The sequence below is a fragment of the Phyllostomus discolor genome, chromosome 3 (genome assembly GCF_004126475.2).
Source record: "Phyllostomus discolor isolate MPI-MPIP mPhyDis1 chromosome 3, mPhyDis1.pri.v3, whole genome shotgun sequence".
In the NCBI taxonomy this organism is placed as follows: domain Eukaryota; kingdom Metazoa; phylum Chordata; class Mammalia; order Chiroptera; family Phyllostomidae; genus Phyllostomus; species Phyllostomus discolor.
In genome coordinates this window covers 189369642-189441730 of record NC_040905.2, presented here as the reverse complement: position 1 = coordinate 189441730, position 72089 = coordinate 189369642, and positions in this window count along the sequence as shown.

The following is a 72089-nucleotide window of genomic DNA, read 5'->3' as shown; positions in this document are numbered from 1 at the left end:
GAGTTTTTTTTAACACTTCTTTTTGAGGGGGTGGTTTCCTAGTGTTTGAACATGATATGCCTCAATGGGGTTTTTTTTTCTTTATTTTTTCCTCTTTTGGATGGGTTTTTATTGTATGTTGTTGTCTTGGTATTTTTGAAGCTTTTTGGATCTATGGTTTGTTGGCCATTGTCATTTTGGGAAGTTCTTGGTCCTTATCATCTTAATTATTTCTCCTGCTCTTCTCTTTATTCTCATTTGTGTATTCCAATTATATGCATGTTAAACTATTGTCACATTGGCCCACAATTTCTAGGTGTTCATTCTGTTTCTTTCATTTTTCTCTCAGCATTTCAGATTCTCTGTTGCCCAGCTTTTAACTAACTGATTCTCTTCTCTTCTTCCTACAATGTTATTTTTTAATTTCAATTTTTTTCATTTATTTTTAGTGATTGACTCCACATACTACTCATCTTCTTAGATGTTTTTAATTAGAAGTTTCAACATAGTAACCCCAGTATTTGTTTCTTTTAATCTTGTATCTGATAATTCCAACATCTGCATTATATCTGAGTCTGGTTCTGGTGAGCCAGAATGAGGGATCTTTCTGAGGTCTTCACTATTAGAGTCTGGGATAGAGGGATTCTGGATAGGGGTGGGGGAGCCAGCATGGTAGTTCCCCTAAAAATAGACTAAAGCCCCCAGAGTTTCTAATATTCAAGCTAGTCCACACTTAGTCTCCAGCAATTCATCAAAATTACCAAGTAAGTGTCCCTATAGGTGTATGACTCAGTGGTTTCTGCTCTGGATAAGCAGATCTCAGCAATGATTCTCTGTACTCACCTGTCCTTTATATTTTGTGAGGGTACTTTCCACATCAATTATTGTATAGGTTCAAGGAAAGTCATTGATTTTCTGTTTGTATAGCTCTTTTCTTATTGTAAGGATGTAATGATGACTTCTAATCTCTTCACATTTCAGAGCTGACCTAATTTTTTTAAACAATTTTTTTAGACTTTATTTATTTTTAGAGAAGGAAGGGAGGGAAAAGAGAGAGAGAAACATCAATGTGCAGTTGCTGGGGGCCGTGGCCTGCAACCCAGGCATGTGCCCTGACTGGGAATTGAACCTGCGATGCTTTGGTTCGCAGCCCATGCTCAGTCCACTGAGCTATGCCAGCCAGGAGACCTAATATTTTTAAAGCAATCAAAAATATATTTTATTTACTGAAATAGTCCTACAAAATGTACATTGAAACACATTCTAAAAGTTTGGTTCCTAATACACCAGACTACCTTTTGAAGGTGACAATGATGAAAATATCTCAATACCAACTTAATTTTTGTATAGATTTTAAATCTTTATACAAAATTGGATATCTTTGTTATTTAAGTGTTGATTGATTATGGTGAATTAAACCAAGACTAAATGTTCAGTCATCGCTTTACTTCTGCTTATTTCAGTTATTCAGCACCAAAAGGGAGAGATTATAGTCTGCCACTATATGATTCTCCAAAAGCTCTTGTGCCAGTTTTTCTTCAATAATCTTAATACTGACACCCTTCTTTCCAAGTGACAGATGATTTAACCAGAGGGAAGGAATAAACAGTCTATCACTTAGAATTAGAAATTATTATAGAATTAGAAATAATAGGAGCAGTAATTTTGAAAAATCAGGTTTCAGATGGATGGTTTCAGTATTTTCACTGGTATTAAGGAATTGTAATAAACTGTGGACCTCATTAGCTACGGCCATCCTAAGAGCACTCCAGAATTGTGCTTCATTATTATTCACGCAGCACAAAGATCAAAGGAGAGTAGCCACCTTTATTTTAAAGGACGTTCTAAATTAAAATTGTCCAAACTTCATATCTGCACATGTCCAGTTTTTCTAATTAATGTGAATATTCCTTCCTCCAGGGAACACTTCAGTAACGCTGTCTGAATACATTTTTTACGTTCTGCATTTTTTAAGTTCTGCTTATCCTGACAACCTATTTTTGCATTCATCTCAGTGAAGAAACATTCCTACACACTTCTGCAGAAAGACTAAATTGCTATAGTTTTTCTATGCTAGGATTGGGCATTTCATTTTCCACCTGGCATATTGTCCAGTCATTCCCACATTCTGGTCTAGGAGAGACAATAGAGAAGAGGCTACAGCCCCGACTAAGGAATGGAACGTCTTAGAGCCCTGATTTCTTTCCTTCCGTAGATAGTTAGTATCTCTCCAGAGACGCCAAGACTCACAACTCTAGAGAACCTGCAGAGATGTTTGTTCTTTCCTCCACGACATTTTTACTTTGTTTTTAAAAGAAGAAAATAGCAATATTCATTATAAAATAACTACCCCCATGGCAATCAGTCCAGAGAGCACTGCCAATCAAGGTGTGTCCACGCTACTTCGTCAAAAGGTGAAACTGTGCCCAGGCTAGGTGAAACAGGTCTGTCTTTGGAAAGTAAAGCCTAAGCAAAGTACAGAAAGAACGTGAGAGAGCTTAAAGATGGCTCCCAAAATTCCCTACTCCCTAGTATACACACACAATTTTCCTCAGCAGAGAATCCATTTACACCTTGCACACACTTTTGACCTAGAGAACTGTGAGATAAATGAATGTTGCTTTAAGATGCTAAATTCATGGTAATCTGTTAAACACCATTCGCAAACAGCAATAAACAGCAAACTGATACAGAAGGGAAATGGCTGGAGCTGGTTCAGTCCAAAGGTAGAGCTATAAACAGATGATATCATAACAACGTGAGCAGGCCTTAGAAAGAGGAAAGAGGTTTATGTTAGCGGGGTGCGAAGCAGGGAACGGGCCCCGTATGTAAGTCAGTAGAATGCCTAAAGACCTGGTTAATTGGTTTTTTAGACCCAGAGTCTCTTAGCTATTTTCATTCCAATCTTTCCTGAGGCTCACTTTTCTCAATTACTCTAAATCCTTTCAGTAAATTTCCTCTTTACTTAAGTTAGCTAGATTGATTTATTACTTGCAATCAAAATCCACTAAATGATATGGTGCTGTGGGACTAAAATACTCCAAAATGCTTCATCTGAAAGGTTTCCCCTTCAAAAAGGGCTCTGGAACTTTTCCACCCAAGATTGAAAAGGCTTTACTCCCTCAAAATGGCCCTTACAGCCCAATTTTTTATTTTAAAAATAGTGTATAGGGGAAAGAATAGCCTTGCATTGTGAGCACAGTGGCGCATTTTTAACTTTGCTGGTTTGCTTTTTTTTCTCTTTTTTGTATTAGACATTTTGCTTTGAGAACTTTTTCAAGGTCTTTTCTTTAGAATGTAAGAGTCGAAGTCACATCTGAATGTATAATGCCACACAGTGCTGAATACCAAACCAAAAACTTCCGCATGTTCAAGTTCTCAAACATGTGTTAGGTGTTCTCCTACATGATTCTTGATATTTTTGTTTGGTTGGATAGCTAGCTCTTTGGCTGGAGGAAAAAAATGTATCAGTGATAATTCCTGTACCATATTCTCATTTCACCCTATCATGTACCAGCATTCTTTGGTTTATAGTACATTTGACTACGTATTCTACATTTATTTGAAACAAAATAAGATGGGACAATATACTCAGTAACTTTTTCTTTGAACACTCTTACTCCACTATAAATATTTATATAAGTTTGATTAATTAGAGTAAGGAGTATAGTTTATTGGTTGTGATGGACTTTTAATGTGTCAACTCAGCTAGTCTACTGTCCACAGTTATTCAAACACTAACCTAGGAGTTGCTGTGGAGGTATTATATAGACGCAATAATGTCTATAATCAATTGACTTTAATTGAAATAATCTGGGTGGGCATGATTCAATCAGTCTAAAGGGCTTAAAAGAAGAACTGAGACTTCCTTTAAGAAGAGGTTATGCCTGTGGACAACAGTTTTAGCCCAAACTCTAGAGTTCCAAGCTGCTCTCAGGAAAACTTGTTCTGCCTTTTGAACTAAGGCAGTGTTGTGACTTTTAAAATTAACATTTATTAAGTAGAGTGGTTGTAGAGTGGAGTGGGTATTGGATGTTGAGCTGCTGTGCAGAAAAAGACCACAGGAAATTGAAATGAAGTTTATTAGTCATAAGTCCTGGAGCAGGTGCACACTGTGCTTCAAGAGGCAAGCAGGGAGGTCAAGGCAGGGTTCAGGCAGACAGTGCAGTGGGACCTGGCGCACATGTCTTCATTGTGGCCCACAATGGAGTGCTTTATGGTTCCTGGGCTAGGACCAGATGGGTCAATTCAAACCTTCCTAGGTGGGTGGGTGGGGCCTTCTCTAAGGGAGAACAAAGAGAAGGCCCTGGGAGGTGAGCCAGACTTTTTATCACAAAAAAACATACATTTACTTGTGACTCTGCAGGCTGTAATCTAGGGCATGTGCTCATGGGAGAAGTTCAAGATCCTCGCAGGCCCTCTGGCCAGGCAAAACGGATGCCGAGGAAGCAATATAGTAAAATGGTTTAGCAAAACCTCCAAACCTAGCCAACCCCCGCAGTTGGTAAGCCAATTACTTGAAATAAATCTTGTGTATACTTTCTATCGATTCTGCTTCTGTGGTTAAATCCTATCTGATGCCTTGGTTGAGAGATTCAACTGTGGAGCCGAACATTCTGGAATCAAACCCTAGAGATTTTCCTCATTAGCTTCATGACCTCGGTCATTACAGCTTGTACCTTTGGGTCTTTAACTGTGAAATGCATATGAAAACATCCTTTCTCACAGGGCTCTTGAGGGGATTAAAGAAGTTTCAGATCCAATTTCTCCACTGATAAATGAGATAAATTTGGCCGACAGGGTGTTTTGTTAAACTTCATTTCCTTGCAAGAAACACAAACCCTTTCAAAACAGCATAAATTAAAAAAAAAAAAAAACTTTCCCGTTTGGTGAGAATAAGGAATCCTGCAACAACAAAGTATGCAAAGTAGAGCATGGTTTCACAGTAACTGGAAACTCACACGAGGCAACCCCATTGTGTGTGTGTGTGTGTGTGTGTGTGTGTGTGGACTTTCTCCAGTAGATTTTCATTTCACTGTTTTCAGCACATAACATTTTATATGTTGGAAGTGTACAACATGGTGACTCGATACATGTATATATTGCAAAATGATTGCCACAGTAGAGTAGTTAACACATTGATTACCTCACATAATTAGAAGGGTGTGTATGTGTGTGCGGTGAAAACATTGAATGTCTCCTCTGTTAACAACTCACAAGAATAGAATACACCGTTTTACACAGTCACCTCCCAATACATTATGTCTCCAGATGTCATTTCTCTTACAACTAGAAGTTTCAATCCTTGGACCAACATCTCCCCCTCCCCTGCCACCTCCTAGTCCCCCAGCCTCTGGCAGCCACATTCTACTTTGCTTCTATGATTCGAATGTTTGTTTGGGCGATTTGTTTTTGTTTTTGTTTTTAGATTTTACATATAATTGAGATCATACAGGAATGTCATTTTCTTGTCTGACTCTTTCATTCAGTCTATGTCCTCAGGGTCCATCCATGCTGTTTCAAATGGCTGGATTTCCCTCTTGTTATGACTGAATAATATTTTACTATGTGTGTGTATGGCATTTGCTTTGTTCATCTGTTAGAGGACACTTCTGTTTGATCTCTCGTTCTCTGTACATGCTTTCTCACTCAAAATTCTAGCATTTTCTGTGGCTCTAACTCCACTTGGAGTTTGCTTTCATGTGCTCAATACATCATACATCACACTGCCTTGGTCTCAGTATCTTTCCATTTAAATTATTAAGAAAAAGAATCTGATTTTCTCAGCCCAAGCTGTGGATTGATTCACCTTGATTCAATCAGGTGTAGCCTTGAGGTGGAAACTCACAGAGCCTGAGGCTGTCCCTTCCACACCAGGAGGAATTGATACTTCACAAGAGGGTTTAGATTGAGGGGCAAAGTGACAGCCATCTTATTGCATAGAAGAACTGAGAGCTTTGGGAAAGTTATTCTGAGTAACTTAAAATTCTAAAAGGTATGAAAAGTATGAGAAAAACTGGAACACAATACAGTTTCCTGAGAGAAGAAGAAATGAACAGCAACTGCCTTTATCAGAAAACTGCTTATTCAGAGCAGTGGCTGATCCATGCCATTTTATCTGAGTTGTCAGGGTAGCAGGGTGTGTAGGGAAAAAGACCAGAGGGACATCAGGTTATAAAGAGAGAGCCTGAACTTTCATGGTTTGACATGGAAAGAATGGATGGTGAGGTTCCCATGCACTAGGTGAACAGGTAATAACAATTGAGCATGGGCCATCTTGTCCATGGTCTGCCCCTATAGAGGAAAACACTATGGACAAAGTTAAAATGACTAAAAACAGGGATACATGGGTGCAGTAGGGTTTCCTTAAGAATAATCTGTGTAACAATTTAGCATTTGAATATGTATCCCTCTAATCACTTTGATAAATAGACTTCAACATTGCAACTAAGCGACACACCTCTGGCCTCTTTCAAGCAATTCTCCATTTCCTTTACCTCTCCATTGCCTTTACAGGGGCCTGTGGAAGCCAAAACCAAAACAAAACCAAAATGTGTATTAGGGAGAGGGGAAGAGGTTAGGAGGGATAAAGAGCTGAACAAATTATCTTCCTTCAGTGCAGGTCTCGGGTCAGGTTGGGTCTGAGCTAGGATGAGAAAGGCTAGAGAAAATTGGATTCCGATATGAGAATGATGCTTTAAACTGGCTTAGAGAGAAACATACTTTTTAATGCCTGCAAATGACTGAAAGGAAGGCAAATGCAATGAGAGTGTTTGAAGGTGGTAACAGGAGAAAAAAACTAAAACTTTCATATCTACATCCCACCCCATTTAGACTGTGAAATATACCAGTTTATTATCAGAGTAAGAATTTGGAAAATCAGAAGTATATGGCAAAATAAATAATTTAAAAATATGAAAAATTAAAACATGCAAACCCAAAGGACAATGAATAAATAATCATATATAAGTGGGAAAGGACTTTGTGTACATAATAGCTATAAAATAAGTCACAGGAAAAAAAGTTTTGACTACACAGTATTTAAAATATTGTATACTTATTACATATATAATATTTTAAACTATCATTAAAAGTTCAGTAGACATTCACGGATTTCTATTTTTGGTTTCAGTGTATCAAGTTATGCACTTTAACAATGTCATTCTAGAAAAAATATGTATTATTTAAATGTCAGAAGTTCTTAGTCTGTATTCTTTAATTTCTTATGTATGTGGATTCTTAAAATCAGATCTATGTATGTTAATTATTGCCTATCATGTACTTATATGCCATATGTTGTTGGAATTTGCTTGTTCAGGTTCAGATTAACAGAATATGCCCATCTGTACGCTCTTGTTCATGCATATGCATGTACGTACACAGATTTTACCTACCACCTCTTCTTGAGTCATTGGTGTCAAATGGCCTGGTACTTTGCATCAGTTGGCTGGAAGTTTCTCTTCTCCCTCTCAGATTTTAGAATTTGCCACGGTATTTAATTGGTTCAGTATTTATTTATTTATGTTCTTCGCCCTTTTGATGTGGTAATTTTTATTAACATAACTTTCTAACTTTCAGCCTCCTAGGATAAACATTCTTGGTCATTGTAGGGAATTTTCAATAAACCATTTAGTTGTTCTCTCAGATTTTTATTTTTAATTTTGCATTGCCCCTATCCTACCTCACTGAAATGTAGAGAGAGAAAGAGAATTGATTGAGCTTTATACTCCAGGGCATTGGCTGGTGTTTGATCAATGCAAATTTTAGTGTGATTGTGAATTTTTCTGGGGAGCATATCTATCTTTCATAAGGTTCTCAGGAAAATATATGAGTCAAAAAATTAAGAATCTGTAGTCCATAATTTTTGTCCTTTGTGCTGTATAAGTCAGGTTTAATGACATTTTTATAAAATAAAGTGGTTAAGGAAGAATTGAAAATATTATTGGTGCCCCTGGGTGGTGTAGCTCAGTGGATTGAGTGCGGGCTGGGAACCAAAGTGTCCCAGGTTCAATTCCCAGCCAGGGTACATTCCTGGGTTCCAGGCCATAACCCCCAGCAACCGCACATTGATGTCTCTCTCTCTCTCTATCTCCTTCACTTCCATCTCTAAAAATAAATAAATAAAATATTTTAAAAAAAGAAAATATTATTGGCATATAATGCCAAGTTACTTTCTAATGATGACCATACTAATACATTTTAAGAGTGCTTATTGAATTGTCACCATTAGCCACTAGTTGAGATTTACATTAAAAGAAAATAATTCTGATAGGGGAACTCTTCGATGCTTATTAAAATGTTTATGAATATATTTTTCTTTTGAGGATTAACCTTTTTTCATATCATTCTTTTCTCTTTTCAAATAGTGCATGTCCTCTGACCATTTTTTCTTAGGCATTCTGAATGTTTGACCCAATGATTTAAATGTGAATTACAAGGCACTCTCTGAATCGGAGGACTTTAGATTATTAGTCATGATCCATGCGTCCAAATTGTCAATACAGACCTGCTTCTCTGTCCACCTCCGCAGTGATCACCATGGTTATGTTGAAAGAAAAATAAGCTCAGTGGCTGCCCTAGAGATACAAAATCCATCAGAGAAAACAGGTACAGCCATCACAGGGCCTTCCACAAAGCACGCTCAGGAAGTGTGTGCTCAGTGAATGATTTTGTTTGTGTGTAACAACTTGTCCAGGTATCCACAGAAACCTCCAGCCCAGGTGATAATACCTTATTCAGAAGATGCCCTTCTTTTCTGGGCTCCAGTAGCACTTGTTTATGTTATGTGAGCACATTATTCTGACATCTGATTTAATATTATTGCACTTATTCCTATTTGCATTACACTATTCACTCATCAGTTTTTGTTTGCACCTCACCACATGGTTCTAAACTGCGAAGTTTGTAACCGTGGCAGCCTCATAATACAGAAAAAGTCACATTTCAGGTCTCAGTTTACACATCTTTTAAATGATATAAAGTATCCATTCACATGCTACTTTCATAAAACACATTTTATTTTTTTAAACATATGGAAGCACTACAAACTTTTTTCCGGACAAGAAACCAACTAAATCCTTAGTGATGATACCCCTAGTAACAATATAATAGAAAACATGTCATAGAAAAAAATTCGGAGGAATGTTTAATTAATGGGATGGGAGGAAAACATTACATTCAGTGTTACTCTGTTAACCATAAGGTTCATCTTTCAATCATCTGTAAGGAAATTATTAGGTTCTTAAAATGTTGTATTATAACATTTAGTTTACAAAGACAGGCTCCAGGACTTCAGGAATGGATATACTTGTTAAAATTACAAACCAAAAGAAGGAATATAGATACAAGTGTCAAACCCATTTCAGCAGAAACTGTATTTTCATTTGTTAACTTTAAATAAAATGACTGCAAAGCCAATTCTTCTTGAGAACACTAAGGTGACAATCTGCTAATATAAATGTATAGAGGATTTGTGGTATGTATCATAATGAGTTAATGGTGTCCCCAGAAAATATACTTGTACATTCAAGCCCTAATCAATAGTAACCACTGGTATACAAGGTCTGTCCAGCAGAAGTCCAGCCATTGTAAATATAATGAGAATGGTTTGAACCTGGCAGCCAAGGAGAGTGGACTGGAATGTGCATGTGTGAACAATGACTTCTTGGCACTAGTCAGTGGATGCAGTAGATGCTGGTCAGTGAGCATGTGTACTGTGTGGCCATCATATTCAAAATGACTGAGCAAGTAGGGCAATGAATTTGCATCCAATTTTGCATTAAGCTTGAACATTTCTCCATGGAAACTATTCAAATAATTCTGAAGACTGCAGCTATGGTCAACTGGTGATTGGCAGCTTCATCATGACAGTGTGCCTGCTCATGGATCACATGTCGTGAAGGATTTTTGGCAAAATATCAAATCACCCCGGTGACTCAGCCTCCCCTACAGTCCAGATTTGGTGCCCTGTGACTTTTGGCTTTTCCCAAAACTAAAATTGCTTTTGAAAGGGAAGAGATTTCAGACCATTGGTGAGATTCAGGAAAATACAATGGGGCAGCTGATGGAGACTGGGAGAACTGTGTGAGGTCCCAAGGCACCTACTTTGATGGAGACTGGAGCGTCATTGTCTTGTGTACAATGTTTCTTGTATCTTGTATCTTATTCAGTAAACATCTCTGCTTTTCATATTACATGGCTGGGTACTTTGTGAACAGACCTCTTATGCGAGTGTGGTCTTGTTTGAAAATACATTCTTTGCAGAGGTAATTAAGATGATGACATGCTAGATTTGGGTGAATCCTGACTCCGATGACTGGTGTTTCATAAAGGAAAGGGAGAGCTGGACATAGACACAGAGGAAACTATGTGATGATGGAGGCAACAGGGGTGATGCAGCCACAGCCAAGATATGGGTGAGACTGCGGGCCACCCTCAGAAGCTAGGAGGAGACAAGGAAGGATTTCTGCCCCCGAGGCTATGGAGGGAACATGTTCTTGTTGAGATCTTGATTTCAGACTTCTAACCTCCAGAACTGTGAGGGAATAACTTTCTATTGTTTTAAGCCACCAGTTTGTGGTAATTTTTATGGTCCCTCTAGGAAACTAAAATGTGTACTAAATGTGTAATGCATGCATCCAATGTACACATATTGTGTATACACGCACACATCCTCAAAAAAGAGACACTGAATATTTTTTATAAAAACAGGTATACAATGTCAAATAGATGTTATAAAACATCACAAAGAAAAAAGGTAGAGGGATAAAACTTTCCTATGTAATGATCATTGTTATTTTAACTAACAATATTTGAGACTCTAATGCAGGCTATGTATCATGCCAGGTTTGGGGATACACGCGTCGTGGCCTAAAGGCAGACACAGACATGAAGAGAATAAGCACCACTTCTTATAAATGACCCGAGGAAGGTAACTGAATCACATGGAGACAAGCAGGACTGATCACTAACTTGAAATGAGAACAGATGAAATCAAGAAAGACTTGCTGGCGACAGAGACAGGTGAGGAGTGATTTCTGAGCCCAACTGTAAATAAATTAGCTGGGAAAATGGTGTGTGAGGGGAGTGGGGAGAGAATGGGAGGCCGTATTCTGAACAGCAGGGACACTCACCTGAGCAAGAGCCCAGAACAATGCTAAGTGGGAAACATGTATAGAGAATTAAAATCAGTGTAGAAGAGGGGGCAGATGAGGCTGGAAAAGTAACAGGAAAAAAGAATGTAAGGTTATAAACCACCCTGTTAACAACAACCATGAATTTACAGCACAGTGGGTTTATGGGTTTTGCTCTTAATTTCCTTTGTGTGGCAGTCTCTAATTTTTAAATCTCATACAATAAAAATGTGTTGTTTGTGTAATAGCAAGAAATAATTTAAATAAAACCCATTACATAAAATCATATTCAAAATGCATCCCTTCTCCACCTTAAACGCTGTGTTTGTTCATTGAAAAAGCGACCGGACGATAGCACATTAAGGCTTAATGGCTGCCTTTGAGCTGAAGGGATGTGGATAATTTTAGGTTTTCGAAGTTCTCTACATTGAAGTACTGCTTTCATACCTGGACAGTTATTTGTTTAAAAGATCTGTAAGCATACTACCAATTAAACACCTGGTCACTGATTTAGCTGTAATAATGTTTTATTTTCCGAATAGTTTCTGTTTAGCATTTTATCTTCCGACTCTTATCAATGCTTGTCATTGCTTATGGGCATTTGTTGGCTTAGTCTTACATTTAAATATTTATAAGAAAGGTGCTAATTACCCCATCACTATCTCTTCTGTTTACTATGAATGCTAACATCTACATGTGTGTGGCTGTAAATTTCTCCTGGAGAGGAGCTTGCTCAATTCAAAAGCACTAAGTATTTGTATGGCTTTTTTATCTTTTAATCTCTCCATCAAGTGGCTCAGAACTGCTCTGGCAAAGAGTAAAAGATGACTGAATACTAAATCCATTTCCTACTCATTTACCTGGAGTTCCATCCTTCAGATGTAAAAATCCCTGCGTGTTCCTTTCTGGATTTCCAAAGGAACTATACTTTTCCGTATTGGAGCATTTTGAAACTCTTGACTTAATAGAACATTAACTTGTCAAAAACAGCATTATATCTCTGTATACTAAAATACTGAATATGCCAGAGTACATAATGCATTACATGGGAGAAAACATTTCTCCAATGACAAATTATTTTTTTTAAATACCCAAGGAAGATAGACTTACAGCAGTAAAATGCCAGGTCTCCTGTGTATTGCTTTCTCTGATATGCCACATTTTGCTAACCTTCAGGGCCATTTTCCCTCTAATTTGAATTTTTCAAGTTTTTCAGGAATTCATTTAATTATTTCTGCTTTCTTTTCATTGTATTTTTGCTACTAAGTGTTTATATAAATAAGATATGAGGTTTATAATCGTGACAGCTGTGAAAAGCTTTACGCTATGTTACACAGTAATGGAGAGTTTGGGAATTCACTCGGTTCTCCCACATTCCACCCCAGAGCCTAGTCCTGGACTGGAGCTCATTTGTTATTATAATATTAATGTATGATGTATCTGGATAAAACAAGCACATGCTTGGCACATGGTAGTGCATAATTAACACCAGAGTATTGGGTTACATTCAATTTGATTTCACTCTTAGAAAACTAATATTCCTTTGGGAAAAAAATGCACACATTTTTGAAAGCAAACACTAGCTTGGGTAAAATGAACATATTTCTTTTTGTTTCTTTAAATTGCCAAACTCATTGCCAGTCCCTTCTGGGCATCACATTTTGTTTAAATGCTTTTGCACTTTCATCCTGTGATAAAACCCTGGTTCCCCAGTAAAACTGAATATCCCAAACAGCACATCCAACCCCTTCTAGCCTACATTCTAATAAAGCCGCTGTAAATAGGTGCCATTTGTTTTAATTTCATCTACTTGATTTTATTTTTTTTAGAACTGAATCTCTTATGGGATTTTGTTAACCTTTCAAGAGAAAGATAAAGGGCCTGAAAATCATACCATCACCAGCTAGTCATCTCAATAAAAAAATTGATACTGGTACAGAAGTTGAGAGATCGCTGCTCATTTTGCTGCTTTGTTTTTTATTTATAAAGATGTCATGCTTTATTTTGAAAGTGAAAATTTTAAATAGTTTTAACCAGCAGAGCAAATCTTTAAAGGTAAATTATTTTTTAAGTGCGGTACATTTCTTACTAATTTTTAACTTTTCCAATTTTTAAAATGCGGTCTAAGGCCATCATATTGTAATGGAAAAAAGATTAATTTAGTACACTATTGAAATAAACCATATTCATTCCTCAGAACCTAATTCAGACATTTTTCTCTTCCAGGAACTTCAGGCTCATTAAGGCGAAATAATCCTGTAGTTTTGATAGATAGTGGCTGCAAGCAGTCTGTTTAGTTCAGGCTGTTTAACTGGATCACAGTACATTCACTTAGTCAACAAGCACTTATTAATTACCCACTATGTGCCAGACACAATTTTAGGCACTGAAAATAGCATAATAAATGTGAGATACAGATTGTCAGACTAGTCATGGACATATTAGCTATATGTGCAATAGATAATAAGAAAATATCTTTGGCTGGCATAGCTCAGTGGATTGAGCATGGGCTGTGAACCAAAGTGTCGCAGGTTTGATTCCCAGTCAGGGCACATGCCTGGGTTGCAGGCCATGACCCCCAGCAACCACACATTGATGTTTCTCTCTCTCTCTCTCTTTTTCCCTCCCTTCCCTCTCTAAAAAAATAAATAAATAAAATCTTAAAAAAAAGGAAAATATCATATAATAAATCGCATACAGATTCTGAAAATGCAGTCATGTAATTGTGATTGGGTTGTTTTCTCCAAGAAGTGATATTTATTTATAAACATAATTTTTAAAATGTTTCTATTGCAGTTAACATTTACTATTCTAGTGTTTCAGGTACAGGACACAGCAGTTAGACATTGATGTAACTTAATAGGGGACCCACCTGATAAGTGTAGTATGCACCTGACACCGTACCTACAATTATTGCAACATTACTCATTATGTTTCCTATGCTGTACTCTACATTTCTGTGACTCTTTCTATAACTGATAATTTGTACCTCTTAGCACTTTCACTGCTTTTCACCCAACCCACCAATGCTCTCCCTATATGGCAACCACCAGTTTGTTTTCTGTGTCTATGAGTTTGTTTCTGTTTCATCTGTTTATTTATTTTGTTGTTTTAGGTTGCACATAGAAGTGAAATCACATGGTATTTGTCTTTCTAAGGAGGTGGTATTTAAATGATAGGAAGAACCTATACATTCAAAGAACAGGGAAAAAAGAGTGTTCCAGACAGAGTGAAACATAGTGCAAAAGCCTTTGCTAAAAACAAGCTCCACTATACAAAAAAAAATTTATTGAAGCATATTGAGTGAGGGGCAGGATGGTATGAAGTGAGATTATAAAGGAAAGCAAAAGGTTTATTCCAGGATAAGGAATTTCAAGTGCATTTGAAAGGAATTAGGAATGAACTATTTTACTTCCTTGAAGAGCTGTTTGATTCTTGTGTGAATGTTACAGAACACACAAGGGGGGGCCTGGGACAATATACTATTATTAAAAGAAGGCCCTGGTCGTTATGTCCGCCGCCCTAGGAAAGACGTCTCTCAATGCCAGAGATTCGTGAAAAGGAAAGAAAAATGTTTATTTAATGCTATACTAACTTAAAGTAGTGACCTAATGTCTTTATCAAAAAAATCCTAAAGTCCCTAAAAACACCCACAAACACACAGTCCTTCCTTCCTTCCCCCTTTGCCCAGTCCAGAGTACCGTATCTCAGGAAAGGAGATAGAAGTCCATGGCTTAGGTAGTCTTCTGGTTCTTCCCAGTCAGAACTCCATCTCGACTGGGAGACCTCCCTGGATTCCCGGCACCCTCGGCTGAGTCACCAGGATCTCTGCTAAAACCAGGTGGTGGTTCCCCCTTCTAAAGCTGTGGGGGTCCCCACTCTGCCAGGCATGTGGTCCTCCCTCTCTCAGGGCTGTGGGAAGGGAGAGTCCCCACTCTGCCAAAACTGCATGGTTCTCTCCTCCAGGGCTGCCTCGTGGTTCTCCCCTCCAGGGCTGCTGCATGGTTCTCCCTCTCTCAGGGCTGCACGAGTCTCCACTCTGTCAAGGCCACGTGGTTCTCCCCCAATGGCTGCCGTGTCTGGGTTTAAATCCCCCACGCCAATCTTCTTCTGCAGCCCCATTTCTGACTCCTCCTACACTTGGGCACACTTGCCCTCAATCTGCTGTCTTCTCCAGCTTTTCTGGTCGCCATCGTGGGTCTGGGCAGGCGTCACCCCATGTCATGGAGCCAATCTTCTCCCAGCTCCCACGCAGGCGCTGTAACTCAGGGGACCTGCCTCCCAGGTCCCATCTTGGGGGGGAAGGTCCCTTTCCATCCCCCTGGCCTTGAGCATGGCCATAGCTATTTAGCATATCTAAGTGACCAGCCAAAGGCTATAGGTATGCTAAATGACCATGCCATGGATTAGCTGCAAAGCTGCCCTGAATGTTCTTGCTCTGTGTGCCCCTTCCCCCAACTCACACCTGTGGGGGAAGGGGTGAAGACACCTTAAAATCTCCTGGACACCTTGAGTTCTGGACCCCATTTCAAATGCCTATTTGGGGTCCCCCCTCTTGGCTGCACCCTGTAACATGAAGACTGGTTTGAAAATCGAAAACAGTGGTACCAGTTAGAAATCTATTCTAGTCTTTTGTGGAAGAAACGGCAGACCAGGCCCAGAGCATAAGAATGGAGCTGTTACAGGGTGCAGCCAAGAGGGGGGACCCCAAATAGGCATTTGAAATGGGGTCCAGAACTCAAGGTGTCCAGGAGATTTTAAGGTGTCTTCACCCCTTCCCCCACAGGTGTGAGTTGGGGGAAGGGGCACACAGAGCAAGAACATTCAGGGCAGCTTTGCAGCTAATCCATGGCATGGTCATTTAGCATACCTATAGCCTTTGGCTGGTCACTTAGATATGCTAAATAGCTATGGCCATGCTCAAGGCCAGGGGGATGGAAAGGGACCTTCCCCCCCAAGATGGGACCTGGGAGGCAGGTCCCCTGAGTTACAGCGCCTGCGTGGGAGCTGGGAGAAGATTGGCTCCATGACATGGGGTGACGCCTGCCCAGACCCACGATGGCGACCAGAAAAGCTGGAGAAGACAGCAGATTGAGGGCAAGTGTGCCCAAGTGTAGGAGGAGTCGGAAATGGGGCTGCAGAAGAAGATTGGCGTGGGGGATTTAAACCCAGACACGGCAGCCATTGGGGGAGAACCACGTGGCCTTGACAGAGTGGAGACTCGTGCAGCCCTGAGAGAGGGAGAACCATGCAGCAGCCCTGGAGGGGAGAACCACGAGGCAGCCCTGGAGGAGAGAACCATGTAGTTTTGGCAGAGTGGGGACTCTCCCTTCCCACAGCCCTGAGAGAGGGAGAACTACGCAGCCTTGACAGAGTGGGGACTCCCGCAGCCCTGAGAGAGAGAGAACCACGTGGCCTGGCAGAGTGGAGACTCCCGTGGCCCTGGGAGAGAGGACCACATGCCTGTGCCAGAGTGGGGACCCCCACAGCTTTAGAAGGGGGAACCACCACCTGGTTTTAGCAGAGCACCGACTCAGCCAAGGGTGCCAGGAACCCAGGGAGGTCTCCCAGTCGAGATGGAGTTCTAATTGGGAAGAACCAGAGGACTGCCTGAGCCATGGACTTCTTTTTCCTTTCCTGAGATACGGTACTCTGGACTGGGCAAAGGGGGAAGGAAGGAAGGACTGTGTGTTTGTGGGTGTTTTTAGGGACTTTAGGATTTTTTGATAAAGACGTTAGGTCACTAAGTTAGTATAGCATTAAATAAACATTTCCTTTCCTTTTCATGAATCTCTGGCATTGAGAGACGTCTTTCCTAGGGCGGCGGACATAATGGACCCGGGGCCTTCTTTCAATAATAGTATATCGTCCCAGGCCCCCCTTGTTTGTTCTGTAACAGAGCTAGACAGCAATGGATAAAATTTAGAGTACCAGTATGTCTTGAACAGAGTCAGCAAGACTTACTGATGAATTAGCTATAAGGTTAGTGAAAGAAAGGAGACAAAGATTTGTTTTTTTCTGAAGCAAAGGAGTATAACCTTGTTGAGTTCACAGCAACATAGCGGGTGGACACATTGGAGGGAGGATATAACAAGAACTGTGTATTTACCACATTAATTGTGAGATGCTTATCATCTCAAACAGAGAGACCAAGTGAGCAGTTAAATACAGGAAGTTGGAGTTCAAAGGAGTGGCCAGGACTGGATATACATATTTGGAAATAACTGGTATGTAGACACTCTTTAAGCCTGTGGGTGAAACCTCCTGAGGAGATTGCATGGACATAAAAGAGAAATAGTGAAGCACTTGGATGAAACCCTGCATCACTCTAATACTTAGGAGTATAGCAGAGAGAGAGGATGCAAAATTTGTAATAGAAGTGGCCGTAGTGGTAAGAGGAAAAAGATGAGGGAGACGTAATGTAAATCTAGAGAAAAGTTCATATTAAAAGACAGAAGCAATAGGTATGTCTAACATAGCTGGAATTTAAGATTTTAGTTTTATAAATTGAATACTGGATTTGGTACTACTAAGGTCATGGATAGCCTCAGTGGACTAAGCACGATCAAATTTTTTTTTGAGCTGACAGTAAAATACTCTCTATGATCACCAACATCACCATCACCACACCATCACCATCTGTTGAGCATGAATGATGTGCCCAACACTGCATTATACACTTTACAAATCCTTGGCTCCTCCTGCAAAAAAATAGAATGCTGTGTTGTTTTATATATCATGGAAACTGACCTCAAAAAGGTGAAGAAACTTGCATAATTACTAAGTATATAATTACTAAGTTACAGAGCTAAGGTACTAATGCAGGTGTGGGGTTTTTTTGTTTGTTTTTTGTTTTTTTGTTCTCAAACTTGTGCTCTAACCATTAATTACATCAGCCCACAACTGTTCTAATATTTCTGTCCAAACAGAAATATTAACAAAGTAGCATAACTTACTGTTCTAACTTTTATACTTTCAGATAAGTATCATAATATTAGGTACATTTTAGGACACTACTAACCTTAGCCACTCCTTCTTGCAATTCTTCACCTGAAATGTGTACCTTGTATTAGGAAAATGCACAATAGTGATGAGGAACACACCTGAAGGCAGATACAGGTGAAGCAGCCAGAGAGATTTCAGAACACATTATGGACTCCTTAGTTGGCCTCCTTTAAGGTCTGCTCCCTTTACTAGAGCAGTGTGAAGAAAGCACTGTAGAAGTAGAGGTAACGACTATCAGTAATTCCTTAAAGTTTTTTTTTTTGAGAAATTGCAACAGAGAAGTGAGATAATAATTGGAAGGGCATTAGGGTCAAGATTAGAGGATATTTTGTTAGACTGTGGTTATACAGGTTTTTGTTATTTAAGGTACATATGGACACAAAATGAGCATATGTTTTATGCCACTAGCACAAATTTTACTACCACTTTTCCTCTGGGTTGGGGAAAGACAGAGAAGGTGGGAAGAGAAAAGAAAGAAAAGAGAAAAAAGAAGAAAAGAGAGTAGAAGGGGAGAGGGAGAGGGGAGGAGAAGACAGGAGAAAAGAGAAGAAAAAATAAAGCACCGTGGGGCCAGAGCAGCTGGGATTTGCAAAAGTGGCCCAGACAACATGTAAGATTTAGAAAGCTAAAACTTTGGCATTGACTGAAGGGACGAACATGGTTTGTAGAAAGAGTGTCACCTATGAACTTATTAGACTCAGATCAACTCAGCCTCAGCACTCTGATTGGATAGCCTTGAGCAAATCATCTTATATCTTTGAGATTGTGGTTTATTTTCTTTAAAAACTTATTGGAGTACCTTTCCATAATGTTTAAAACACTGGTTATGAGGATTAAAACAATAATATAAGAGATGCTACAGAAACACACTATGTTCTCAAAAACTATGGTAGAATATATTTGTATTACCTATTACCATGCCAGAAAATAATACTTAGTGGCTTAAAACCAAAAATAAATATTTACTATATTACATGGTAGCTTTGGGTCGGGAATTCAGGAATTGCTCAGATGGATCACTCTGGCCCAAGTCCCCTGAATGTTTGATTGGGCCAGGAAGACCTGCTGCTAAGATACCCCTCTAACATGGATGACAGTTTTGTGCTGGCTATTGGCAGGGGGTCTTGGTTCCTTGCCACGTGAAATCTTACAGCATCACTGCTGAAGTGATCCTCATGACATGGCAGCTGGCTTTCCCAAGAGCAAGCCATCAAGAGAGAGCAAGACAGAAGGTACAATATATTTCTCTGTTTCATGGCATAGCCTCAGAAGTCACACACCATCCGTCATTTCCATGTTACCTTATGGCTGCACATGTTGGGCTTACTTAGTGAGAACACCGTGAGCCTGCCTACCACAGGACTCTCAAAAGGCCTGTGCCTGGAACTCTTGCAGGGACAGCCTTTTAGTTCTGGTTTACATTTGCTGACAATTGAAGTTTACTTTTTCTTGAGGCTGTTTTGCATATCTACTGAATATTTTACTAGAAAAGTGTCTAATTTAACTAGGCTTTCAAATATACCATGATGAAGTTGTAGGGGCAGGTTTTTTAAGTGAGCAAAGAGGATCCAGCAATAGGCGACTCTCATAGGTAGCAAGAAAGAAGTTAAAATATAAAAAAGGGGGAAGGGAACTAGGCACTAAGTGAGTATAAAAGTATTTCTTAGTTTAAAGGAATGAAAAATGATCCACAGTCCTGGACAAGTTACTGAAACCAGGGCACAAAAGGACTTTTGCCGAGAAGGTGTGGCATCACACTAGGCACCCTCTAGCTCCACCTGAGGATGATTTCCAAAGTGCAGTGAAAAGTTCAGATAGCAGGTAGGATGATGCACTAACAACTGTGGAGATGATGTAAATCTAAAAGCAGGGCATCGTGCGGGTCACATTTTATCTAATTTTTCCATCATTACACTTAGTTTGCTCATTTTTTTCAGTTAATTTCCTGAGCCAATTTGTCTAATAGTTACAGAAGCGAATACTGCCTCATCCACAGAAAACATTAGTGAGATCTGCTTTGCCACCGACAGAAACAAAGGATTTCATGTATTCCCCATACACACATTTCTTTTGCCGCTTTGTTGTTACTAGTCCAGCAGCTGAGCTAAACTTCAGGATGAGGATCAGAGTCCCCTCCCCAGGGCCGAGAGCGAACGTTGGCCCATTTGAGCACACCTCCAGGAGGTCAGCGAGAGGGCGAGTCGTGTTCTCACGGTCAGTAAAAACTGTAACGGAGCTCTGCCCGCATTCAACATTTACTTACGCAACTCGTGTGTCAGTTATTATTCCAAGTGCCTAGACTAGAGAACTAATAAAACAACAATGACAAATAACTTATGGTATGGATCTTATATTTTAGGGAGAGAGATAATACATAAGACAAGTAAAGTGGGGTAGATGGTAACAATTACCGGGAGAGGAAAGAAGAGCCCGAGGTGGGGGAGGGGTATATAAATGCAGATGGCTGGAATTTCAGAGGAGGGGCACAAGGGTAGCCCTTACTGAGAAATTTACATTCGAGTAACTAGCTGGAGGGATGATGAGAGGGACAGGCCGTGCGAGACCCCTGAGCAGAACATTTCAGGTAGGTGACACTCAGGGCAGGCATTATTAATTTTGTGTGTATGTGTGTTGGCTGTTGTTATTTTTTTTATTCTTGACACTATTACTGATGTTTCCCATTTTTCCTCTCTTTGCCCACCTCCACCCAGTCACCACCCCCCGCTCCAACCATCACCACACGGTTGTTTGTGTCCATGGGTGATGCGTATATGTTCTTTGGCTAATAGTTCCTTCACCCTCTTTTATCCATTCCCTCCCTCTGATAGCTGTCAGTCTGTTCCATGCATCTACACCTCTGGTTCTATTTTGTTTATCCGTTTATTTTGTTCAGTAGATTCCACATGGAAGTCAGATCCTATGGTGTTATTAATTTTTACCTCAGGTACAGTTACTATATAGTGGTTCACCAATAAATGTGTTTTGATTGCAAATATTCTCCACACACACAAAATAAATCGTTTAGAATGTCATTAATTTTTAATCATGTTATTAATTTTATCAAATAAGTGGGGCCATCCTCAAAATGAAAAGTTCTTGTGAAAATTATTCATAGTAGGGGAGGTAAGCCAGAAAAAAATTATGATTGGCAGCAAATAAAAAATATAATCCCCAGGCTGCCTGGAGAATAAATGCAAAAGCTTATCTTTATGTCCTGATGAACTGATCTTATTTCATATATATCTGCTTTCCTGCCCTTTCTTCAAGGCAAATAGGATTTTTGGCTGAATTGTTGACATCTATGTTTTTTTTATAAAGAAACATTTGCCTCCTACCCGCAGGAACAAACTCTAGGCAAGGTTTCTTGATTATGGATCAAAGTTTAGCACGTTCACCCCTTGCCCTTGCACCTCTGGTGCTCTCCTAGCTTCTCTCCTCCTATCTAACGTACCCTTCTTCCCCAGTAGCCATCTCTACTGGAACACACCCCCAAGCCCATCAGGAACCTTGAAAGTGCCACCAGTAGTGCTCAAATAGCTCTTCCCCAGTGCTTGTTTAAGAATCACAAAGTCTTTCAGAACGTAAGCGTGGGGACCAACTTAAAATCCTAACAGGGAGCTGCTCATTCTACTTCTTTCACAAAGTGAATATTACAGCAACCCTTATACTTGCATAAAGCTTCACAATGTCTCAAAAACCTTTGCATGAGTTAGTTTATATGGCATGTACTACCTGTGACAGAATGTAAGTCCCTTCAGGAAAAACCTGATCACTCATTTTTAGATTTCCTGGGCTGAGCACAGTAAGTGGGACCTAAGTGAGAATTAATAAATGGTTATTGACCACATCTGATTCTCACAGCAACCATTTTTATAGTTTAAGAAACTGAGGGTACAAAGAACTAAGCAATCTGTCAGAGTTTTCAAACTGTCAAGTGACGGGGTTAAAACTAGTACTTCAGAATCCTGATACCCGAAAAAAATTTTCATCTGTAGCTTTTTTAGGATGAAACCTGTCATCAGGGAATTAAGCTTCCAAATAGTTTTTAGTGAAGCATTCCAGGATATTGTATTGTCTTCCTGCAGTACAATTAGAGATAAAAGTTGATAAGACTTAAGGGGCAAAATATATTAATGCCTGTTTCAATGAGCAGCACTCTGTGTAGAGTAAGAGTCTATGTGGCAATCAAAAATCAGCCAAACATTATTCCACTTTTTTCAGAAACCCTGTGGATATTCTGGTGAGAGCTTACTGTATTTTTAAAGTTTCAATGTCCTCAGAAATCTTTGAGAAGATGCCTTCATTCTTAATATCTTGAAGCAAATCTATATATAAACATATCCTACCAAAAATAATTTAGTATGAGAATTAAGCAGTTCTTTTCCCCAATCTTGCATTAATGAGTGAACTACATATATACAGTCTTGAGTTTATCTATTTCACTGATATTATCCTGGGAAGTATATTATTCTGCAGTTTATGAGATTCACATTCCAGTTTTGTTTCTGACTAGCTGTCTGAACTGGGTAAGTCATTTCAACACTATCTGTCAATTACCTTGATGGTAAAATTAAAATAGGCTCATATTTCCTGAAGAGATAGCAAGTATGAGTAGGAATATATTTTATGAGATTTGAATATCTAACAGAGGATTTTGTGCTAATCTCTGGTGAAAGCATGTTTGCATTACCTTTGGAAATCCATACTGCTTAACATATTCAAGTTTAAAGCAAGATCCTTCTTTTGTGTCCACAGATCTCGACTTGACTGGGAATTTTTCTGAGACATTTCAGATATCTTTCTCCCTGTATAACCACAAGTCTAAGGGTTGGGGGCTTTTCATTGGACATTGAAATTAATATGACAAACACTGTTTGAGTTGGAACTCACAGGCCATCTCATTATCATGTGTTTGACCCTTGAGCTCATTAATAAATAATGCTGATGATTAATTATAATAAAATTAACATTTGGAAAGAGCTTTAAAACAATACGTTATTTTATTTAATACAACAAAACCTAAAAAGTCAAATCAATATTAATATTTCACTCAGTAATACAAACTATAGATGCAGATGTCCACAACATCATTGATTCTCCTTGACAGGACTGGAATTTCTAGCTATTACCCCTGACTCTACTATACACTACTCATATACAAGGTCTGCCCAGAAGGTACCCAGCCACGTAATATGAATAATAGAGACATTTACTAAAGATGATGCAAGCTACAACACTGCATATAGGACCAATGATGCCTCAGTCCCCTTCACAGTAGGCACCTTGGGATCTCACGCAGTTCTCCCAATCACCATCAGCTGTCCCATTGTACTTCCCTTAATCCTGTTGATGGTCTGAAATCTCTTCTCTTTCAAAGGTGGTTTTAGTTTTGGGAAAAGCCAGACATCTCAGGGTGCCAAATGTGGGCTGTAGGGAAGGCTGAGTTACCTGGGCAATTTGATGTTTCACCAAAAACTCTACACAATGTGATGCACGAGCAAACGTGCTGTCATGGTGAAGCTACCGATCACCAGTTGCCCATAGCTGTGGCCTTCTGAATCATCTGAATAGTTTCTGTGGAGGAATGTTCAAGCTTAACACAAAATTTGATGCAAATTCATTGCTGAGCAAACCCAGTAGACAGATACAGACTGCATCAGAGCACCAGCACCTTGCTTCTGCACAGCTGATCCTCCATGGAGGGTGGAGGTTGGTAGTCAGTGGTCACAGCCAGTTCTTACAGCTGATTGGTCTGGGTAAATCCCTCCCATTGATCTGCCAACAGCAACCAAGACTCATCTACAAGAGGAAGGTGTACTCAACCCACATAAAGGGCAAACCTTAAATACCTACCTTGGGTGATAGGGGAGGCTGGGCCACTGGAACCTACAGGGCACCTACTACATTAGGCCACACTACCAAGACACAGAGTCAAAGCAGCTCTACCTAATACATAGAAGCAAATACAGGGAGGCTGCCAAAATGAGGAGACAAAGAAACATGGCCTAACTGAAAGAACAGACCAAAACTCCAGAAAAAAGCTAAACAAAATGGAGATAAGCAATCTATCAGATGTAAAGTTCAAAACACTGTTTATAAGGAACAGTGGTCCTCAACGAACAGTGTAACAGTGTAACAAGGAACAGTGTAAGCTCAAGGAACTTAGTGAGGACCTCAGCAGCATAAAAAAGACCCAGTCAGAAATAAATGATACACTAATTGAAATGAAGAACAATTTACAGGTAACCAACAGCAAAGAGGATGAAGGTAAGAATCAAATCAATGTCTTGGAACATAAAGAAGCAAAAAACAACCAATCAAAACAACAAGATGAAAAAGAATCCAAAAGAACAAGGAGAGTGTAAGCAGCCTCTTGGACACCATCAAGTGATTCAATGTTTGCATCATAAGGGAGACAGAAGGGGAAGAGATAGAGCAAAAAACTAGAAATCTATCTGAAAAAGTAGTGAAAGAAAACTTCCCTAATTTGGTGAAGGAAATAGAAAGTCCAAGAAGTGCAGAGTCCCAGTTATGATGGATGCAAAGAGGCCCACTCCAAGACACAAAATTATTAAAAGGCCAAAGGTTAAAGATAAAGAGAGACTCTTAAAAGCAAGATAAAAGAAGTTACCAGAAGGTTGTCAGATGGGAGGGTAGAGGGGTGGAATGGGTGAAGAGGTGAGGGGATAAAGAAGCACAAATAGGTAGTTACAGAATAGCCTTGGGGATGTAAGTACAGTATAGGAAATAGTGTAGCCAAAGAACTTATATGCATGCCCCATGGACATGAACAATAGTGGGGGGATTTCCAGAGGGAGTGGGGGGTGCTGGGTAGAGGTGGACAAAGGGGAAAAAATCAGGACAACAGTAATAACATAATCAATAAAACATAATTAAAAAATAATATTGAGAGGGATACTTAAGATACCAAATCTTTTAATCTTTAATTAAAATAGGTAATTGAACACTATTGAATATATATATATATATATATATATAATGACTCAGTGGACTTGTTTCTCTAGGAATCAATCTGGATGATTTGGGTTGGGATGGGTATTAATCAGTAATTTTCTAAGACCAGAAGTCTTAGAAAATAATGTTATTATTCCATAATATTTTCAAATCTAGAAGCAGATATCCCCTGATAATGGAGATTAAAATATATCAAATATTTAATGTTTGGATATTAATTGGATGAGGTCATTAAAGTGAAGAAAAAGCCAAGAATCCTGGAGAAAATTTAGCTTAGGTTGTTAGGTGAACTGCGAGGTTGCCAAGACAGAGGAACGAAGAGAGTAGCAGAGTTGGAGAGAAAACCATGGAAAAGTTGCAGGCCAGCAAGCCTTTGTGGTAGCTTCTGCAGATGAAGCATCTAACTTAAATGTTGTTTAGAATTTGCTATGCAAATATCCATGATCAACTTGGCATCACCCCAGCAGCATTACCCCAGCACAACATTATACTGGCTGGTTATTAGAACACACACATCTCTTGTTTGCTGAGCAGCAGCTGCATGATCTTGTATTAAACCCTACGTAAAAAGCCCAACCACTTCCTCTGAAGCTCATGACTTCATTTAAACAGAAAACTCATTGCATCAGCCACCTACTCAAATGAAGAAAACTGCAAAGAATTTCTAGAAAGGACAGATAAAGGAGTCCTTCTAGATGTGTTTAATAGAATTTGCTAGAAAGCAGCAGTTTTCATCTTCTTTAAAATTCTAAGAACAATGCTACACTATAAAATGAGAGATAAACATAGATAACAATCTAGCTGTGTTAAAACTGAGTACCCCCATACTTCTGATAATGTTTGGCCCAAGGATGTATTTTTCTTGTTCTATTATAACTCCATAAATAATTCTCTTAAAAACAAGAGAAAGTAAGCACAGAAACAACATATTTATTCCAAGATTGTGATAAGATACAGCTTCCCCTTTGAAACACAAATGAGAACCAAGATAAAAGTAAAGATACCACAATGCAGTGAAGCTGATGAAAAAACCCATACACTTAAAATTATATATTTTCCTTGTCAGTGGAGTAATACTCAAGCCCTCACTCAGCACTTATAACCATGGCGTACTAGTTTCCCAGACTAACTACAGAGGTATTGATGCATAGTGAAAAGAGAAAAGGCTTCAGATTCATTCATTAACTCATAAATGTCTCAGGGAGAGGAATATAGTATGTGGTATATATCCTGCTCTGTGTGTCCTATGTATGTCCTGATGTCACTAATACAGACTGAATAATATTTGTACAGCAGTGTAATTTTGCATTTGTCATGTTACCTCTATGAGCCTTCCTCACTTGTAAAAGGAGGAAAATATAACTTGAGTTGTCATGTCCGCTAAGTGAGATTTATGAGCACCCAGCACAACACTTGCCACAGAGCTCTTATCTTACAGATTTTCGTTCTTCACTCATAGTCTGTTAGAAGCAGGGAATTGGAAGACAAAAGTAAAGGGCTTCTGGCATTGAGAACATGGAGAGTAATGAGCAGTAACTGTTAAAAGACAACTATTGAGGAATAAGGTAGACAAGATTATTAAAATTAAATTAAGGATCCGCACACTTTAAGGAAAACTTATAGCTAACATCATCCTAAACATGTAAGATTGATTGTTTTGCCTTTAAGATCAGGAGCAAGACACAGATATCCATAATCACCACTTCTTTTCGACATTTCACTAGAGGTTGGAGCCAGGATAGCAAGACAAGGGAATGAACTAAAAAGCAGCTGTACTAGAAAGAAAGAAGGGAAACTGACAGATGACATGATCATTTTTGTAGAAATCTGATGGAATCACAACAAAGCTACTGAGTTAGAAAAGTTATGAAATATTGGTATGAACACTGGGGTGTATAAGTTCTCTTGAATTGGTGTTTCAGGATTCTTAGGGTATAATCCCAGGCTCCTACCCTTCACGACAGCACAGATGGATCTGGAGAGCATTATGCTAAGTGAAATCAGCCAGGTGCTAAAAGACAAATACTATATGATCTCACCTGTAAGTGGAACCTAATCAGCAAAAACAAACAAGCATGCAAAATATAACCAGAGACAATGAAATAAAGAACAAACTGACAATAACCACAGGGTCGGGGAGATAATGGGGGAAAGAAAGGGAAGGGTCATTAGGGGCGTGTATAAAGGACACATGGACAAAGCCAAAGAGGGGTAGGATCAAGGGGGGGGGGGTGGGAGGGAGTAATGGGGTGGGAAATGGAGACAACTGTACTTGAACAACAATAAGAAAAAGAAAAATTATGAAATGCCAGAGCAATATACAAGGTCAATTATCTCTGTATAATAGCGATGAGAAATCAGAAATTGAAATTTATAAAAAGTAAAATCACTTGCAATAGCATCAAAAATTACAAAACCCTTAAGGATGAAACCAGCAAATACATGAAATAATTGTACATTAAAAAACTAAAAACATTGCTGAGAGAAATTAAAAGAGGTCCAGAAAAATAGATTGTCGAAGTGTCAATTCTCTCCATTTGACCTACAAAGTTAATACAATACCAATCAAAATCCAACATTTGGGGGTAAATTTCAAAGCTGATTTTAAAATTCATATGGAAATTCAAAGACAGAAAACTTGGTCAGTCAACCAATACGCTCACACATAGCTGTTTTCCAACAGGGATGCATAGGCAATTGAGTGGAGAAAGTACAGTCTTTTTCTCAATAAGCTGTTCTGAAACAATCAAATATCACTACACCACCTGCCAAAAAATTTTAATCCTCACCTCATAACATCTACAAAAATTAACTCAAAAGAAATCATAGATATAAGTGTAAAGCCTATAAAACTTTTAAAAGGGAACAAATAGGAAAACCATTGTGTCTTGAGTTAAGCAAGGATTTGTTAGATATGACAAAAAAAAAACACAATCCAATCAAAGAAAATAAATTATAAATTGGACTTCATCAAAATTAAAACGGTATGAAAGACACTTATAAATTAATTAAAAACAGGCCATAGACTGAGAGAATATATCCAACTGATAAAATAATAGTATATAGAACCTATAAAGGACCCTCAAAACTCAATAATAAGAAACAAACCATCTAATAAAATATTGGCAGAAGATTTCAACACACACCACCAGGGGAATACACAGATGGCAAATAAGCCCGTGTGAAACTGCTAAAATTAAAATGACTGGCCATGCCAAGTGTTTGCAAGGACTTGGAGAAACTATAACTGTCATACACTGCTGGTGGGAATGTAAAATGTTACAATTGTTTTGAAAAATGTTTAACTGTTTCTTAAAAAGTTAAGCATAGATTTACCATATGATCCAACCATCCCACTTCTAGGTATTTTTCCAAGAAAAATGAAAGCATATGTTCATAAAAAAGTCTTGCAAAAATGTTCAAAGTAGCTTTACTTGTAATAGCCCAAAACTGGAGACAATTTAAATTTTTATCAAAGTATAAGTAAATGTACAAATAGTGATGTATTCATGCAGTAGAATACCATTCATTAATTTAAAAGAATGAACTATTGATGTAGACCAACATGGTGGATCTCCAACACAGTGAGTGGAAGAAGTCAGGTAAAAGGAGTATATTCCGTATGATTACACTTTTTCAAAGTTACAGAAAATGCAAACTGATTTATAGGGGTAGAAAATAAATCAGAGGTTGCCTGTGTGTGGGTTTGGATGGTGAGGTAGGACTTTGGATTATAAGAGGCACAAGGAAAATTTGGTATTGATGATCTGTTAATTTCTTGACTGTGATGGTAGTTTCATAAGTGTGTAAATTTTTCAAAACAACAAATTGCACATTTTAAATACTAATGGTTATTTCCTCAATTATACTTAGGTAGAGCTGTTTTAAAAAATCAAGATGGGAGATTAAGAGTTACAGAGGAGAGAAAGGTAGGTTGCAGTTTCAAGCAGCTGGTTCAAAGCAGTCCCATTAAGAAGTTGAAATTTGGTACTTGTCTTTCTTTTATTGGCTTTTTGCACTTAGCATAATGCTCTCCAGGTCCTTCCATGCTGTTACAAAGGGTAAGATTCCTTCATTTTTACAGCTGAATAGTATTTATCTTTGTAAATATACCGCAGCTTTTTTATCCACTCACCTACTGATAGACGCTTGGGCTGCTTCCAAATCTTGGCTATTATAAATACACTGCAATGAACATATATATGGGTGCACAGGTTCTTTTGAATTAGTGTTTCAGGTTTCTTTGGATAAATTCCCAGAAGTGTAATCACTGGATCATAAAGCAGCTCCATTTTTAACTTTTTGAGGAAATTCCATACTCTTATCCATAGTGGCTGCACCGGTCTGCGTCTCCACCAACAGTGCACGAGGGCTCCCTCTTCTCCACATCATCTCCAACACTTGCCATTTATTGATTCATTGATGATAGCCTTTCTGAGATGGAGGTGGACAGATTGAGCAAAAAAGAAAAAACTCATGGACATTGACAACACAGGGGTGATTTCCGGGAGAGGGGGATGTGGGGTGGTGGAGAAGGGTACAGTGTGGGGGGACGATAAATGGAGACATCTGGAACTCTGAGTTGGCATGGTGAACACACAGTTTAGTGTACAGATGATGTGCTGTAGAATTGTGCACCTGAAACCTATATAATTTTTTTAAGCAGTGCCACCTCAATAAATTCAATTAAAAGAAGAAGAAGGTGTGATTTGAAAAAAGCTTTAGAAGGAAAAGAAATTAGCTGCCCTGCAGGGACACAGCCAGGCAAAGGTTCTAGGGCAATGGTGTGCCTGGCAATGAGGCCAGTGTGGGTAGAGCTCAATAAGAAAGGCTTAGTCTAGGAGGAGATGAAGTCAGGGAGCTTCAATCACATGGAAGCTTCCAGGGCATTTCAAGAATCTTGGCTTTTCTAAAAATAAAATGGGTGACTTTCAAGGTTATTATGAAGAAGAGTGACAAGGTCTACTTAAGTTTTAAAAGGATTTCTCTGCTAAGAATAACTGTTAGGGGGGAAATGTGAAAGCAGAGAGACCAATTAGGAAGCTATTATAATAATTCAGGCAAAACATGACGGGAGCTTGAAACACAATGGTGACACTGAAGGAGGTAAGAACGGCTCAGGTTCTGCATGTGTTTAAAGGTAAAGCCAATTGTTTTTCCTGATGGATTGGAAGTGGAATATGAGACCGAGAGTTCCATTCAATCAGTTCTCAGTTCTATTCTCTTCCAGTCATTCATCTCAACTTTTTTTTACATTTTTTTCAGTGTAATAGCATGACCCAAGCGAAGACTAGCCAGTTCAGTGTAGAAGGCTCTTCTCTACTGCTTATTCTCTGTGGAATTGGACTAATTTGTCTAATGCTGTATCATCACGTGGTTGACTTCAGTTGAAATTGCAGATAGCAGACTGTATCTGTTCATGGTCTGCTTTCATCAGAAATATTTTTTTCCAAACTTGCTGACATCTTTTGAATGGATTCCATTTGTATGGCATATATTAACACATATGTCTGAATCACCAAAACTAAACATGTATAACTTCCATAAATGTTGTTATATCAGCAATTGTTTTAGGACCTTGGCCTATTGAAAAATACATTCCTAGGGAGCTGAGCTGGGAAGTAAGAGGGGTGTGGGACCTAAGAATATTATTTTATTATTACAAGGAATTTAAGGCTATTTGATTTTTTTTAGCTATGAGTGTGTTACACAAATTGAAAAGTTTATAAAAGGAAAATAATATTATATGTTGAATCATCTGTTGAGAAATCAACATATTCCTGCTTAAATTTACTAAGTGTCCCTGGTCCTAACACTCAGAATAAAAGTAAAACACAAATAACATATTATCAAAAAACAATTTCATTTCCTTGCCAACTATTTCATTCTTGTGTTAAGTAACACAATTTACAATATGTCACATGATAAAAAATAAAATATCCCTAGTTGAATGTGAATGTGTTAAGGACTATTTACCAAATGGTAATTCTGTGCAACTTGTTCAAACATAAATTACATAAATTTTCTGAGAAGTCAAAAAAATAAAAAATAAAAATAAAAATGTATTCCGGTTTGTGAAGAAACTTAGCTTTATAGTAATTCAGTTTAATATGTGTGGGCAAAAAATATGTGTAGAAAAAAGAGAAATTATTGTTTATTAAATGGTCTTAATCTTTTATTAAATTTACCAGGGTAACATTGGTTAATAAAGTTATATAGCTTTCAGAGTATCTTAATTTGAAGGAAGCCCAGAATTAATGTTTTGCTTTTAATCACCCCTAGTGTATTTATTCCACAGTTTCCATCTTCACCTCCTTTTAATGTATTTCCTTGAAGGTATATTTTATTTATTATTTTTAAATATGGCTTTTTTTGTAAATGACAAATTCCTTCCTAAAACAAATGAAACATAAATAGTAAAACAAAGTTCAAACAACCAAAAGAACAGTTTCACCAAAACTTCAGATATATAGTAAAAAGTAAACACTGTCACATTGTGCTTTTATTAGTGCCAATAAACTGTTAAATATATTTCAAACCATATTATCTATTAAAGATGATAAAAAGAGCTCACATGTTCTGCTTGGATAAACACTATTTTTAAAGCAATATAAATCGAAGCCTACTGTTATTTGCTACTACTTTTTAGCAGAATAAAATTATATTGATTTTCATTTCTACTCCATTATTAAATATATAGGGAATGTTCTCAAAATGACATTATTTTTGGAAGAGTATTATATCACAGAAAGGTTAACCAGATCAGCCACTTCTTTTAAAAATAATTATTAGCCTATATTTAGCATGAAGGCAGTGATTCCCAAAGTTGTATACCTAGAAATACCCTCATTATTTTCTTTCCCAGAGGCTAAACATTTTTAATTGTTTTAATTTTATTTTTCATTTATGGTTTACACTTAATATTATTTTGTATTAGTTTCAGGTGTGCAGCATAGTGGCTAGACAATCATGTATCTTACAAGTGTTTCCCCTGATATTTCCAGTACCCACCTAGCACCAGGCATAGTTATTACGATATTATTGACTATATCCCCTATGCTGTACTTTACATTCCCATGACTATTTTGTAATTACCTCTTTGCACTTCTTAATCCCTTTACTTTTTTCACTCAGCCCCCCAACCCTCCTCTTCTCTGTCAACTGCTAATTTCCTGTATCGAGTCTGTTTCTGTTTTGTTTATTTTGCTCTTTAGATCCCACACGCAAGTAAAATCATATGGTATTTGTCTTTCTATCTGAATTATTTCACTTAACATAATACCCTTGGCTAGACTTTTTTTATCATTAGCAGTTAACAGAACTTTTTTATAACCGGGCTTTTAACAAGTGTTGCTATACTGACATGATATAAGTGCAAACAAACTTAGAAAAATCTGACACTTTTCTCAGCCTGTCTTTTTTCTCTGTGTAATATCACATTTAGATTTTGCAGTTGTGCAGCACACTGCAACATACAGCAACACACACGCACACACACACATACACATGGGTCTTTAGACCCTTGAGTTGCCCTGGCCAAACCCTCTCGAGTTATCAGATTTCATTGCAGCTGTGATAAAAAGTCCCAGGGACAAACCAGCATTCCACTTCAGGAGAACCTCACAGTATCCCTCTGCTCATCTGCCTTGGAACTTTTTCCGAAGTCTTAAAAAGTCACTTAATTCCTACTGTTACAGCCCACAGTAGGACGGTCAGCTATTGAACTGATAATCAGTGGATAGCTCTCAGCCTCCCTGCTTTTGTTTGGGATCATTTGGAGGCAAATTGTGTGTGATTTCTCAGTGGATCCCCACAGGGGCTGAGTACCAGTGTCACTTCCAGTGGTAGCCAGCTCTATATCACACTTACTTGGCTTTTTCTATTTCTTGTTTCATTTTTCACTTTCACTTCTGGAAATCACCTACCAGGTAAATTGTACCCAAATCGTTTCAAGTTCTGATTTCAAGGCAACTCAATCTATGTCAACTACCTGTGTATGCTCTAAAGATTTAGGGAATTCTATAAGGGCACTAATATGTTTAGATCACTAGGTGTTATATATCAATTAGTTCTCTTAGCAAATTTGGGAGATTATTATTATCTCCTTTTGAAGGTAGATTAAGGGAAATATCTCATGCTTCAGATTAATTAGGAAAGCTCATTTTCAAACCCAAATCTATCTGGTTTTAAAATAATTTTCTTCCATTTTGAGTCTTAAATTATATTTTCAGTAATGTAAGTATTTCTCCCCAAGAAATTTGAACAATTCTTATGAAGATAGATAGTCAATAGAGTCTGACTATAATAACCTTCAAAACTAGCAGTGTCTGACAGCAGCTCTCAAGTTACATTCCAAACTAAAAACTTCCTCTGCTGAGGGAGGTCTCCTAGTGTTTGGGGGTTTTGCCCAACTGTTATTGCATCTGCTCTCTCTTAATTCCAACTCACAGAACTTTAGTCGTCTATACAATTTCCTTGGAACTGACTTAAAACCTCTCTTGTTCTGCTTTTCACACCATAGCATGACAATTAGAATCAATTAAGCCCTCTGAAATAGATTAAGGCATAGAATCCTGACATATTGTATATCAACAACGATTTCCATCGTCGTCAATACAATAAGGGACAGCAGAGAAAGGACTCAACTTAATTGTAGTTAAGCTCCCAAAGTTATAAGTATGATGTTGAAATGGAATTTGATTTTAACAGTGTACTAGATGCTACATTCTTAGTCGGCAGTATTCGGAAATGAAATAAAGTTAATAGCTAGAATTTCTATAAAGAATTTGCAAGTGGATTCAGTGTTTTAAATCAGTAGTTTGATGAAATGGAATGAGTCTGGTCTGTTAGTTTGGATTAGGTTAAATATAAGTGATTGAAAATCCCAAATAGAAATATCTTAAATATGATATTTACTCTTCCTCATGCAAAGTCCAGGAAGTACTCCAAGAATGGTAGGGTGGTTCCATGACCACCAAGGGTGCACCACCCTGTTCAGTGTGATGCTTACATCATGGATATGATTATTATTTAACCTGAAGGAATAATGCCCACATTTGAGCCAGCAGGGAGAAAGAAAGGCGAAAGTTGGGGATATGCTTTATCTTGAACTCCACTGCAATGTAGTAGCACAGAATACTTTTGCTGACATCCCACATACCAGATCGTAGTAACCAGAACAGCTGGAAACTGTACTCTTTAAATTGGGTGCCCATGTGCTCAACTAAAACTAGAGGTTAGGTTACTAAGAAAAGAAGAGATATATGATATTAGTAGGGAGCTATCATCTGACAAATGGGCTTTAAAGTCAGAAAAATAGTGACAAATACCTTATTGACACTTATTAATTGAGTAGTTTTGGTCATTATTTAACTTATTAGAGCCATAATTTACTTCATCTCTAAAAATGGGGATTACATGCTTAACCCAATAATTTTATACAAGGATTGAATAAATAATATGTATAAAATGCTTTCCATTGTACATAACACATAATTAGCATTAAATAGAGAAAGCAAGAGGGTATTGTGTATATACTCTTCATGTCAATCTATTTTTCTATTACCTGCATGAGTATTTTAGATAGTTCAAATTTTTAAGGGAGTGAGTAGATTGGAGTTTAAATTTGTTTTTTTGTCATTAAGGTCATTTCAATGTTTGAAAGGGAGAGAAATTAGAAAGCAGAGATTTTTATTGGAATATATAGTAAAATCCCAATTATTATTTTTACCTACAGCTTAATTTATTACTCATATATCATTATACCAGCAATAATAAATACAAATACTTAAAAATTAGGAATTTATTTTACAAACACTGTCTTTTTTCCACCCTTTACCATGAAAGTGTCAATATTATGATCATCCTCAAATAATACAAATAAGTCAACCTAGGTTCAGGCAACTTTTCAGTCTTGCCCAAGGTCACACAGTATAAACGGTAAGTTGCACAAGGAGTAAAGCAAGTGATATTCGCTTTAATAGACATTCACCACTTAATAGATATAAAGGACTGTCTCTGCATTGAACTTCATGGTTTACCTGGTCTACTTTTAGGTCATGAGTCTTCTCACTCCACCCCACCCTACTTTATCAATATTAATGATCCACAGGAAGGCATAGGGTTGGTGTCTGAAAGTGTGTAAAGAAATAATGAGAGGGTGAATTTCACTTTCAGAATAGAATTCTTTCTGACAAAAAAAAAACTAGATGAATTTAAATTTTACTATTGCCAGTCTCATAGTAAACTGGTTTGACCACTTATCCAAATTAGTTACATGAACTTCTTCACATTTAAGTTGAGGTTGGACTAAAAATAAAATTTTTGCTTTATTGGGTGTCCGAAACTGTGAAATGATACAGTTACATAACTTTTTTAATAAAAGCATAAATATCTTGGTTTAATAAGGCTTCAAACCATGAATGTAAAATAAAATAATATTAGATGTCAATATCACACAATAGAGTAGAAAATACTATAAACTGTAACATCATTTAAAGTATCATCATGCTTTTCTCTGAGTCATTTGATGCTTTTAATCCTTTCTCTAAGCTGAAGATGGCACCTATTCTACTTGTGATGAGGTTTAAGAGTTGGTACAGCAGAAATCCAAAGAGAGAGAAAAATAAATAATAAACAGTTTGGGCATTCAATACACATACACACCCAAACAGAAGGAAGCATCAGAGATAGAATTTCCTAAAGTTTACATACCTATGTACATAAACAAATCGTGGAAGACTAAGATCACAAGGATTCTTTCACAGAAAAGAGACCTTGGTCCTGAGGTTGACTGTCCTAACATAGGAAACCGTGATGTAAGAGGAACAAAAGTCCAAATTCACTTCCTCAAGTTCCAAAGAACAGAGGGAAGAGGAAGAAAGACAAAGAACTTGAGAGCTAAGGTACTCATTACCTACTCTCTCTTAAAATCCTTTTCACTTTCCTCTCTGACATCAGAACAGTTCTATAGTATTTTTTGTATTGTGTTTGCATACTTTTAATACTTCTATTTTCAAACTTTATTACACACAAATTCTGTCTGTTGTGAGCAACAAAAATTACAAAGAACATATGATAGTATTTCTAACTCAGTTTTTAAAATAGTTATATATTTAATTTATAGATGAAGATATTGCTGGTGTACTTGGAATTTTCTACAATTTGTTCCATCTTCTGTTATCTGTTCCTCTCTTATTTATTAATTAACTATTTCTTTCTACTAGGTTTTGACTTGTAAACTATACTACTACTCTTTTGTATCTGCCCTAGAAATGTAAACATAGATTATTGACTAGATTCTATTCTATATGAATTCTATTACTACTTCCTTGAATAAGCAAGAAACTGCTAAGGTATTTCCTCAATTTACTCTCCTCCTACCTCTTGGGTTCTTATCATCAATTTTGTTCTTTATTAGTTTAAACTTCAAAAGAAATTACAATCATTGCTTTATATTCAATATTCATTTTGATTTAGCAACACATTTACCCTTTCCCTTGCTTTTTATTCTCTTTTTTCCTTCTTGCTTCCAATGAGGATCATAATTTCATTTCCATGAAAAACTTTATTTAGTAAGAATTTTCTTTGTTTTAGTAAGAATAGGTCTGCTGGCTACAGATCCTCTTAGTTTTTGATTGTCTAAAATGTTTTTATTTTGTCTTTATTTTTAAGATTGCTTTTTCTGGTCATAGGCTTCTCTAATGATTAGGTTGTGGGTTTTTTTACCATTTTAAATATGTAATTTTATTATTTTTTCTTCCATGGTACTTGCAAGAAATCAGTTATCATTTTTATTCCCTTATGAAGTTAATGCCTCAGGTATAATTTTTCTTAACGCTCTAGGAATTCTTGTGGGGTTTTTTGTAATGTCTTATTTTCAGGAATTTTACTATGATATGCCAAGGTACATTTTTATTTGTAGTCACTTTACTTGCTTTTCATTCGTTTGGAAAATATTGCTTCAGTTTACCCTCTCTTTCTTTAGTTAGACTCCATCGCACACGTATGTTATTAGATTTCCATTTATTTCCTATATTTATCTCTTTATTTTTCTCATATTTTTCCCAGCTTTGGTCAGATTTTTTTCTAACAAGTATTCTGAATCCTAAATCACTAATTGTTTTTCATCTGACTCTATTCTTACAGTAAATGGTATCTTCTGTGGGTTTAATTTCAGTTGTTGAAAAGTATAGATCTACCTGTGGTGACTTTCTCACATTTCTGCATATCTCACGGACTGTGACACTTATAAATTGGTGAATGGCATCGTTGTTTCTTTTTAATAGCCTACTGTTCTTGTTTCATGGATAGAACATTTCATGAATCTTTCTGAGGATTCCAGTTAGAAGGTTTAGCAAGTTTCTGTTTGTTCTGAAGTCATTTGTTTTTTTTTCAGTTTCAAATATTTTATTTAGTGAGTTATTCATTCAATAAATATTCTTTGAGCCCCTGTATATAAATGACAGTAGGCTGAATACTGTGGAATATTTGAGATGTTTGTTTTTATTCGTATGTCTCTTTCACATTGATGATCCATGATCATCCATATTTAAGAGATGAAAAACATAATATAAAAATGAGCTCTTTATGCTTTCCTGGTATTTGTTGATTTGAAACCTCGTCCCAAAATAAAGGGATAGACCCAGTAATTGTCTTGGTGTACCCCTAAATTCTAAAACAAAAAGAGACTTCATAAAAGCTATATTGATTCTTTGAGGGTAACTTTTTCAATTCATTTTGAAAACAAAAAGTTTGTTATTTTTCTTTGGTGGATTAAACATCTGGCTTTGAGTCATTCTAAAAATAGGGGCAGTATCTCTGCTACATGCAGAAGAAGAACTAATTCTCCTGTTTTCATCTCATAACATTTTTACATTTTCCATTTTATTGGGTGCTTGTTCTGAATTACACCAAGAAAAATTGAATTCCTTTTGTTCCAATCATCTTTATTAGAACTTTAGGCTGTGACTCTCTCTACCTTGTTTTCATTTTCCACATTTAGCAAAAATTATAAATACTTTCCATCCACTAATTATCTCCCCCTTATACTCTATTTTAGTATGTTTGTACCTTGTTTATTCATTTTAATTCTTTAAGTGGTATCTTAGAAAAAATGGTCAATACATGTATACAGTAGGTTACTTGAACCCATTCAGCCAACTATTCTTGAATGTTCCATGGATTTGATACATGTGAATGTGTGACCCATGAATCAGTGTTAATTTCATAATAAATGCTTTCCTCATGTCTTTTATATTTTTATTTTAGCATTGAACAAATAATATATCTCACATGAAAAATCTATATTATTTTACACTGGAAGCTAAGAAATAGTGTTGATTTCCCAGTGAGGAGAGTAATTCTATAAGATGAAATGCCAGCTTCAAGCTAAATACTTACAAGAAACATTATTTATTTACAATCAACTTTCCATGTTAATACATAGATACTCTATCTCCCAGATGACTAGAAAAAGCATTAATGTATTAGACTTTCATTTAAAACCCAATGAGAATTTAAGAATTGTTCGATAGTTCAGGGAATTAGACCATGAAAATAAAAAACATAAACTGCTTCTAGCAGGAGTTCCCAAAGTTAGTGATTTAAAAAAAAATCTAATTGAATGCTTACCAGTTGCCAAATATTTAATAAGCATTGTCCAAATGATTCATTAATACAATCCTCTAAGGTGGAGAACATTTTGACTTATTAAAGGACCACAAAATGGGTATACAGCATTAATCAACTCAGTTGGTAAGTCCCATAACCAGGATCTGACCCAGGATTATCTGATTATAGAGTCAAGGTGACTAATAATGTATTCTATAATTGTTTTTCAGAAGATCCCCACCATGGGCCAGATAATTTTATGGTTACTAAGCCTGTGGTAGTAAACAATTCACATGCAGCCCTGGTTTCTACAGATACCACATTCCAGTAGGGAAAGTGGGCGTTGGGCAGTGAAGAGGAACACGTCCAAGACAACTTGCATGTCTCTGGCTGGAGCAGCATTGTCGATGGCTTGGTGTAGGCTAAGTGCTCAGATTTTAAGGTGTTGAATTTGAGGTGCCTTCTCAACATTCTACTGGAATTTTTAAGTAGGAAATCTATATTATCTATATTGCTCAAAAACTCAGAAGCTAGCTCCAAATGTAAGATTTTGACATTTTCTGATTAATAACAAAGAGGGTTTCATGAAGGTGAATGTAATAGGAGGAAATGTGCCACAGCTAAAAGGGAAATCCTATCTCTAAGACAGTAACCAAAATACAATAAAGTTACAAATCCACTCAACATGACATCGCCACAGGTAGGGGACCCCAAGGGTAACTACAGTTAGCTTGCTTGGGTTCACCAGGTTTGGGGGAAACCATCTCAGATGCTCATATAACAGACTTCAAGGTGCATGGTTCAGACTTTACTAACTGACCTCCTCACAGTTCCTACTGACAGTATCACAGTGTGATGCCATATTATCCTGCAGACAGAAATGGTCCACGAGCAACATTTTAATTTGTTGAATAATAGCTGGATATAAAGCAAAAAACATATTCTTGAATAATACACCAATCTCTGAACTAAAAAAAAAAAGGTAGATAGATGATCAAAAAGAAAGTAAAAAACTAAGTTTTCTTCTATTATAGCTTTGCACAATGCCTGAGGCTAATAGAATAAGTCTCACTTTGTGTTCAGGCTGCAAGAAACTTCTTTAAAATATAGACACTGAAACCTTGGGGAAAGAATGTGTTTCCTCATGAGAACCTAAAGCACTAGGACAAAGAGACAAATGAATGTCAAAACCAAATTCCCATATTGACCATTCTGCCCAGTGTCAGCCACATTAAAAATATACATATGTTTATATTTATATATAATAGTTTTTTAATGTGAATCAGGTAAATACAATAGTATAGTGAAAGTTTAGTCTAAAGTCAAATAATTTTAATATACTCCCTTATATACTCATACCCTCATATGCATTGTGGAGACAGTAGAAATTACAGTGAGGCAATTACTTTTTCAAAATTTTACAAACTATTGTTTTGAAATTTTACCAATCACATGTAATCACAAGTTAATTTAAAAACACAATATAAGCTGACTTCTCATTATTTTATACCATATTTATTCTCCTGAAAAATTACTTTTCTGTGCTTATTTACTCATTAGTGAAAGAGTTTTCCAACCATGAGAAAATCTCATTACTTTTGTATTTTCTAGGTTATATTTGCATTTCTATGGGTGTTTAATTGTTTACTAATCAATAAAGAAAGAAGTCTCTTGCATTGAATTATGAGTCAGGGGACCAAGTTGGATTAATAGCAAAATAGTAGATAGTGCTCTAGAAAGTTAGCAGACATAGATTTAACACCCAAGTCTCCTAAATGTATGACCATGGGACAATTAATTATTGTTCCTGAATGAGGTACTAACATATACCTTTAGGTTTTTACAAACAATTTAATGAGGCAATGTAACAGAGTGTTTGAAATGTAGTAGGCAACCAAAATATCAGAAAATTTCCCAGTCCCAAATTTAGCTCTAATAAATAGGGTATTTTTTCCAATTCATAACATATCAGGGTTATATCACTGAGAATTACCAATTATACCGATGAGTACACTCATTCCTTTAACATAAAAATTTTATTGAAATTGTACAACTATGCCCTGACTGGTGTGGTTCAGTTGGTTGGGCCTCAACCCATAAAGTGAAAGGTTGCTGGTTCAATTCCTAGTCAGGGTACATGCCTGGGCCACAGCCAGGTCCCCAGTTGGGGGAATGTGAGAGGCAGCCAACTAATGTTTCTCTCACACACTGACATTTCTCTCCCTCTCTTTCTCCCTCCCGTCCCCTCTCTATAAAAATAAATAAATAGAATCTTTTTTAAAAAATATGCAACTAATTAGTTTGGAACTTCCTCAGAAAACTAAAAATGGATCTGCCTTTTGACCCAGCAATTCCATTGCTGGGACTCTATCCTAAGAACACTAAAACACCAATACAAAAGAACCTTTGCACCCCGATGTTCATAGCAGCACAATTTACAATAGCTAGGTGCTGGAAGCAACCTAGATGCCCATCAGTAAATGAATGGATCAAAAAACTATGGTACATTTACACAATGGAATTCTATACAGCAGAAAGAAAGAAGGAGCTCATACCCTTTGCAACAGCATGGATGGAGCTGGAAAGCATTATGCTAAGTGAAACAAGCCAGGCAGTGAAAGACAAATACCACATGATATCACCTTTAACAGGAATCTAAACAACAAAACAAAACAAAACAAAAAACTAGCAAAATATAACCAAAGACACTGAAATAGGGGATAGTCTGACAGTGGCCAGAGGGGAGAGAAGAGGGAATTTCAGGGGGGAATGGGTAGGGATTACAGGAACAAATTTGGAGGACACATGGACAAAAACTAAGGGTGGGGGGTAATGGGGGGAAGGGGGGAGGGTTGGGTGGAGGGGCTGAAACGGGAGTAGGGGGCAGAAAACTGTACTTGAACAATGATTGAAAAAAAAAAAAAAAAAAAAAAAAAAAAAAAAAAAAAAAAATATGCAACTAATTAGTAATTCAAACCTAATCTTAAATTTTTTAAATTATTGAATAAAAATTAACAAAAAATCAGAGTTACAAGGTAGGAGCTGATATTACAGAACATTTTCTTTGCACCACAATGCAATGAAATTACAAATCAGTAACAAAAATAATAACTACATTTGTAAGCAAACACACACACACACACACGCATACTCTCCCATCCCTAACCAATTCATGTGTCAGAGGAGAAATCATAATGGAAAACTTAATGTTTAGAACTAAATAATAATAAAAGCAAAACATATCATAACTCAAGAAAATTACAAGTTAAAGAAAATCGATAGCCTAAAAGTTCAATATTAGAAACAAATATTAAAAGTAAATGAGTGCCTCACTCAGAAATTGAGAAAAATAACAACAGGTAAGCCCCCAAGGAAAAATAGGGTAAAAAAAACAATGAAGACAACAGCAGAAACTAATGAAACAGGAAACAAAGAAACATTAGAGAATATTTGTTTAAATGAAATGAACTAGGTGAAGCTTTAGCAAGACTGATTAAGTAAAAATAGAATACCACAATAATTATAGTAGATAATTGTTTACATGGCAACAGTATTTAAACTGCGATTCAACATGTTACAAATAAGATAAAATAATTTTATGTACATTTTAATTGCCTAAAAGAAATAGAAAATATGAATTAACCTATAACGTTTAAAGTACTGAAAGAGAAATCTAAAATCTTCCAACACTGAAAGCACCTGTCGCACACCTTACATGTAAATCTTACCAAACCTCCAAGTCACAGGTAGCCTGCGACTTGGTATATAATTTTGTTCCAGAAAAAGAAATGACTAAGTAAAGAAAAAAATCATCAATGCTATTGATGGTCAAATGCTATTTACCATTCTAAATGTTCCAGAAAATATAAAGAAGAACATGCCAAAACTGATTTTATGAGGCTAATGTTGCCTTGATTTCATAACCAAATGAGACAATACAAAACAAATATAGATGAACCTCATTTCTGAATGTTTACAATCCTAACAGCAATTCAGAAATTGTTTTAAAAACATACTCATGACCAAATAAGATTTGTTTCAAGAATCCAGGGAAAATTCTACATTATAACTTATTTATATTTTCAATAAACTGAAAGAATAAAACAAGAAACCCTACATTTTCATACCAATAAATGCAGAAAATTCAAGCCATCTCCTGATGAGGAGCAAAAGGGAATGAAAAAATAACAAGTATAAATAGGATCAGCAAAGGCACAAGGTAGTTTCAAATGCAGAGGGAAAAGATCACATATGGAGAACATTAAAAATAAAAAGGTACATGAACAGCAGTGCAGCCCAGATTTTAAAATTCATAAATAATATGCTAATTTTGTACAAAAGGGAAAGTCATATGTGCCCTTTGTTTATTTCTTTCAACCAAAAGGAACATATAAAGGATAAGGCACTTAGGGAAATAGTCCCCTGTAGGGCATGGGTGAGGGAAGGGTGGAGGAATAAGGAATAGGGGTAAACTCTTTTATACAGTTTTGACTTTTGAAAACATGTTAATGTTTCACGTATTGCAAAAACTAACTCAAAAAGTTTAAAAGTACAAGCCCTCCATTTTGTAGAACAGAGATAGAAACAAATAAGCTCATCTGTTATCAAATTAATAAGTGTTGAACATAGTTAAGTTTTTAAGCCAGCTACCACAACACAGTAACACAAATGTATATGCTCTGACTAAATAACCTATTTGGATATACTTTAAGGACAAAAATAACTCAAAGAGCTTTTAGACTTTGATTAGTGGGTTGTTGTGGGTAGTGTGGTATTGGTATAGCAATTCTGCAATCGTTTTACAGGCATTTTAGGATCAGGCAAATGAATAAATGTATTGAAGTGTTGATAGCCTGGGTTTTCACTGAGGGAGAATGAATTATCAATAAAAAATGCAAAATGAGTAAGAACCTGTGATATTTGATTTCAGTTGCAGATAATGGTATAAATTAATGTATATATAGATATATATTTTCAATGAAAGATCTAGAAGCATTAATATTAATTAGCACCATTCCCTATTAAAGAAGTCCTTTGAGAATAGTCAACAGGGAAAGTATAATGCTAACTTAGTATATAATTTTGTTCCAGAAAGTAAGGAAGAGTTTCAAGACTAGTGAGACTATGTCAAAATGAAACAGAACAAAACTTGAAGGGGCTCATGAACAGTTCATTCTGCTTGGGCGTATTTATCACACTCCAGGTCCTGGAAGAAAAAGAAATAACTAAGTAAAGAAAAAAATCATCAAATCATGAGCCATTCCTCCTAGACTGAACTCTTCCTGCGCTCTCCACATATTCAAATAAACTTGACGATTAAACACAGTCATCATGTTTTGGACTTCTTCGAGACCGCTGGAGGTTGTACGTGCTCATGTCACTTGACAAAGATACTCCACATCAGGGACAGTGTTTCTAAACAACCAAGTTGTTCCCTGACATGGATTTTTGTTCATGTAGACTGAAGCATTCTACACTGAAGGGAGAAACTGTCAAGTTCATTATTCCAAGGTTTGTCCCCCCTAATATTCGGATTATTATGTTTTGAGGATCGTGCAAGTTATGCCAAAATATTTAGTGCTTACCAAGTGTATAACTGAACTACATGCTTTAATGAGCATCTGTATAATTCATGAAACCTGCCCTTAATATATCTGTGAACTAGGAGAATATAAAAGACTCAGAAGGAATCCACCCATAAAAACAAAACAATCTCTACAATAACCCAATAAATAATTTCCTATAGAAAAGCAGAGGGTCGAAAGCATGATGATAGTAATTCTGAAAACTAAAAATTTAGAAAAACATTGAGTTAGTATAATAAGCTGTATCATGTCTCAATGGGAGTTTAATATTTTGAATAATATGCACGTATATTTCCTCTGAAAGTATGTGTCTGCTAGGATCAAATTGCACACTCAAATTGACTATATGAGATTTTTTTAAAAATTAATTATAGCTCTGGCTGGTGTGGCTCAGTGGATTGAACACCAGCCTATGAACCAAAGGGTCATCAGTTCGATTCCCATTCAGGTCACATGCCTGGGTTACAGATCAAGTCCCCAGTAGGGGGCAGGCAAGGGGAGCCACACATTGATATTTCTCTCCCTCTCTTTCTTCCTCCCTACCCCTCTCTAAAAAAAAATAAATAAATCTCTTAAAAATTTAATTATAAAAGTATGGATATTCTAAGGAAAAAAAAAAAAAAACATCCAGCATGTTACTATTTCTGCCCCTAAGATTAACTTATTCTTTTTCCAAATAAAATTTTGTTTTCTCAAAATGAGAGACACAGAAATTTTCATCAACTCCCTCTATTATTGTGAAATCCTTTCAATTTGGTTAGATTCCCATCTCAAACCAAAATATTAGCTGTCAGCAATGGCTCTTCGTGTGAGATAATAAAGGAAAAAGTGTATAATAGGAAAAAAAAAAGGCTAGCATAAATCAAGTGAGTTTCAGTCCCTGCTTCAGTAGCTGATCCTGAAACCTAAGTTAAGTCCAACTGTCTACTTGCACTGACCATTCCATATAATCACTAATCTCTCCCTGTACCTGGCTCTAGTTTTTCATTGACCAGGGAAACTCAGCAAGAAAACACTAAGAGGTGTCTCAGTGAATCTTCTGTGTGCTAGATATAGTCTTGATTGCCTTCACTGTATGTATATCTCAAACCACATTTCTACTTGGTAATCACAGCCAATCACACTGAGTCTTTCTTCCACCATTGGTTCAGATGAATAAGAAGCCCAAAGTGGTATTCTCAACTTCTACTCAAGTAAAACCATGATTATGTCCACTGGGTGGAAAAAATTCCCCCCTTGAGACAGACACAAGGACCATCAAATTGACCATAGCTGAATTATTAAACACTCAGCTTTAAAGTGGGCTATTAAACACTTTATTTAGGATAATCACATATATTTTCACCCATTGGTTTCCAACCTGTGCATTCTGGCCCTAAAGTAACTGGTCACTGCATAAGACATTACTGAGCTTCTTAGGATAGTATTCCTATCTCTCATGATATATTATCTTCCAGCTGATGACACAACTAAGTCTTAAGCAATACATTCTACTCTAACATTAATCTGACTCCTTCTTATTAGTGGGACACAAAATAAAACTAATAAATTCTATGCTTGTGAGCTCTGCTTTAATTTCAATGTGCCCTTGGTCAGAGGTATTGTGTGAATGCCATGTCAACTGATGCCACATTCTATAAAGTCCTACATATGATGCTGACAGGAGGGCTTTATGTTTAAAGAGCAATTATCTACCAGAAATATGTTTTACTCTGTAAAAATATATTTCCAAGATAGACAGTATCTCATGTAATCATCATTTATGAGGGATTTTGCTGGAATCCACAAGAAATGGTGACACTGTAGATTTACCTTTGGCCTCTGTTGTTTGACAGTTGGCTACCCAGAAACAGTAGGAGCCACAGCAGCCCTGGCTGCACTGGAAAGAGAAAATAAACTGGTCATAATGCATGTGGTTTATTTAAGAGATTCAGGATAACCAAGGAGTGGAATGATAAAGTAACACGAAAAAAAAAAAAGGTAGCTAATAATCGCTGTTATGAAGCCAGCTACCACAATGGGCAAATGGAGCTTAATTTAAGAAGACACTCTGAGAAAAAGTGTAAAACACACATCTCAGAACTGACCCATCTTAATATCAGGGAGCTAAGGTATTTATTTACACGTAAGTCCTCCACAGTCATTGGTTGAAGTCTACTCCAAGTGGTATTCATTTCCAAGAAATTCTGGTCTGATGTATGTATGACAAAAAAAATTAAAGCCAGGAAAAATATTGTTTAGACACACATGCAGTTGTCATCAGTTTGAAGTCATCTAACACACTGAAAAAGTTAGGGTCCAAGGCATTATCAACAGCACACTGGAAGCAACTGCTACAGGCTTCATCTCTGAGACTGGTCATATAGATTCATTGAGCAAGCATCAGAATGTGTGAGGGGTGGAGGTGGGGATGAGGGGAGAAGCTGACATCCTAAAACATCCCTTGATGTTATTAAGAGTTTAGTAAAAAATGCACTCTGATGGTATTTATATAGGTCATAAAAACTCCCAATCTGAGAGGTCTAATTACATACTTCTTGAAACCTCCTTGTCATCAATTTTCCTATCTGGATCTTTACAAGTTCCTCATCAGTCAGCCAAGCCATTAGCAATAGCCCCTGAAGCAAGGTAATGCACACTTCCAGCAGCAGTTCTCACCACATGGCGTAGACAGCCAAATGGAACATCCAGAGATATGCTCCACTGGAAACCAACTCATTTAGGGAAATTCTTGAGCATGGATGTAAAGCAGCAACTACTGGCAGGTTCCTGAGAAACATATCATTCTATCACTTTTCATCCCCATTATCTCATGATAGGCAACTCCTCATGAAATGGGGGTTGAGAGAGAAGCGGTCAGGCAATGGTTGCAGGTATCATTGGAAGCTGGATCTGCTAGCAAGTATTCGGTCTTTCATGGTCACATCCACAGAACTTGCTTTCAAATGGAGAGGATGTAAGGCCTGTGCAGAAGGTAACTAGCAATTTAAGATGAAAAACAGAGATATTTATTGAAGAAGATAGAAGATACAAGAAAACACTGTACATAAGACAATGACGCCTCAGTCCCCTTCATGGTAAGCACCTTGGGACCTCCCGCAATTCTCCCAATTGCCATCAGCTGCCCCATTGTACTTTCTGGATTGCATTGATGGTCTGAAATCTCTTCCCTCTCAAAGGTGATTTTAGTTTGGGGAAAACCAGAAGTCTCAGGGTGCCGAATCTGGGCTGTAGTGGGGCTGAGTCACCTGGCTGATTTGATGTTTCACTAAAAACTCTGCACGAGACATGATGCATGAGCAGGCATGTTGTGGAAATGAAGCTGCCAGTTACCAGTTGCCCATACCTGTGACCTTTTGAATCATCCAAATAGTTTCCATGGAGGAATGTTGAATCTTAATGCAAAATTTGATGGAGGTTCATTGCTCTACTCACTCAATTATTTTGAATGTGACGGCCACACAGTACACATGCTCACTCAACAGTGTCTACCCCCCACACTGACTAGTACAGTCAAACCATCATTGTTCATGCATGTTCATTCCAGTCCACTCTCCTTGGTTGTCAGGTTACATCAATGTCACACAAATTATTCTTGTTATATGAACAAAGGCTGGACTTTTTCCACACAGACCTCTCACTGTCCTCAGAAGATGACATGACTCGTTCCAAAACCCTAGGGAACTTACTAGTGATTCTCAGAGGCTCCACACAGCATCTCTCTTGGCCACAGTCCTTTCCAAGACAGAGTGGGGCAAAGTAGGTTTACAATTGTGGGTATGCAAAACAGAGTTTATTCTTGTAGTATTATTTAGTAGTTATTGCCTTTTTCCTTGCAAACAACTATAAACCTACTTTTGCCTACCCTTGTATAAAGGAAAATATATAGAATACTCTGAAAATGTAAGCTAAAACGAAATATAACAGAAAGATAATTGATGGATTTCTAAATGAATTCTATGAACAACTATATGCAAATAGTTTAAATGACTTCCACAACTGGTGTGGAGTATTATACAGGGTGAGGCAAAAGTAGGTTTACAGTTGTGAGTACACAAAATACAGAGTTAACAAAGCTATTATAATAAACATAACCTGCAGGTATTTTTCCATATGAACAACTCTAAACCTACTTTTGCCCCACCCTGTATATCTGGGTGTGCTGAGCCACACTGAAATACATAAGGAATCAAATGGCAAGGCAGCTTGTAGCACAGTCTGGACCCACTGTTAAGATTTTTCTTGCTCTGGCCCCAAAACGAGCAGCCTGCACGCAAATTTTGCCAAGAGCCAGAAGAGCCTACAGAGCTGGAGAGATGCAGCCACAGTGTGGGGAGGCAACCAAGCCAGCACTCCGTGGATGTAGAGCATCCATGGGATCCTTTTACAGCAGCTTCTGCTAATCCAGAGATGAGAACAGATGCACTACTCCCTTCTCGTGTAACAAAAAGTAAATTTATTGACGTTTAAAAACTTCTCAGCTGACTTTCCAGGAACAGTTACAAGAGTTAGATTTTAAAAAGTACCACCACTTCCACCAATAACAACAAAGCAGCTCGTGCAAGGTACTGCATTGCAGATCAACCATGAACTTGAGGATTTGATGATCCAAGATCCAGAGGTGGGTGGGGAAGGATATGATGAGCCTGACCTTCTCTATCAGTATTTTCCATAAGGTCATATACCAACTAGAGATATGACAAGAGATTAAAGAGAAAGCAAAGCACTAGGGCATGTGACTGAGGTTATAAAAACTGAAGTTGAAAGACCCCAAAGAGGCTGGACTTCGTTACATCATGATCAGTGAAGACAATGACATTGTATGGTAAATAGCCCTTGCTGTATCAGTCAGAAATAAATGTGTGAGTTCTGTGGGTACTAAGTACACAATATACCATATTTTTCAGATTATAATAAGATGTACTCCCCCCCACACCAAATTTGGGAGGAATAATGGCTGTTAGTGCTGCTGTTGAGTTCTGTTTACATTTACATTGGTGAAATATTGTTATTTATGTTATTAAGTATTTTACCACATTTTTTGCTTCAAAAATTTTTTTTCCTATTTTCCTCCTCTAAACCCAGGTGCATCTTATGGTCTGAAAAATTCAGTATTTCTACTATATAGTTTGAGAATGGGGAAATAACTCCAGTATGATCTTTTGCTACACACTGCCCTAGGAGACACACTGGACCCAAACTGTCCTTGACCTCTGTCGGGTCCTATTATGACTCACGTAGCAAAGAAGACTTCCAGATCTCTAGTAATAGGAGGATATTAAAAGCTGGCATCCAGTAATCCCCAGAAGGTCTAGGTGCCTCCCTTTCCCCATTATAAAGTCACCTGGTAAATTGTTACAGGATGTTTTTAAGAAAGTTCATATTTACTCAAAGGAAATAGTTGACACACATATCTTATGGGTTCTATGGGTTCATGTTTTATTCTTTATTTTTTTAAGTATCCAATAAGGTTGACTTACGTACAGTTCTATGAATTTTAATATATGTACAGATTCATGTAACTACCACAAAATCAGAGTGCAAAATAATTCTAAATGTCCAAATTATTCTCACACCTTCCCTTTTTAGCCACACCAGCTTCCCAACCCTGGCAGCCACAGATCTGTTTTCTGTTACTGCAATTTTTCCTATTACAAAATGTTATAGAAATGGAATCATATAGTATGTAACTTTTCAAGACTGGTTTCTTTCACATAGCTTAATGTCTTTGAGATTCATCCAAATTGTTGTGTGTGTCAATATTTCATTCCTTTTTATTGCTGAGTAGTATTGTGGAGATTTGCCACAGTTCATCAGTCTGCCCATTGAAGCATATTCGGATTCTTTCCACTCTTTGAAAATTATTAACAGAGCTATTATAAATATTTGAGTATGGATTTTTTTGCATAAACATAGTTTTTATTTCTCCACAGTAAATACCTAGGAGTAGGATTTCTGGTACATATATTAAGTACATGTGTAATTTTATAAGAGAAATGCCAAATTGGTTTCCAGAGCTGCTGTACCATTGTGCATACTCACCAACATTGCATGAGAGTTCCATTTGCTCTACAAACTTGCTAGCACTTGTCATTGTCAGTACTTTTTATTTTAGCTGTTCCGATAGATGTGCCGTGTGTCATATCATGGCATAATTTTAATTTGCATTTCCCTGAAGGCTGGTGATAGTAAAATGACATGTGCTAAATTGCCTTCCACGTAACCTATTTTCGTGAAGTGTGTCTAGGTCCTTTCTCAATTTTTAAGTCAGATGATATGCTTTCTTTTTGTAATTATTTTATTTCAGATTTAGGTTTCATTTTAGATTTTCTATATATGCCTAGCATAATGGCAATCAACAGATAAACATCTTCTTCATATTGGTGGCCCTAATGTGAGCTCACAGGGAAACAACTGAGAAAAGAGAAAACTTGATTCCCTGAAGTTAACAGAGGTTATGTTATAAGCACTCAGATTAATCCTAAAAATAAGGTACAGGGAAAATATTCAATTATGTCTCAGAAGTAGATGGCCTATGGTAAAAAAAATATATAGAAAAACACATTCTATAAGGTCAAGTTTGGTAATAGAAGGAAACATTAAAGTAAGTTGTGGGATATAGTCCTTGGTTTCAAGGTTAGTCAGAAAAATGAGTGCTTTAGGCCAGAAGCCTGAATGTTAGGTAGATTCGACAGAACAATTTTTGCATATATAGAGGTTGCAAAAAGATATTCTGAAAAATTTTCATATGGAAAATTACAGCGGATTGTTTTAAGTTTTATACTCTGTGACCTACTCTTGCTGTTGAATATAAATAACTTACAATTAGTTTACAATATCTAACTACTAATGGTTGTCTCATTATTTCCCTCCAATTGATTCCTAAAGGACTCTAGGCTGCTGTATATTTTTCTAGGCTAAATATTATTTGGTTCACAACACCATCTTTCATTTTTAAATCGTAAACTAGCAGAGCACTTTCTACACCCAAGTTTATTTTTACCTTTTATCAGTTTTAAAGTCGAGATGTAAAATGGATAAAGTGATTTGTCTTTGTCGCCCATCTTTTTGCATCTGTGAATGAGAACTTTCACCACAAGAGAAACTTCATGGCCATAAGCTGGGTTTACAAAGTCATCCATATTTGTCTCATGTGTTCTTATGCGGTTACTCAGGCATGCTCTAGATCTGATTCTTTAAACAGAAATTATTCTTTTATGTTTTATTTTAAAGAATAAATTCATGAAGAAAATATTTTAGAGCATAAGAACATACCCAGTATATTACAGAACACATTAACCCACGAAAAAATTAATCACCTGGAATCCATATAAATAGTAATATAAGGCTATTTAAAAAAGTAAGTGTTATACTGTAGTTTAAGAACACTGTGGAAATATAAACCTTCCTCATAGAAAAATGAAACAACTTTCTTTAGATAATCTGCTTCCATGAAACTGTTTTCCAAATAACTTTAGGGAGTTAAACCCAAATGTAAAAAGGAAACATCAACAGCACCTGGAAAGAGATGATAACAGTGAGGGAGACTATTTCAAAGGAGTCTGAAATGAGGAAAATGCCATCAAAGGGTACTGAGTAATACATGCCTGAAGGGGCTGTCAGAAAACTAGATAAATAAAAGCAACAGTGACCACATGATCTTCTTATGTGAAAATCCTTAAACTTAGCAGTCAGACAACATTCTGTTGGAATGGGTCCTAGAGTTACAGTTGGTATTTAACTAATTATTAATAAAAGAAAGGGGGAGCAATGGGACTTAGACACTGAGTTTGATAAACTGGTGAGCATAAGCCTACCTGCTTAGACTGGAAGCTACAGCTTCAGACTCCAAAGGATTACAGCATTTCTCTGCCAAAGAGATTAACACTTTTCTCTTACCTCCAACCCCCACGGTACTGGATTATTGGGGGTCGAGAGGCAGAGGGAGGTGCTGGACCATAGAGGTCTGTCAGTCTAACTAAGGGTTGGGCCCACCCCCACCTTCACCCCCACCCAAAGCCTGCAAAAACTTGGGAAGTTGATTAGTCATTTTGAAAAATCTTCTGATATTGTCTAAGCCTAAAATATATACTCCCAGGGGTACAAAGAAGTGCTCACTCTCTCTCCCTCCCTCCCTCCCTTCCTCCCACCGCCTCTTGCCCACCTAGTGATGCATTTGCTCCATTGTTTTGCATGCTCTTTCCTGGGAGCATGCAACCACATGGTCTAGCAGCTACCATGGCCCCAAAACAGACTGTTTCGGTTCCAAACGAACTATTCTCTCTCTCTCTCTCTCTCTCTCTCTCTCTCTCTCTCTCTCTCTCTCTCTCTCTCTCTCTCTCCCTCTGTCTCTCCCTATACCTGCACCACTCACATACCTGTTTTCTGCATGACCATGTGGCTCTAATGGCCATGTGGCCCATGGCCATGGGGACTCCCATTCAGGCTCCAGGAGTGAGCCTGAATACCACAGCACAGCAGTGGACTGAAGCTGGAAACAGAGTCTGGACTGGCCTGGACTTTGATATAGAACAGAAACTCTGGACACTGGCTTTTGCTTTGGCCTTGCTGAAGACAAGATTGGACTCCTTCCATAACAAGACAAGCAGAGATGGGACATTGGGAAGTCAGGAGGGGAACCCCCTTAATTTTGTATCATCAATAAATTTTACCACAGAACCCCATCCTCCCATGTGGCTCTCAGGAAATCCTTTTTCCCGTGACAATGCAAGAACTTGATTTTCATCAATAACACTGGCTGTGTAGACCTAATAGGTATCATTGTAAAGAATGTGAGGATTCCTACCAGCTTGCATCAGGCTTCTAAGTACCATATCTGCTTTGTTTGCCCGTAAAGTCCAAGTGACCAGCATACAGTAGGGGTTTGATTAATATCTGTTTTATGAATAAAGGAGTGGAGCAGCTTAAGTGGAAAGGTTCGAGATTTGCTATTAAAATTACTCTGCTCTACACTTGCATTTAAAAGTAAAGTTCTGTTATTCACAGTAAGAAGGTATTTTTGAAAAAAATGAGAAAGATTGAAACATGAGACACTTTAATCTCATAACCCAGAGATAGCACCAGTACTTTTGTTTGTTTGTTTGTTTGTTTCAGAAATTAAGAACTATCTAACAGTAGCCAGAGGGGAGCGGGGAGGGGACTGTGGGGAGAAGGGATTTCAGGAACCACCATAAAGGCCCCAGTACTTCTTTGGAGTCCAGTCTTCCAGGGTCCCCTCCCAACACTGAGGAGAGAACAGATAGGAGAAGAAATAGGACCAAACGCAAAAATGACAAAGTTTTCCTAGTTTGGAACATTGCACAAAAACAATAGCAGAGGAATATCTGTGAAGTTAAAAACATCACCCTGAACCTCAGGGTAATGTTCAGGAAAACTAAATTTGCATAAGAATTAAGTCCAGGGAAACTAAATTCACATAAAAATGAATAGGAGATCAGTATCAAGGCCAAATCCCATGCACAGTTAATTTAAGGAAAAAGAAAACAAGGTGCAGAATAACATCCCCACGGGCCAAAAAAGATGTGACTACAAAATAGATCAAAACTTATCCTTCTCTTTCATGACATTAAAAAAATAATACAAAAAATATGAGAAAAACATAAATCAGAACTTGAAGCTCTCAAAAATGATCAGAATAGAATTAAAAAGAAAAGAAAAACAGTCAGAGACTGAATTCAAATAAGAATGAGCACAGGACTGAATAAATACTGTTTTTATTTAAGAAAAAATAGAAGGCAAAAAAGGTTTTGCGTCTTTTAAATCTAAAAGGAAAAAAGGGATAGACTTGGCTTGAGAGAAAGTGACAGATATTTTAGATAGGAGCCCCTGAAGAAAAACTCAATTTCATGCAAAGAAACAGCAGAAAAACTACAATCAGAAAAATTTCTAAGATACAAAATGATTTGATGTGCATACTATGTGCTTCAGAATATCAGTCCAAAATGATGAACAATAAGACATATTGTTTCTACACTTAAATTTAAGTGTAAAGTTCCTACACTTAAATTTAAAAAGAAACAAAAAATTTGGGGGGCATCTAGGAAAAACAGTAGTATATTACATATTAAGATAGAAAATTAAATTAATCATCTGACTTTTCAACCCAATATTTTATGTCATTAAAAATGGAAAAACACATTTAAGAGACAAAAAAAGAAAATGTGGACCAATGATTTCTATCCAACAAAACTAACTTTCCGAAAAGGGTACAAACCATTATCAACATGTAAGAGCTAATAGATTACTTTTCTTATGAGATCTTCCTAAGAAATATGCTAGAGAAAGAACATCAAATAGTCAAAATGACTAGAGAAACATTGATAGTTTCCTTTAGAAACTAGACTAAAAATACAAGGGAAAATAGATAATACTCTTTAAAATTGACCAATATGGACACCTGCCCACGATTAGGTTTCTTTAAATACTATCACATGGTTACCAAATAAACAGCAGATAACGTAAATCGTGTCTTTAAAATAGTTTTTCCAATTAATAAACTTTAAAATATTTGATAGAATTAGAATATAGCTAATTTACAACCCCAGTAATTAATAGCTGTACATGTGATCATCAACAACTACAAACATACTAAAATGTGAAGCTGTCTGACACTACACATGTATTCATGAAGGAGCACACCATTCCCAATAGACTTGCAAAAGGGATAACTCATGAAATTCAGTAAGCTTCTGGACCCAGTTGCCAGTTTGCAGGAAATACAGAGCACAGAAAAATAACTTGAAGTGGACCATAATATGCAACCTACAAAATCCAGACCAGAAAACACTACAAGTCAAAATGCCCCCAGGTCTTCAACATATAAATTGTATGGAAAAGAAAGAAATGCAAGATACAAAAGAAAACATGCAGATTATAAGAAGCTTCAAAGACATACCAAATCGCTTTGCATTTCTTTTTTATTCAGCAGAACTGAACTACAATGTCTGAGAATAAACACTTGGGTGATAAAACTAAGATACAAGAAAATGATAGAAATGCTATCATAAAAAGCCAGAGTAGTGATTATTTATAGAAATGGAGGGGTGGTGATGGAGATGGGACAGGGAGGATTCCTGGGGTGGCAGTTCACGGTAGGGTTCAATGTACAGTAACTCATCAAGTTACATTCGTTTTGTGTGGTTTTCCATATTTGCATTGCAATGTAAAGTAAAAACTTTATATGGAACGCTAATTTAAAATATACCTAACCTTTTATTGTTTGGATATATAGTATTTTATCATTCCAAGTTCCTAATATGATATTTAAGTTACTTCCACTTGTTTACTATATAAAAGATATTGAAATGAACAAAATTTAGCTAAATTTTTATGCACATCTTTAATTACAGGGTTGGACAAAGGTAGATTTGCAGTTGTGAGTATGAGCAACAGAGTTTATTCTTGTATTGTTATTTATTAATTATTGTGTTATTTTCCATATGAACAACTGTAAACCTACTTTGTATATCTTTAGAATAAATCTTAGAAGAGGAATTGTTGGATTAAAAAGTATGCACATTTTATGGCTTTTGATCTATGCTGTCAAAACACACTTCAAAGTTACCAAATTCTTATTTTACAGGCTTCCACAACCTCTTGCCTTGCCTCTTCTGTTGGTTATTTTACTGCATTTGATTTTAAAAACACTGTGACTTTAAAACATTAAAAACATTCAGTTACATATATAGAAATGCCCAATTATGAAAAAGCGTCTTGGGATAAATCCAATAATATATGCTAGGTGCATCTAGTTGTGTTATTACTGCTATTTGTATTAATTCAGAGTGTAACAAAACTTCAACAATGATATATACAAGAAAATCATTCAATCCATTTTAATTTCAAATACTTAGAATAAAATGTACTTTCTGCTATCTAGGTCAATTGCAACTATTATGCTAAATGGACCAACATAAAAGACAAAGTAACCATAAATTCATATTTTAATAAACTTGTCTCTACAATGTCAAAATGGCATTATGTGAATTCATTGCTCTAGGAAAATAGGGAACAAAAGGAGGACCTTTTCCCATTGTTGCTAGAGTCTAATGCCTATATTGCTGAGAGCTGGGTGACTAAATGGCTTTAAGGCCAACTCTTCATTTGTATAGGGAGGAGGGACTTCGCTATTCAATGCTCATAGAAACTGAAATTTACTTTGTGATAGGAGTGCAGTTTAGAAGCAGATTAACTATATAAATATTAGTGTGCGTGTAGCGGGGTCTATTTCTGCCCATCCATACGCTATGTTTTGCTGGCTTTTGTTCCTGCCTTGTAATGCAGGATTCTGACACCTGAGAAAACCAGCTCAAGTTAAGAAGTCATAGAATGTTCCAATTACCTACTAAGTGGCATCACTCAACAACATATGGGTCTAACTACTAACATGCCCATCACAGTAACCATTAGAGCATAATATCTCCAGGAAAAGGATAACTCCTCAAAGTAAAACAGAATGTCATTACTAGATAGAAAGGATGATCAGCGCTGGCCAGACAAAAACAAGACATTCAGAGGATAGGTGACGTTGCCATGTGATCATTTTATGGGGAAAGGTATGAGTAGTAAAACAAATAACTAGGGTGCATGGCAGGCTCTTTATCATCTATAATGCACCACCCAGGCATGTATGACTTCCCCAACCTAGTCCAAGAAATCTACCTAGCAGTGTGTAAAAATAACTCTGCTAGATCTACAAGCAGAATTAGTTCTTGAAGTCATCCAGTTATTGACTTTCTCTAGCACTTGGTGCTTTTTCTACCAATTACTGGGTTGAAACCCAGCCACTCCTCTCTTTATCTTTGCTCCAAGACCTTGACCATGTGCTTTATTCCCATACTCCAACTAGCGTTCTCTCTCCAGGCTCTTGAACTAATGACTAATTATTAAAGAATCTTTTAGCCCTGGCTGGCGTAGCTCAGTGGATTGAGCGCGGGCTGGGAACCAAAGTGTCCCAGGTTTGATTCCCAGCCAGGGTACATTCCTGGGTTGCAGGCCATGACCCCCAGCAACCACACATTGATGCTTCTCTCCCTCTCTCTCTCTCCCTCTCTCCCTCTCTCTCTCTCTCTCTCTCTCTCTCTCTCTCTCTCCCCCTCCCCCCTTCCCTCTCTAAAAATAAATAAATAAAATCTTTTAAAAAAAAAGAATCTTTTAAACATAGCCCAGACCTCTCATACCCGAATATTGCCCTTCCAGACAGCCCTACTGCTAAACAGTAAATCTCTGATTTTTACACACTATTCTACTTTTGGGTCAAGATTTACCACTGATATTAGCTTCAAGTATTTAGAGTAATTTTCTGATACAGAGCCATGAACTTGAAGCCAGTGCATGTGACTTGAGAGTAAGTAGCTGAGGAAGGGAGTATGTAGCACCTTCATCCCAAGGAGGGCTCATGTGGCTGGGAGGCAGTGGCCCGAGCTCTGTATCTTATCAAACAGCCAAGCATTTTACCGTTTAATCTTTCACAGTTTTAGCAGACAGTGCTACCCCAAAGCATGCCCATCAAGTCGGTAAATACCTACACCTAATAAGTAGTCATGAGCAACGGTTTTCATCTGTGCATAGAGCACTTGGGAGCGGAGGATATACATGAATTACAGGCAGAGTTTTCCTCCCCTCTCCCAAGTCCGTACCAAGGCTAAGAGCCACTGATAGAGAGCAGTGATCCCCAAACCTGAAATATTTACCTGGAGCTTATTTTAAATGCAGGTCTCTATACACTAACCAAGATCTAATAAATCAAAATTTGTGAGTGGGAAGCCAGGATACTGGTATTTTTAAAGAGCTCCCTAGCTGATTCTGAAGATCAGTTAGGTTTGGGACTTACTGAGTTGCTGCATCTGGTCCCAAAGCAAAAATGAATTAGAACTCAGCAAGCATATGCTCCAATTGAACAGGCAGTCGCTTATCACCCCCTTGTTGCTTTGAATCAAAAATAACCCAAGCGCTTCTTCATTTGGGGTTTGAGCAGGATGCATCAGCCCAGCACCCACTCTGCAGAAGCAGCACATTCAAAGGGCCTTCATGGATGGATTCACTCTAATAGGAAAGCTGTTCTCTGTGCCGGTGACCAGCTGGGTAAACCTGCCACCACACTCTACCAATTATCGCTATGCCTTATTAAAAAGTCAGGGCAGGGTAGTTCCCTTTTTGAAAGAGGCAGTAAAACTCCGTGTGCAGTGAGTATTAATTCAACTTTAGAAGTTCTTTGGCTACATACAAAAGCTCAGATAAAAACAGCATATTTCATTCAAAAGAAAAAAAAGTCCAAGCAAATCAGGCTTTTCATGTGATGTGGATTAAATCACCAGTGGATATTTTCACCTTTCCAGTTTCTATTTTTGTTAACCATTATACACAGCCTCTGAGATTTTAGAACATTTCCTATCTTTATAATGTGAAAAATAAATAATTAAAGTGAGTTAAAGTGAGTGAGTTATATAGATATACATGTAATGAAGTAATAACGTAATTCAAAGTTAATTATAAAATAAAAAATGTACCCCTCAGAATATGTGTGAAGTGTATGAACACATAGTGAAATATTTAAGGTCTCTAACCACCTGGGGTTATTACTGTATTTTCCGCACCACCTCTCTGGCTGCAAGACATCTATTCCTGCAGTACCTTCAGAGACTACAGACAGAGGCTGTAGTGGCCCAGGGTCTGTTGCAGCTACAGCTCTCCCCGAGGCACCTGCCTTCCAGATCTAGCTGCCAGCGTGATTCACCAGGTTTCTGATGGTGCCCGTGGCCTCAGTTTTCATCAACACTGAAACTCTTTTGCAGAGATATGTTTAAAATAGCAAGACAATGAATAACCCAGTTCTTTACATCTCTATCAATTATAACAGCCTCCCAAATGGCAAACCCCCTCTACATCTCCCCTCTCCCCTAGTCTCATCCCCACACAATTCAATGCTGTTCCCACTTTATTCTGTACACTCTGGAGCCCTTGTTCATCTATCTTACTCATTCATTGACCATAACTAAAACCAGACTCTCCCTGAAACACCCAGATTTTCCAGGAGATATCTCCAATGAAACTTCACTATTCTCACACTCTCCACGCACCTACAAGTTAGAAAAACACATAGGGTTCCCTTCTTTTTTTGAACCTGTTTACTATAACTGCTATTCCCCTCATTTTCAAATCTCAGCTGTTTGGCATTTCATTGAGCAATCCTGGTTCTTTCTTGTCCCTGATGTTTTAAATCTCATGGTCACTTCACATTTCTGAAGATTTATAGACCATCCTTCATTCCTTGTGTCCATCCCAATTCTGTCATAATTCTGAATGATTTCAAAGCCCACGTAAGTATACAATGATCTAATCATTGATCTCACCTCTAATGATCTCTATGTCCTCTTCAGCTGGGTTCTTTATAACTAAAATGGTCCCATCTTTGAGACACTGAACTTCCAGGGTAACTCTGACCATACTGAATCTCTTGGTGCTTTGTCTACCCTATTACTTTCACTCCTCATCTTACTTGGACCTCACTGAGTCTTCAAACCCATTTTTCTCCTCATTTTATACCATTATATCATATCTATCTTGGGTGATCTTCCATTTTGGGTCTAGACCTGATGCTTGGTCATCTGAAAAACTACTTTATAAACCCTGAATATATTCTTGCATAGACCTAACAAAACTGCAATGCTGAAATCATTATAAAGTCTGTCTTCCCCACTTGTAATTTTTAGTAATGCTGAAAAAAGTGCAAAACTATAAAGCTGTTATCATTATAAAATGTGTCTATATAAAATTTATATAAAATATATATATTTAGATATATATTTGGGTATACATATATATTTAGAAATATATGGATATACAAATATACATATATACAGTGATTTTGTTTGCATGTGTATAAAATGCTCCCCCCAAATTTCTCAATTTTTTGGTTATCTTCCAGTTGGAGGATAGTATTGGTTGACTGCATTTTGCTACTTCCAAAGATTTGGAATGCAATGTATTTGGTATCTTAATTCCACATAGTGTAGAGAGTCTGGCTTGTTACTGTATTCACTGAAGTGGGTTAAGTCACCCCAGAGTCATTAGAACATGTCCATGAGTAGTTAGCGCTCAAGAAAGCACAATTTATTCAACTGTAATACACTATAGTAAACAGTTAAATACAGCTGGTGCCATGGATTATGATGCAAAAAATACAAACATAAGTACCATAATAAGAGCTTTTAATGGTCATGTTTTGCCCTTTCCTAGTCTATGTTCCTACTTTAATCAACTTAGAATGGGAAAGAAGGGCTGTTTCTGAGTTGTCTCTTAGTAACATGGACTATTATCACTTCTATGTTTTTCTGTTCCTGGAGGGCAATTCAAAAGAAATTAGGCTTGGTTACTTTGGATGCTTGCCTTACAGAACTATTTATGTGAAAAGTCACAAAACCCCCTGGACCACCATCTGCTCTACACAACAGCTCCTTTTCATTTCCTTCCACTTGCTCGAAATTTCTCTTTATAGTCAAAGTTTTGTCCCAAAAGTAACTTCTACAAGGCTATGCCTGCACCCAACCTGCTTCAAGTCTTCTTTCAATCTTTTAAGTCATGTAGAGACACTCATTTTAAGTTATATACTGCATTATAGCTACAAGAATATTTAGCTTTTTTAAATCAATATTTGAGTTTCTCTAAAATAAATATTTTTATTTTAGGATATATGTAAGAGAGATAGTAGAGAAGGAATACTGGAGAGGTGAGAACAAGAGTTGGGAGATGGTAGAGACCAGAGAAGTTCAGGTTGTTTTTTAAATAGTAAAATGGGTCCATAAATCATAGACTGGTAATAAGCATACAATTGACTCAATTTCATACCAGGTTATTTTTACTGTACTTTTGATTAAAATAAGAAATGTTTGTCTATGTGCTCTTTAAAAGATGTGTGGCATATAATTTTTAGGCAATATATATTTATTCAATGAATTATTTAATGTACAGAAGATAGAGCAGGCATTGAATAAAAGACTTGTCATCACTTGTAATATGAACCAAATACAACCACTGGAAATCAGAATATCTGGTTTAATTTCAGTAAAGAAAACAACTACAACCCTGACTAACAAAATACTTTCAAAATGTTAGCAATTTATAGATATTTTTCCACTAAAACCTCAAAACCTATCAGCCTATAGAGAAAAATGAAAAGTAAAATTATTTAATGTTAATTATTTTACTTCTAATTTGTTTTGTTTCGGGTTAACATATGTGTGTGTTTGTATATATAGCACATTGAAAAGCAATTTCTATTTAAATTTCTATTAAATAAACACATGTGGGCATACATAGACCTGCACATACACTCATGGACAAAATTCATTCTTTAGTTCTATATTATAAACATGTAAGGCAAAGATGTATGTGATAGGAAATGGGAAGGTAAAGTAGCAGGAAAAAGAAACTAAAAAATCTATATCACAGATAGAAAAGTAGATTGAAAGAAAATATGAGTCCTGCATTTCTGTAATAAACTAGTGACAGCGACACCTCCCATCCCCACAATCCTGTGGGAGTTACTGTGGAAGAGAAGGGCTTTGTGGACTGATTTGGTATAAATAGCCTCAAGAGGCAATAAAAAGAGAATATTAAAGTCCCTAAGAATAGACAGAGAAGCAACAAATTAGGTTCTGCTCTCCCTTAGCTAAATTAGGAAGAGTTTCGGTGATGAGAAATACAGGTTGAGGGAGCAGGTTAAGTAGCTAGTGATAACCACATGATCTGTAGATTCTTAGAAATGTGTAAAGACAACAGTGCTGTTGGAGCATTCTGTTTGGAAAGGTTTTATACACAGCCACAAAATGTAAGGCATGTTGTCTGCAAAGACCGGTTCTGGGAAAGAACCGATGGACATATCATGTTAAAGATGTGTCCAGAATAGGTCTTGAATGCTGTTCAAGTCAGTATCTTCTGCTGGAATTCCAGGAAAGTGGCAGTGCTTAAAGTCACATTAAAAAGGAGAATGTCCTGCCCTATCCCCACTCCTACCACCCAGCTTACATAAAAGTTGTATATATGGACCCAAGGTGTACTGGTTTTCTATCGCTGCTGTCAAAAGTACTACTGACTTAGCACCTTAAGACAATGCACGTTCATTATTTTATGGCTCTGTAGGTCAGAATTTGAACAGTCTCACTGGGCTACACTCCAGATGTCCTAAATGAGGTCTGCATTTCATTCTGGAGGCTCTAGGGGAAAATCTGTTCCCTTGGTTTTTTTCATCTTCTGGAGGCTGCCTACATTTCTTAGCTCCACCTTCCACATTCCTTTCCTCTGTCTTCAAAGTAAGAAATGTTACTTCTCTCAGAACTTTCTCCAGTGGTAATCTCTCTCTCTCTCTCTCTCTCTCTCTCTCTCTCTCTCTCTCGCCACAGCTCACAAAGGTTTTCTACTGCAAATTAATTGTAGGATTAAATTAGGTCCACCTAAATAATTCTGGATAATCTTCCTAACTCTGGGTCCTCAGCCCTTAATCATTATCTCCAAACTCCCTTTTGCCATTTAAGGTAACACAATCACAGTTTCTAGGGATTGGGATGTGGACATCTTTGAGAGGGGGCAGTGCATTAAAGTATCGACAGATACAGAAGAGGCAAATGGGCTTTCAGAGACAGATGTTAGCAATTAGGAATGCTCAAGGCACAGCAGCACACCTACATAAGGTCATTATCAACGTGGCCATTTTTGATCATCAGTCTTCTAGCTGTGTGCTCAAAAATCAGAAATATTGGTATTTAAGATCTTTTTGGGAAGGCTGGGGGAAAGTACACTCACATGAAACTAATTACCTGGAGAGATTCATAAAACACAGTCCCACTGAAGCAGATGCTACACAAACCCAGAGACGGGGAGGGGGGGAGCGGAATTCAAATACCTGCTACATACCTCCAAGGAGCTGAGTCAGAGTGATTCAGTGCATACCCTGCAGCCCCACATATACATACACAGCTGCAGAGATACACAAAAATCATCCCTCTTTTTTCATATTAACTTTTTATTGATGTTATTTTTAATGGCACAACACTCTTGTAAATCCTGCACTTAGGTTGCCTATTTTTATATGTGCTCCTTAGGATAGATAGAGTGAAATTAAAGGTACTGTTCATCAATATTCCATAGCATCTTATCCTTTTAGTAAAGCATGAGAAAAGTTAAAGGGATTTGATGTTGATGTATTGGTGCTTTATTGCACGATGAAAGTTCCCCTTGTCAAAACATGTTGCTAGAACTAATTGAGTTACACTCTAGTGGCAAATTGCAGTCCTTTTGTTCCAGTTCTTCTGACTCTTTAGTTATATCCAAACATGCAAAATAGATCAAAGAATTGAGGCCATTAGGATAAGAAATGCTATGCCTTTTTTATCTGAATTATCCAAGTCATTGAGACCAAAGGTTTCAAGCACTTTAATCATTTGAAGACTCTCTCAAGTCTCTCAGCTTTCCAAGCAGAAACCATCTAAAGAAAGCAAATAATTTAGTCAAATATTCAATATCAATTAAATTCTTGAGTATTGAGATAATTTAATATATTTGATACTTTATCATTTCTGTATATTCATAAAATGTAATGAGGGAAACGAACTTACACTTGCAGGGAGCTTTTCATGTACAGGATGCTGGGCTTTATGCTTTTTATACATTTAATCATTACACTAATGATGCACTGCATTTGCTTTTTTTTTTCCTTGCAGAAGAAAAAATATAATTCAAGCACAAGGAATTTGAGTATCTTGCTTCAGATCATATAGGTAAGTAGCAAAACTGAAATTGGAATTTTGATTTGAATAATACAAATAAGTTTCTCTGGCCAGTATAGCTTCATTGGCTGGAGTGTCATTCTGTAACTGAAGGATCACCAGTTCGATTCCCAGTAGATGTACATGTCCAGGTTGCAGGATTAATCCCCAGTTGGGGTACATGTAGGAGGCAGTAGCTGATGAGTATTTCTCACATCAGTGTTTCTCTTTCTCTCTCTCTCTCTCTCTGACTCTTCCCCTGTCTTGTGAACAAGAATAAAATACACCTTTAAAAAAAGAAATAATCCCTGGCTGGTGTGGCTCAGTGGGTTGAGTGCTGACCTGCAAAAAAAAAAAAAGTTGCCAGTTCAATTCCTGGTCGGGGCACATGCCTGGGTTTTTGGCCAGGTCCTCAGTTGGGAGAGTAGGAGAAGCAACCAGTCAATATATCCTTCACACATCAATGTTTCTCTCCCTATCTTTCTCCCTCCCTTCCCCTCTCTCTAAAAAGAAACAAAATTTTTAAAAAGGAAGGAAGGAAGGAAGGAAGGAAGGAAGGAAGGAAGGAAGGAAGGAAGGGAGGGAGGGAGGGAGGGAGGGAGGGAGGGAGGGAGGGAGGGAGGGAGGGAGGGAGGAAAGGAAGGAGAGAGAATTTTCAGCAAAGTACTCTGTTCCAAAAACTAAAATTTGAAAGGTACTATGCAATCAGAGGAAAAATAAGGTGAGTTCCTATGATGACTGTTCTCAGCAATGTCACTGAAACCATAACCACCTCCATACCCTTTCCTCTGACCCCAGAATGGTTCATGGGGTGCTCCCATGTGCTCAGCAGAAGTAATTCCTATCTTCCATGACTTCGGTGATTTCCTGGGCTTGGCACCACAGGAACCTCCCCAGCCACTCCACAGTGAGGCGCTGCTGCAGGAGTGCTCCTTGTTGTCCACTCTCCCATTACTTCCCACTGATCCTCAACAAAACCGTGCTCTTCATTGGCCTTGGCAGACGCTTTTCTCCTTTCTGCTTCAACAATTACTGTGTGATCACGACAGAGAGAAATGCCTTTCCTCTCTCAGCACTGCCCTAGGTCTCTGTGTTATTACAGGAGCTTCCATGACATCACTTTGTATTTGAATCAGTCTTTATTGAGGGCACCTCTCCTTGAGACTTTAGCTCTAGTCCTGTGGCGAAGATGACCTAATGTTCCCCTCAGCGTAAGTAAACCTCGCACAGGTTTTTTCCCTGACTAGAATCTCTTGACCTCCCTTTTCTTAAGAGCATTTACTTTAGAAACACTGCAGTTGTGAATTCTTTCTGCTCTACTTTGAAACGTATGCAAATCTCCCAACTACTTGCATCTAGAAAATGTCTTTCTCAAGAACGTAGGAACTATGTCTTTGAAATGTAAACATTGAAGGGGATGGTATTCCTATCACTCAAAATCTGTGGCAGAGCAGGAGCCTATCTTGGATGGATGCCAATTAGCAAGCACAGATGGTCTGATAGCAGAGAAGAACATTTGCAAACTCAGGAATAACTCAATGTGCTCAACACATCTCATGGATCAGCCTACCTTTTAATGTCCACCAGCACCTGTCTGCTAGCTGACCCCAGTGCTCTCAAACCTCTTCCACCTCCCGTCTCAATGCAGTTGAGTTCAGCCTTTCTCCCCCGTTGCAGTAATCTTGAATGAAATTTTCTTTGCCTGTTGAAACCTGTCAGTGCAGTTTTGGCTTTAACACCAGTGTGGAGGCTGTAAGATGGTCTCGGTGTCTTAGAATTGGATGTATCAGGCATGGCTGCCTCATCCACTGTTGTGCAGCACCTCAACTCTCCCTTTCCATCATTGCAAGGTCCATCCCCCTTTGAGGGTCTTGCAGTGAAGGTTAGACCCGTTTTTACTGTAGCTTTGATGTCTTAGGCCTGGAGGTCTCTATGCACTTCAGACTCTACATGTAAATCAGTTCTCAATTGGCCGATGCAGTGAGCACTCAGGACAAGTCAAAACGTGGACAAATGTATCACTCATGCACCCTAAGCTATCACTCTGGGAACACAGCACTAGAATGGGGAGAAACTCTCCATCAGCAGGAGATTCCACAAGCCTGAAAGCAGGAAGCCCTGTGTATATAATGTTTAATTTGCATAATAATATGTTCAAAAAACATATTTTAAAACTGACCAAATCCATTATCCCACAAAGAAGAATGGACAAAAAATCTCCTGGCATGAAAAAACACAATTACACTGTTGACTTCAGACAAGTGAAATAAATAAATTTTCCTTTTTTCAAATCTGTAATATGCTGTCATACTCATTCAGATTTGTCTGTAGTAAAGTACTATGTCTCACTGTACAGTATTCACCAGATATTTGTGAAACACAATGCTTTACAAATAAAACAGCATGCAGAGATATCATGGCACAAGGCATTTAATTTGTGGGATATCTCAACCATTGTACACAATAGTAATCTGTTATGAAGTCAGTTCTAAGTAGCTTAAATCTGGCTGGTTTCAAGTGATTAAAAAGATGAATGCAAATGAATTGCATTACACATGGTACTTCCAACCCAAAATGGCAAGCTTGCCAGTGGTTTATGGTAATTATAACTCAACACTCTTTGTTAAAAACATTATCATCAATAAATGTAAAACAGTTAAGTAACTTAAGACCACACTGTGCTTTTAGATGTGACGATGTCTACTGGTCTGTTTGAGTATGTTTGCACCTTTATTTATCTGTTGATTCAAAGAAACAGGTAAAGCAATTGCTGTCAGGACCAAGCTAGTTTGGTTTTTCACAGGAAATGGAGCCTGGCAGCTTCCATAAAAACAGAGTCTTCCAATTAACTCCTTCTATTACATGGAAAAGGTAATCTTTCAGCCAAGCCTGGAGGAGAGGGAAAGAAGGCAGACAAGAGAAGAATGAGAAACAGGGAACCAACATAGACAGCATAGTTCTTAACTATGGCTAAACATTCAGCACCTATGAAGCTTTCAAATAATACGGATGTTAGGGCTGATTCCCAGGGATTTTAACTTAATTAGGTTGTAGTGGATTCCATATACAGAATTTTTGGAAACTCCTCAGATAATTCTAATGTGGAGGGAGGTCTGAGAACTGCTGAAACAAAGGATATCCATGAGCCATGAGATAACTCTTGACAAACTCTCTTTTAATTTACAAGAATATTAATTGATAAAATGTCTTAGCTATTAGAATTTCGTGAGCACTGTGGGAAACTGAATAAATGTATTAGTAGAATTAAAACTGAGGCTCCAAAAGTCAACACCAAAAATGTCACAAAAAGTCCTTTACTACATTTATATATTTAAATAAATTATGAGCAAAGCTGTGATTCTTACTCTGTTTGGTTTCAAGAAAAGCAGATATGGCCAGGATACAGAAATATTATAAAAACTGTTGAAAATATGGTTTCTACTGAAAAAAAAATGAAAGAATCACACCAAATTTGTGCTGCCGTATAAGCAACGGGGAAGGTGATCTCAGCCGAGCCCTTTCTCACCTGTAGTTGTTATCACTGTGCAGAGGATTGGCCTACTGGTTGTTCAAGCCAGAGGTAATTGTAGAATTATAAGTTATTTGGCCCAGCCAGTTTATTTTTACTATTTGTTTTAGTCACCTTGGGCTGCTTGAACAAAGTACCATCGACTAAGTAGCTTATAAACAACAGAAATTTATTCCTCCTGGTTATGGGGCTCTCAGTTCAAGATCAGGGTGCCAACATGGCCAGGTTCTACTGAGAGCCCTCTTTCAGGTTTCCGACTGCTGTCTTCTCGTTTCGTCCTCACATCAAGAGAACAGTGCGGACTCTCATTTATATGGGTGCTAATCCTATTCAAGGGCTCCACGCCTCATGACCTAATTACATCCCAAAGTCCTTACCTCTTAATACCATCATATGGGGGGTTGGGGTTGCAACATATGAATTTTGGAGAGATAATAAGCATTCAGCCCATAACACTATTCTAAGGAAATGTACTCTACCCAGGCCTGTCATGAGTGGATATATTCAGTATCTATGGTGCCTGGAGTAACAGCCCCACAGATGTCCATGCCCTAATCCCCAGCACCTGTGGGTATGTTTTGGCACATAGTAAAGGGGAATCAAGGTTTCAGATAGCATTAAAGTGATTTAGGTCACAAATCAGCAGCCATGGGATGGGAGATTATTCCAGATTATCTAGATGACAGCAATGTTATCTCAAGGGTACCTGTACATGAAAGAGGAAGACAGGGGGTCAGAGTCAGAGTGACATACTGTGAAAAATACTTAACAGGTCATTATTGGCCTTGAAGGTGGAAAGGAGCCATAATCCAAGAGATTCTAGCAGCCGCTAGACAATGGAAAAGGGCAGGACAATGGACTGTCCCCTAAAGCCCCCAGAGAGGAACACAGCCTTGATGACACATTGATTATAGCCCAGTGACATCCAGAACTGTAAGATAATAAGTTTTGATTTTTTAAGCCACTACATGCGTGGTAACTTGTTAGCGCAGCAGTAAGAAACCAGTAAGTTGCGTGGAGTTAGATCCTAAACAATCCTGGCCCCAGATTTGACCTCAGCTGGGCTCCAATCTCTAGCGTTCTTGCTTCTGTAGGCCTGCTTAGCCACTTGCAGGTCACTCACCTGGTTTCTCAGTATTAGACTTCAACGGTCCTATTTATTTCAATTTTATTTACTTTCCTTACCTGGAAATGTATATAAATTACTATTTGGTAAAAAATTTCTTCCCGCTGAACTTGAACCCCCAAGAACACCCCTGCCAATGATACTCCTACAAAAGATATCTTACAGGCACATATCTGATCTGTTTCAATTTCCCAAGCAAAACTCAACCTCATCATACAAGGGGGAACCCCCCCAAAATATGGAATTATCTCCTGGAGGTGGTCACCTTGTAGCACAGGCTTCCCCTGCGAGGTTCTAGGAGCCCATCTGTATCAGAGTACCAGCTGGCATCATTGTGAGGGGCTCATCACTGTGCTTTGGCCTCAGTGAGTTTTTTTCTGAAGACTCTTTCAACACATTTGCCCATTTCACAATGAGTGATGTACACATGCACCTGCCCACACCACACTGCGTGTCCAGCCATCTTTGACCCCCACACTCCACCCTCCCTATTCTCCTGATCTCTCCCCAAGCAACTTTATTTTTTGTTTCCCCTGATGAAAAAGTCCTCAAAGAGAATCATTTTGCCGACGTGGAATAGGTGAAACAAAAAATGACAGAGGCACTTAAAAGGCATCAAAATTGATGAGTTCAAAACCTGTTTTGAGCAGTGGGAAAAACATCTTGATAGGTGTATTGCATCAAATGAAGAGTACTTTGAAGGTGACTGGAGTTTAAACATGTAAGAATACAGTTTTTTATAAATAAATTCTGGTGTTTTGGGGTACCCCTTCATTATCCATTTGTGAAAACTATTGTAAATAAATTTTATTTAAAAATACAGCTATAATTTGTCAAAAAAGTATTCAATAGATAATACAACTAAGATTTTTTTTTTACTTCCTGTTCACTAGAAGAGAAATATACAGCTAGCCTAATGATACAGTAAGTGAATCTGCCATCTACTGGTGTCTAATGAAACCTACAGGTATGAAGCCTTGAGTTCATACTTGGCATTACCCACCTAGAGTACCAAGTTTATTAAAGCAAATTTTCTTCCCTTTTCCCATTTAATGAAAAGTAATAATAATATGTTTTGTGCCCCTTTTTGAAAGTGAAGTTTCATTTCCTTTGTCTCAATTGTAGAACCCTAATTATGGGAGCAGGGACTAAGTTCTAAGATATAAATATAATTAAATTATGTTCGCAGACTCACTGCGAACAGTGGCTTCAGGAGAAGCCATTTTCAACATTGTCTCTGTTCTTACCGCCCGAATCAACAGCTGAAAGAATATCTGAAATAAAATCTCACCGTGTGTACCCTTGCATGCAGGTGCTGGGCCTAACCATTTACATACACACACACACTCACAGCATTCTGCCTCTATTTTCCAAAGTGACTTAAATCAAAACTACAAATCTACTGATGTCCTGCTGAGTAAAGGACATCTTGAGTATCATGGATAATAAAGATCAGCCTCTGATAAATAAATTATATTATAATGGTAAAATCAATCCCGTTTTTGACATTTATGTGTTTTTAGTCACTTTAGGAATATGATGACACTGTGGTTATAGTTATAACTTAATGACTCAATCCTCTTGTATTAACCTTTTATTGCCTGAAGTTCTGTATACTTTTCTTTCTATGAAAAAAAAACAAACCCAAACTACTCACTGTGTTGCTAGAAGTTTGGGTGAGCATTTCCAGTCAACCAAGGATGTTTTTTTCTGTTTATTATCATTTGTGCTCTTTCAGCAGTGACTAGAACTTGGTGATGCATGTGTGTAGGAGATACACAATCATCTACTGACAGTGCAGGGGTGCATCGTTTAGTATAGACAGAGGGCACGTCATGACTTGCAGAATCAATGGCCTGAGAGCTGGACGCTTAGATCTTAGACCACGAGAATTTTCTAAATTTTCCAAAAATGGTCTACCTGCAACAGAGACCTCAGAATATTAGAGGAAGCTGTCAGAGGTTAAAATTGGGAATCTTCTCAAATGAGGTAAATGCCTAGTGACATGGATGTCATCCAGTTGCAGGGACAAAGAAATGCAAGCCACCTGGTTGAGACAGCTAAAATGTGGAGATTGGTTTGTCTCCACAGTTAGCTTTACTTTTCAGGGATAAAAAAGAGATGAAAAGTTAAATGGGGCTCCAAGTATCCATAGGGGAAGAGGAAGAAACAGAGTCCTGGTACAGCAACTGTCAAAACCTGAAAAACTCTGCACAATCTTCTGTCTTATTACCTAGTTGTGAATAGCAGCCAAACCTTTTTTTTTTAAGATTTTATTTATTTATTCTAAGAGAAGGAGATGAAGGGAGGAAGAAAGAAAGAAAGGGAGAGAAACATCAATGCAAGAGATAAACATTAGTCAGTTGCCTATTGTACGCCCCCTGAACCAGGCACCAAACAGGTATGTCCTCTGACCGGAATCAAACCAGTGATCTTCTCCTTTGTGAAAGGGCAACCAACCAACTAAGCCACACTGGTCAGGGCTAGCAGGCACAGCTTTGAAACCAAAAACAATTCTGCCTTTGTGTCTCCTCTTTACCCCTTTCCTCGCTCTTTAACATCCCCCTCCCTGCGTGTTCTGCTCAAAGAATTGAGGGAATTGGACAAGCAGTGCATCCGGGAAGCAAGGCACTGAGGAGATCACTCCCTTAGTGACAGACAATCTAGGAAAGAGAAGAGTGTCAGCAAATAGAGAGGGTGGTCATAGAAGACTAGGCAAAAGCAGACCGTTTCTCCAGATCGATGTAAAACAAGAGGAAAGACATGATCGGGGAGGAAGCAAAGATAAACCATAAGAAGTCCCACTGGGTCCCCAACTGTTTTATTTTGGTAGGTTTCAATTCTATTCTTTTTATCTATTTTCTCATAAAAACATCATGCACAACTGATGGGAGTATATTGGTACAACTACTTCATAATGGCATTTGTCATTATTTACTAAACAGGAACATAGGTCTATTGTATGACAACAATTCCACCTCTAGGTACAGTAGTCCTTTCTTCTGTGTAAGGGACATGTTCCCAGAGCCCCAGTGGATGCCTGAAACTGTGGCCAGTACCAAACACTATATAGGTATAGTATTTTTATATACATACATACCTATAATAAAGTTTTTTTTATAAATTAGGCACTAACAGTAACTAATAGTAAAATAGAGTAATTATAATAGCATACATAAAACTCCTGTGATTGTGGCATTCCTAAGTAAAATAAGGGTTCCTTGAACACTGCAAACCCTGAGAGCAGATCTGATAGCCAAGAGGGCTACTGAGTGACTGATGGGGGCCAGTGTATAGTATGGAGGGTGGATACCGTGGACAAAGGGATGACTTCCGTCCATGGTGGGTGGATTGAGAACACACAAG